This window comes from Phragmites australis, chromosome 4, assembly GCF_958298935.1.
Source record: "Phragmites australis chromosome 4, lpPhrAust1.1, whole genome shotgun sequence".
NCBI classification, from domain to species: domain Eukaryota; kingdom Viridiplantae; phylum Streptophyta; class Magnoliopsida; order Poales; family Poaceae; genus Phragmites; species Phragmites australis.
The window spans coordinates 883,662-953,595 of NC_084924.1; the positions used below are offsets into that span (position 1 = coordinate 883,662).

A 69,934-nucleotide genomic window follows, 5' to 3' on the forward strand; every position below is an offset into this window, starting at 1 on the left:
GGTGGAAAGGTCTCAAGAAAAATCAAGAAGGAAAGTCCACCTAAGAGAAGATCAAAGAGGATGTGCTATACATGTCATCTATATGAACATTATAGTATGGATTGTCCTCAACTTGGAAGTGAAGCATCCACTTCCTCAAGATGCTCATCCCCTTGCTCTAATGCTCCATTGTGCCTTATGGAAAAAGGTAAAAAGAAAGTGATAAGTGAGGTTAATAATGTCAATGGTAGTACTAGTGATGAGCTCGAGTTTGATCTTTTGAGCAAAAATGATATGCCTAAAAAAATCAAACTCATGCGGATAATAGAAGGTCATGAGGAAAGCCTGAAGAGGCAAGAGGAATTTCTCATTGAGAAAATTGAAGAACTTAAAGGCTTTAAATAGGAAGCTTGAAAAACTTATATAGTCTCCTAGTTCTTTATCTGATCTTTATGAGAATTTTAAAATTGATAAATTAGATGTTATGCCTCTAGTGAATTTGGAAATACCATGTTCTAATTGTCATGCTTTATCTAAGGATAAATTCACTATTTCTCCTATTGATGATGCTTGAGCTACTAAGTCTAATTCTTGTGTACTATCTTTAGAGAAACAAAATGTTGAGCTAAGGGCTCAACTTGAAAAGTTTACTAGCAAGCATATGAGCTTACAAGAAAATAATGATAAATTTTTGTGTATTTATGAAGGTCTTGTAGATTCTCATACCATGCTAGAAATAGCTCATAAGGTAATGGTCATTATGGTAAAATCCTGTGAACCTCATGTGAATATTAGCACAGTTTCTTTGCCTAATGTAAATTTGACATGTGCTAGTTCTAGTAATTCAATTGATGTCAATTTTATATCCAATGATGAATTACCTACTAATCCTTGTTGCTGTAAAGCTAATATTTTCTCTAGTGTTACTTGTTATATTGATAGTAAAGGAAAAATCAAGAAGCTCAAGGATCAAGTGCATTCAAAAAATAAAAGCAGACTTGGACTCAGTTCCAACAAGAACATGTCCAACAATGTCAAGATCAAGGGGCAAAATCAAAAGAAGATCAATGCTCCCATCACTTGCTTCAAGTGCAAGAAAGAGGGCCACCATGTGATAGATTGCGCTTCGAAGAAAGTAGAAAAGAAGACGAGTAAGAAAGAAGAAAATGAGAAGAATTTTGCTCACATCAAGAGCTTCAAGTGCACCAATACAGGACACTTTGTTTCAAGTTGTCCTAGCAAAGTTAATGATGAAGCAATACTTTCAAGAAAGAAATCGAGAATCAACAAAAAGAAGTGTTATGGTTGTAATGAGAAGTGACATGAAATTGGATCATGTCCTTACAAAAAGGAAGAAACTTCATCAACATCAAGAATTCAAGCAAGCTCTCATCATGATGACAAACACCAAAAGAAGAGACTCCAAGCTAAGTAAAGATCACATAAGACGAGGGGTAAAACAAAAGGTCATCAAGGTGAGAAGCCTCAAATGAAGAGGCTCTGCGGTAAAATTTGCTACACATGCCGTAAAAAGGGACATATTGGTAAAAAAAAAATTCAAGGGTAACATTCCTAAGCATAACTCTTCCAATAATGATCGATATTTACTTAGAAAGGTTAAAAGTGGTACTTATGTTGCTAAGGTGATTAGTTCACCTCATGTTAATGCAAGATCTATTTGGGTGTCTAAGTAACTTGTGACTAACCTTAAAGGATCCAACATAATTTGGATACCACAAAGTACTTAATTTGCTAAATAAGTACTTGGAGATGTATTGAAGACTTGGCTTACTTGAGAAGAATTATTTTGCACATCTCATATCAAGTTTCCTTTCAAGTGGTATTTCTCATCATTTGTGGAAAGGGTGTCAAGTATGAAGATTATTGTTCCAACATCAAAAATCAATGATATCTCGGTAGCGAGTACCTATTTTAAAATATCTAGCCTCCTTAACCTTGTGTAGTTGTTAGTGGTTCACAATCTTTTCAGTGATTGTGAACCCTTGAAATTGGCTAGTTAATTTTGCTTAAATTTCTACATTTTTATAAAGTGATGTGTTTAATGACTCTCTAGTAGAGCAAAATCTTGTGAGTGATACATGCAATAAATGCTTGGTGGTGGCCATCAAGAAAAATGTCATGCAAAGATCAAGACTTAAGAAACCGCCCAAGCATTTTAGCTTTTCTGGACAATTCGGAAGTTCCAACTTTGTCCGAAAGGCCCGGTCTTCGTAAACTGGATATTCCGAGCCAAATTCAGAAGTTCCAAAATCTACAGAAGGTTAGAGGTATGTTAAGATGAAGAAAAAAGTTAAAATTGGACCTCCACCTCAAGTGCTTCGTTCAAGAGCTTATCAAGTGTCAAGAAACCATTCCATCAATGATGTTCAAGGAGACATTTGAAAGAGAGAGGGTAATTACTAAAACTCTAGTTACAATTTCTTGTGAATTTTACCTTTTTCTATCTTTGTAAGCTATATAAGGCAAAAGAAACATTAGAGGATTTGGACTTAGTGATGACTATGGAAGATGAACTTAATCTACCATGTGAAGAAAAAGCAAAGGGAAAAAACATGTAGATTGCCAAGCCACAATTCACATCTTGTGGTAATCTATATGATCTCATGGTTGTAAGTTCATTCTTAGCACAAGTATTTCCTTTGTAAATTTCTTTTGTGCATTAACTCAAAAATAGGGTAAGCTCCTATAGATTCTTGAATGAACTAAGTGCATATTACAAGTAGTTCAAGTACTTGGATGCACATATTTAGAGGGAGCTCATCCTATATTTTATGTTTTGAGACTAATTGTTCCTCAAGTGAAATTTGTGTTTAGTACCTTAGTGAAATGAAGGTCATTGGAGACATAGCAAAATTATTTGAAGATTTATCTAATTGATTAAAGAGCCAAGTTATGTAGAATTATATTTATTATCTATCTAATGACACTCTATGAAGGTAACATTCTATCACAATATCCTTAAATTCGTAGTCTTTATCTTTGTAATAGATTTATTGTTCTACACAGTTTTCTGGAATTTACAGAATTCGGAATATCCGAGTTTAACTCGGAAGTTCCAGATGCTGACAGAAACCGGAAGTTCCGGGTTGTATCCGGAAGTTCCGATTCTGGAAGTTCCTAGCTCTTTGCATGTGTAGGTTTCGTATCTACGCTTGTTTAGAGTTTATGTTTATCATAGCATGTGTAGACTTTATTGCATTCTTGACATGATCTTATTTCATAACCTAGCATGTCTTGATTGCTTGCTAAGTGTGCTATGAATTTGTTTCTAGTCCATCTAGATTTTCTTACCGACTAGTATATGTAAGTCATATAAATAGTATGTATAGGATGCATTGCACATTTATTTGTTGATTATGTGGTTTTTGAGCCTTATTTGTTCTTATTTGTTTCATTGAATTCTATTGTGGCTCTTTCAGAGAAAATTAACGGATTATCACATTATGTGGGAGTATCATGTTTTGTGCATCTTAAATACCCATAAAGTGTGAATATTTGAGCAATAACATTTAGAATTGATATAATTACTTATCTAGCATCTATGTGGTATGTTAAGCTCATATAAAGCTCAATCTCGTAAATATCTATTAATTGATCCTTACTTGGTTTTAAATTGAAACTTAAGATTCTTGTTATTTCTTTAGTGATCTATTTAATATCAAGATTTTAATTTGAATCATTTTCTCATTCGAATCTAATCAACTATAGTTTTTATGTGTTTAATTGTGATAATTGATTTTGAAGAATGCATTTGAAGCATGATGCCTAATTCTTATATTTCTTCACATGCTTTTTTAATGAAAGTTGATCCATGCAATGCTGCAAATATCATCTTGTGATATATCCATATACCATTATTTTCTTACAATTGGTAGTAATACAAGTGGTAATCTGTCGGTGACATGGGAACGAGGGGTCCCTGAGTTCTGAGGCTAGAACAGTAGAGTGCCATGTGGCACCCTCCCTCGGGGGTTATCTCCCCGAGGTTCGAGAAGATCAAGTTCCGGGAGAAGGTGCTCGGGGCCATGAACAGTGGTCCCTGAGTACCCGAGTTCCCCGATGACAAAAGAAGGCCGAGTTCCGGGAGAGGGTGCTCGGGGTCATGAACAGTAGCCCCCGAGCACCCGAGTTCCCCGATGATAAAAGAAATCAGTTCCGGGAGAGAGTGCTCGGGGCCGCGAACAGTGGCCCCCGAGCACTCGAGTTCCGCGAGGACCTGGGCAGTCAAATTCCAGGAGAGAGTGCTCGAGGCCGTAAACAGTGGTCCCCGAGCACCCGATTCCTCGAGGATCAAGAGAGGGCATATCCGGAAGAGAGTGCTCGTGGCTGTGAACAGTAATCCCCGAGCACTCACAGTTCCCCGAGGGCCTGAGAAGTCCTTCGCCGGTGGTCCCCACAGAGGCTCATCGGTGAGGTGTCAACTGGTGAGAGGCCCGATGCTGCATTTAAGAGGGCGCGTGACCTGTCACTTCTAACTACTCCCCTCACGCCTGCTGTCAGTCCCTGTCACGGCCTGGTAGGGAGGCGTGGGGACATTTAATGCACGGGTCCCATCCCGCGTCATCCGGCGCGCCTCGGGATAACGTCGCGGAGCTCGAGGCACACTGCCTGCCACCCTGCTGTGTCAGGTCTGTTGTGACCGGGCAGGCACGCGGGGCTACTCGGTGGCTGCCCGGCAGGCCCTCCCCGCAGCACTCGCCGAAAAGCCGAATGATGACGAACAAGATCGGACGGGGCGCGTTTTCAACCCTCCCCGTCACCTCGCGCAGCAGCCCATGATGGTTGCTTTCCATTTATGGTGCCTTGGAACTCGCGCCATCCTATCTGGGCACGCTACTGCCCCGACGGGTATATAAGCGGGGCGGACTCTCCGGAGAACGGGGGAGAGTTTTTTAGGACACGGAACAGACATTGACGAGTCTCAGAGAACACAAGACACAGAAGACAGAGGCTTGGATCAACTGAAGAACAAGGAGCACGAAGCTCTAGACTTAGACAAATATTCTTGTAACACAGCAGATCCCCAGAGAGACATTCTCAGAGAATTTATAGCATACAAACAGGAGTAGAGTGTTACGCTCAGAGCGGTCCGAACCTGTCTAAAAACTCCCTGAGCATTTACTTTCTCCTGCATCCGATCATTCCACCCCACCTGCATCTCATTTACTCCCATTTATTTCACCTACGAAGCGGGTTCAGAATCATCCCCCGGCCGAATCTCAAAGGGGGTCCCTCTGGATCCCCGCTTGAGGAGTTCACCCTCCGACATAATCCTTGTTAATCATCTTTGTTTCAATCTTTGCTTCTAAGCGACTTCTTTTTTTTGAAAGATTTCCTTTAACTCCTATGTTAGAAAATTTGATTTCTTCAAGGAAACTTTCCTTTTGAAGTTTATGGAAGCTTGCTATCTCAATACTTAAATCATTCTCAATATTATTACTTGAGATAAGCTTTTGAGCATGAATAAAATTAATTTCTTTATATGCTCAATCTATTCACTTAGTTCATTTGTTGAACTTTATGAATGATCATTTGTTGATTTTTATCTTAGATGTAATTTGGACAATTTTTGATATTTGTCTTTCATTTGGTATCTTTATTGCTTATATGTCATTTTATCCTAATTGTATCTTTAGTGGATTTTGAAAGTGACGAGTATGCTTCTTTGACTCAAATGTTAATATTTATAGCATGTTTACTTTTTTTGATCCAACATATGGAGTAAGTCTCTCTCAAGAGCTTTTATTGGATAAAATGTGTATAGACTTTTCATTTGACATTCAATTGGGATATATGCTTTCAATCTTTTAATTGTTATATATATCTTCAATTGATATCCATTTCATATACACACATTTATGAGAGAGTTTGCTCTATGTGGTGGACTTTGCTAATCTCTTATGACCTAATGAGTTTCAGGAATAAATTGTACTTGAATGAGTTTTAGGTACAATAGAGATACATTAGATGCTTAGATTAATCATAATGAAGATCCTTCCAAATAGAAGATCATTGAAATTGGAATTCATGAAGATGGTCTTCATCTTTTAATTGGCATTTACTAAGAAGATCATCTCTTTCAATTTGAATCATAAAGAATGACCATATCAAAGCAAAGCTAAGGAAGAATGAATAATGATCTACTATATCAATCCAATATCATTCTCGGTAACTTGTTCTTTATTCATGCATTTAATACCAAAGTTTCAATCTTGTGTTGATTGCATCATAACATGAAAAAGACTTGCGAAAATTTGTTTTTCATGCAAGTGCCTAAAAACTTCTTTATTGTAAATATAAGCAATTTACAGTAGCATATTTTTGTGGAAACTCTATAATCATATTTATGATTCATCCAATCACAAATATGCAAGGGAATTCATATCAAATGCTTGATTGTCTTTATATGCAATATTGATGAAAATTGTAAAATCTATCTTTTGCTTGAAGTTTTTAGTCCACATTAAATTGGCTCTATTGAATATGTAAGCTTATGAGATGTTGACTCTTTGTGATAAACAACAAATGTGTTATAATATCAATAATTTTGCTATGTTCAATTTTTAGCATAATCCATTGCACTTGTGCTTTGGATATTAATTTCTGACTCATGCTTGATTTGTCTTCGATTGAATTTGTTTTAATTGACATCATTTTCTATTGGTATCTCTTTCAATGCTTATGCTTCGAATTTTTAATTGGTATCTCTTGTAGGTATCTAATTGATATCCTTTGAAATTGTAGTTGGTATCTTTTGCTATAGTATTTGATATATTTTTCAATTAGTACCCTCTGGAATCTTTTTTGGCATCTATTTAAACTCATTTGTTCCATTGTATAGTATGATCCCTTCACATAGTTTATAGTTGGATAAGTACATTTGAGTTTACTAAAATTATGAGAAATACACATATCATGAAGAGTTTATATTATATATGATCATGCACTAGCTTTCAATGATTCCTTTTGTGGGATAGGGCTAATGTGCTTTGAAGGGGAATTTCTCTTTTTGGCAAGTTCTCCAAAAAATCTTACCAAATTGATATCAATTGAGAGAGAATTTGTTTCGATGATTTCATTTTGGTATTGATGTCAATTGAGAGAGAATTTGGACTAGATGTTATATTTTGTAAGAGTGCTTTGCTTATGGGAGAGAATAAATGTTATGTTTGTAAAGAGGATGTAAATTGGGGCGGTTTTAAAAAGAAAAACCATGCAACTCATTTTTTGGGAAGTTTTTGCTTTGCATGAGCATATTTTTTAATATATAATTTATCATGCTTGATTCATGTGTATAAAGGAAAATTCTTCCAAAATATGAGATAAACAATATATGCAATGATATTCATAATTCATTCACGCATGCATAGATTGTGGGGGAGTTTGTTATATACATATGTTTAGTTCTAATAACATCAAAACCTTAGTAGTGTTTAATGCTAGTAAAACTAGTTTTGGTAACCTCAAATATCTTTGTGATGTTTGATGTTTCCAAAACTTGTTCTTTATATACATTCATCTTCAGATTAAATATATACTTAGAACTTTAAATTTTTTTCAAATATAACCATCTAGTGAGATTGTCATCAATTATCAAAATAGGGGAGATTAAAAGTGCATCTAACCTCTAAGTGTGATTTTGGTAATTAATGACAATACATATGGACTAATAAGTATGTTGAGAATTGTTAGTAGGGTGTTTCATAGGTGATACATAGAGGAGAAATATGCATCAAGATAAATAAGTTCTAGGTGATGCTCGGGTAAGTTAATGATAATACTTATAGAGTAGCAATTATGTTGAGAATTGTTATTAGGATATTCTATAGCAGATACATAAGAAATGAAGCATGGATTCATTGAGAAATATAAGAAGAAGAAACTTGAAGCATGAAGGCTAAATTACTTGTAGAGATCAAGTAACTTAAGGTATAATGTTGTCAATTAAGTTTTATAGACTAACTCATGAGCTTTGTGCTTGAGAGTGAGTTGGGGTTAGGATCCATAAGAAGGTATAAGTTGAATTGAAATCATATATGCTAAGAGTAAAGAACAAAATTGGACTCCATATATGATAAAGTGAATTTATTGAAGATGTCGGATACAAAATGGTTTTCTATAGTAAGACAGTGAAAAGCAAGCAAGACTCGGTTGCGATGGACCATCCGGGTAGTGAAGGATAAGCAAATAGCTTGGCACCGAAGAACCAAGGCGGTGATGAATAATGAGTGAAGGCTTTGCACCAATACCGTGCGAGGCCATTGGAAGCTATGGTGATTCGCATCAATCACATGAAGAATTAAGAAGAGATGGAGTGAAGACAATATAAAAGATGGCAACCCTCTAAATTTGAAAGAAAGAAGCGGTAATTAAAGGTATTCAAATGCTCAAATTGGTTCAAACGAGTTTTACATTTGAATTTGAGTATAGATATGCCGTACTAAGAGAGATGCAACGTAGAGCTAATTATCATGTCTTGGTACTCAAAGTACCCTTCTTAAACCAAGTCGAGAGACACAAATCACCCCACGAACACTGGGAAGTTCTAACTTGCTATGTGTACCCAGATGTTTCGGGTGCAACTCAGAAGTTCCGGGTAAGTCGGTACCTTCGGGTAAGGATCCGAGTAGGGGTACTCGGTGTGGCTTTTCTATCAAACCCGGAAGTTCCGTGTTAAACCTGGAAGTTCCGGGTAGCCGGATGTTCCGGATTTGGACCGGTATAAGGTTCTCTGTTTGGGTTTCAAGTCTGAACCCGGAACTTCCGGATTGGGTCGGAATTTCCGGATTCTAGTGACTAGCCGGAACCTTCGGATTGAGTCCGGGCTAGAGCTCTCGGTTATGCGTTCAAATGTCAACCCGGAAGTTCCAGGTTCCACCCAAAAGTTTCGGGTTTAGGCAGGAAGTGTTGTAACGGCTAGGTTTTGGAGGTTGGGTATAAATACCCCCTCTCTTCATTAGCTGTTAGTGTTCCCATGAAAATACTCAAAGCCAAAGCCAAAAGAAACTCTCCCCACTCCAATCTAGTGTGAGATTTGAGAAGAAAAATAAGTTGAGTTGAGAGATTGGATGTTTGAGAGCAAGGGAGCATAACTCCCATCTTGAGCACTCGAGTTCATCGGCAAGAAGTTCGTCGTCGAGTTTGTTACTCTTGGAGCTTGAAGCTCCTAGGCTGCTAAATATCAGCGGCGAGCACCTAGTGTTGTGGTGTGCCGCAAGAAGTTTGTGAAGGCTTGGATTTCGCCTCCGCATGGAAAGGAATCAAGAGCGAAAGCTTAAGCTCAAGTGTGACCAAGCTTGGTGAGAAAAATGGTTGAAAGAGACCTTACTCAAGTGTGACCAAACCCCTCAACGGAGACGTAGGAACCTCAAATGGAGGTGTCCGAACTTCGCGAAACAAATCACGTGTCTTCTCTCTTGGTTTGATTGTTCATGAGTTCTTGCTTTATATTTGTGCATATTCGTGTGAAATTAATTGTAGATTCTCCGTGGATCTACTTGAAATCATCACTTGGAACACACGACTTTATTTGGTTTGAGCTAGAACTCATTAAGTGTAGTTTAATTTTAGTTTCAAGTTCTGAACCTGGAAATTCCGGATTGAACCCAGAAGTTCTGGATTGAACCCGAAACTTTCGGATGAACAGTAATTTTAGAACTTTTGATTAAAGTTTCTTGCATATATTTTGCTAGATTTGGTTAATTTTTGTCACTCTATGATTGTAACCTTCACTTTGTTTAGGGTGTTTATGTACTAGTTGAGCCTAACATATTTAGATTTTCATTTGTGAAAAATCCGTTAATTTATTTTCTGTTGCAAGTTTAGACCAACGGTAAAAGGGAACAATTTTTTGTAAAAACGCCTATTCATACCCCCTCTAGGCGACATCATTGTCCTTTCAATACCACATGACTGTTGTACGTTGTTGATCATTCTGCGAAGCCACACGCATTCACGAGATGCTTCATATAATGTAATTATTTCAGAATAATTTGTGGATGTAACCACTAGAGTTTGTTTTGAAGACTTCCAAGAAATGGTTGTTCCACCGTGTAAGAACACGAAGCTTGTATGTGATCTGGTATTGTTAGGATCTGATAAGTAACCAGCGTCAGTGTATCCAATCATATTCATATCTTATTTTCTTTGAAAGAAAAGACCAAGATCTATGGTGCCTTGAAGATATCGAAAGATATTCTTAACTCACGCCTAATGATGTTCAGTTGGAGTAGCACTGTGCCTAGCTAGTCAGTTCACTGCAAATGCGATATCAGGTCTGATGCAATTTGCAAGATACATAAACGCTCCAATGGCACTGAGATAAGGAACCTCATGTCTCAGTATCTCTTCTCCTTCCTCTCGTGATCTAAATGGATCTTTCTCCACATCTAGAGATCGAACAACCATGGGAGTCTGGATGGATATGATTTGTCCATATTGAATTTCTCCAATATTTTCTGGGTATATGTGGCTTAGTGTACTAGAATACCTGAAGGAAGATGCTCGAGTTGTATACCCAAGCAAAATTTGGTTTTACCGAAATCCTTTATTTCAAATTCCGTCTTTAGATGATTGTGTGCTTCATCTATATCTGTTGTATTTCCAATGATATTCAGATCATCGACATAGACAAATATGATGCAAAATCCCGTTGCGGGCTTCTTTATGAAGACACATGGGCAATCATCATTGTTTGAGTACCCTTATGTAGAAGAAACTCTTTTAGTCGGTTGTACCATATTCTTCCCGACTGCTTTAAGCCATATAGTGACTTTTAAAACTTTACACAATACATGTTGCAGTTTGCGTTTGGATTCGGAATGTCTAGTCCTTCGGGGACTTTCATATATATGTCCAAATCAAGTGACCTATATAGGTATGCGGTCACTATATTCATCAACTGCATAGATAGATGATTTTAAACTGTCAATAAAATTAGATATTGGAACGTGATTCCATTCATTACTAGAGAATATGTGTGAGAAACCGTCCAAACAATATTCTAATTAATCATCAGAAGGATCATTATTCATAATCATAACCTCAATGATTAACCAGAATACCATCCCAGTAGTTCCAGCACGTGTTTTATACCCAAGATCGGAACACATACCTTTTCAACATATACATCACAACATAGCTTAAGAAAGAGCGAATAATTAAAGATTATATTACAAGTTTTTAAGCATGATCATTTACAACAGTTTGCAACAAAAGAGAAACTACGCAGCGAAAAGATTAAAACCTTAACAACAATGAAAGGAGAATAAAGCTATATGCCCTTAGGCTCCACCCCAAAGCAGCCCATTTAGAGTAGGATGCACTACTCATGCCCGCCGCCAACATCAACAGGTGTGAAGTAGCCAAACATCGTCTCTTCCTCACCAGCAGAATCTGAAAGTGCAGGTATGAGTACGAAGGTACTCGCAAGACTTAATCCATATAGAGCACATATACATAGCTCGACTCCAAGGATTTATGCATTGAGCTGTTAGCAAGAATAGGCCACAAAGTTAAGTAAAACCTATGCGATAAGCAACCTGGAAACCTACTTGTGAGCATCTATACTTAACTCAAAAATACCTTTCTACCCTGTAATCCACAACTTGAACATGTATGTATAGGAACCATAGTATCTCATCAACAATATGCACCAACCATTTCCATCATACCATATCCTTATTCAACATTCGTAAACTCTACGACCGATACAAATGAAACAATAGCATGCTTATAACCAAGAGCGCGGCATTTTGAAATGTTTTTTACACCCTGCAGGGGTACAACTTTACCCACACGACTCGAGGACCATTCGGCTTGTGCTACTCGTGAAAGTACACACAAGGGGGTACACATGTCAACCTTTCTCATACCTGGAACCACCCACTTGCAATGCCCCTATGGCACCGAGGTTACCGCGAGCGTGTCCCAGACACCTCCAACTTCCTGCTACTTTGCTTCTCCTTTTCTTTTTCTCTTATGCGTCATAGAGCCGCAAGGCAAGTATCAGCACGGCATATGATAATCGGCTTATCTTACCATTAGATCAGAATGTGGTGAGTACGGAAAGTGCTAGAGCCAACTGCACCGACAGACGGCCTTAAACGATGCAAGCGGTCTATGGCATCCGGGCACCTCTCTCCAACTACCCAGAGGACTCCTCCTGGGCAGAAGATACCCCTACCACAGCCCCCATCTCGCCTCAATCTCACATCTCAACCATCCACCTTAACCTCATCTTTATATCTGTGAACAGTGATTAAGTCCTAGGCTCGTGAACAACGGCAGCACCGTCGCTCGACTTCTACTGAGGACATAAGCATTGCTAACCATTTCGAATAATCGTTGAAGCTAGACACCAACTATATCATCAAGACTACAAAGATAACGATTCATCAATAAGTCAAGGTAGAGACAATGCATCAACATAGGTTCTACCTATATTAGCCCGACACTGGACTCAACACATGCAAACATACATAAAGCATAATTTATCAATTTAGACTCCATTCAATTTGAACAGTGGGTGCAATATGCTTAGATGCTTGCCTTGCTGCTCTGGTTCTTGTCCGATACTTCCCGCACAGAACTCACAGAAATGCAGAAGTTTGGTGTTGTCCTTCATCGTGCTCACATCACGCTCCAGATCTTCGTTCACTACTGAAGGACGTATGCAATGATGAGCATGAATGACATGCAATGATAGATGCTCCACAGTGTATGACCACAGTGCAATGATCAGGATATGAGTTTTAAAGCATCAAAACTTCTTAAACTTGGATTATTGTTAAGCATCTCATCATTTCCTGGATTATTTAAGCTTAACGCAATGCTTAGACCTAATTACAAAATTAACTATGTTTAATATGAGTGTGAGTATTTTTACTGAATAGGGCATAAACTAACAAGATTGGCAAAATTGATTTCATCAATTTCGGAGTTACCAATAATTAATTCTGAATTAAGGAAGCTTTAAACACATTTTATTAACCAAAGAAATTCCAGTACATATTTCATAGCTCCTAGCATTTTTAACATGTAGATTATGCTCATACAAACCCAACAAAATTGGTTTCACAATTTTTGGAGCGAGATACAATTTTCTATGTATTTTACAAGGTTCAGCCAATTGAACAATGCAAAAACAATTCTATTTCACATTTTCTGGAATATTCGAATTAAAAATACCCCAGAATCCTTTTTCACCCAGGCTGAGCTAGCCACGATCACTGATAGCGGGCCCGAGCGCCTTGACCTCGGTCCAATGGCATTAAGGCCTTGGTGCGCGACGCGCTGGCTGGCCGGCGGCTCTGTTCGTCATTGCCGACGGCGAGTGGCACGACGGCACGGGCCGGGAAGGGTAGCAACACCACCAGCAGAGGCACACGGACTTGACTAGGGCACACCTCGACGACAGCAACAGTCGGAAGGCGGCGAGTGGTGGTGCACGATGGAAATACATGGCTATAACACCCTGAGTTGAGCATGTTAATTAGTTACAAGATTCACTCCAAATTAAAACTTTTTAGGATTAATTGTGCTAACTATGGGTTAAGAGAATAGGTAAGTGGATGTATATATACCAGTATATATGTACATTCATGTTTATAAGTTTCTTAGGTAATTCGAAGTGCACTAGAACAAATTTAAAATAGTCTCTGCATTAAGTTAGTTCATATGCATTAATTTGAGGTTTCTTAATTCTTATGTGGAGGTTTAAAATTGAATGTCTCTCAATTTCAAACCTACTCTTAGATTCTTTTCGGCTCCAATCCAAATTGAATTCAAATCCTTTGTTTCAAATCCTTCCCCCAAAGATCTTATTCCAAATTGAAATCAAAGTTCAAATATTCTAAATTGAGTTGATCTTAATCCTAAGTCAACTTCAAATTCAAAATATTCCATTTTGAATTATTTCCCAAAATCCCTCCCTCTCTTTTTTCTTTTCTTTTCTCTTTTCCTTTCTCCTTCTCTTTTTCACCCCGGGCTGAATTTCCTCCCCCTCCTTCTTTTCCAGCCCACGGATTCGGCCCACTTCTCCCCCCCCCCCCTCTCTTCTCCCGCGCTTTCAGCCCATTCACGCGAGCGCCAGCGAAATCGGCCCACGCCACCGCGCTGCCGGCCCAGTCGCGAGTTCACGCGCGCGCCAGCACGCGCCCACGCCCCGCCATCGCTGGCCGTCCACGCGTCGCCAATCCAGCAGCTCATTTCTCCCCCCCCCCCCCTTCCTTCCTTCTCCCTTCCAGCGCGACGACGACCTCGTCGTCGTCGTTCCTCCAAGAAATATTCCGCGCACGCGCCAACCAACCTCCGCTTCCTCGCTCTCTCTCCTTCGCGCCCTCTCTCCTCCCATGCCCTGCACGCACGACTTTTGCAACCCGCCCATGCCTGGCCAGCGCAGTCGACCCATGCCCCGGACAAAAAGGTGGGTGCCGGTCGCCACCTTGCTGCCGCCGTCCCTGTGACGCCAGCCCGCACGCACCGCCTCCATGCTCTCTCTCCCTCTCTATAAATAGCGGCCCCGCATATCTCTCTCTCTTCTTCTTCTCTTTCCGCCCCGCCACAGCACAGCCACCATCGCCATTGTCGCCGTCGCACCCCTTTCGCCGCCCGTCTATCGACGACGTGCTGCCAGGGAATACCGGTGAGCCATCACTGAACTCGTGCCGCCATCCAATCGCCGAGAGCCCGACGGGAAACCGTCCGCGCTGATCCGCCACCTCACCGCCGCCGCCTCTTCGACGAGTCGCCGGCCGCCGACCCGCTTCTCCTCGTTGTAGCTGTTAGCATTTAATTAACAGTTCTTTAGTAATATTGAGAGAATTAAGAAGCACTTGCATTTACATTATACCTATTTCTCAACATATGTTATGCCAACCAGCAACATCATGTATGAGTTTCCAAATTTATTCGTAGAGGCATGCTATATATCCTGTTCAGCATGATTTACATGCAAGATGAATTACAATTAATCAGATATAATGACACATATCATCTGCATTGTTCATATAATACAGTGCCTTGTATATCACATTTTAATGGCTAAGGCCCTTCCTAGACAACATTTTTCAGTTTTGACACTTCCAAAGAGTCAAGTCTTACACTCTGCATTGTTTACTTGAAAAAATAGTAAAATACTTTTATAATATCCACTTATGAGGGACAAATCATTTAGAAAGAAATCCGCCCCATGAAATGCTATGAGATCAACTATAGATTAGATTCTTAAGCAAACTTACAGTAATGATGCTGTGCAGAAATAAGACGATCAGCCCATTAAATTAGTAAAATGGAATTATAAAAACAGGCACCACTCTTGAGCAAGGTTATGTTAGATTCCATGTTGTGCAGAAATAAGATCATCTGGTTAAAAAAATATATAACAAAACGAAATACAGTAAAAGTACAAAGACTGGCACCACTAAATTTACTTTCAGCAATAAATAATACGGCATGAACGCACAAATTAAAGATGGCGGTAGACAGGATAACAGTATTGAGGTGCAAAAACTGCATAAAGAAGAACAAACCTCGATATTAAGGAGCAAATTCTCTGGCTTGATGTCCCTATGAATGACCTGCTTCTTGTGACAGTACACCAGTGCACCAGCAAGGCTCATGACATACTAAAACACAGAAGGTTTCGTATCGTCATAGAATCTAAGAAAAAAAATGGCAAATCAGAAGGAAATCATGTTCTAGAGCCTGGTATGGCAATGCCAGAACAAGTTCTTCGCCATTAATGGGCATTATCACAATCTGAATTGGCGTCCTGCTAAAAGAGATGCTACAGATTTTCTCACATTGTTTCATGTATTGATGTTTGGGTTGTGGGAAGTACATCTCATAGGGCAGTGCATGTGCCACACATGAGTCGCAGTTTGTGAAAAAAATTGTTTCAGTATAATTTGTAAAATGGGACTGATCCTTTGCCTTGTATTTCTAGAAAAAGCTTTAAAGTTTCGAAAGAAAACTTAATGTTGCAATAAGAATATGAGATGATACAAAGATCCATCAAACCCCGCTACCATTTAACAGCTTATAAAAGTCGGCACTAAGATTTCCGATCAAATAGTATACTACTTCAACCCTCCTTTTTATGAAAAATTGCTTCGATTTGTAACCAATGCACAGGAAACCAATATGAATGTATAAGCAACTGATGAATTATATATAAGACCGGAGTAAGAGAAAGTTGGGACAGTTCTAACGAGCTCTTGCTGCCTTTCATGGCTTGAATAGCAGTGGTATCTTAGCAATCACTGTCGTAAAAGGTTTGCTTCGAATGTTATGGTTCGGATTTAAGATAATCTAGGTCTTGAAAGTAGAAAGAATGGCAATGGGCCAATCCAACGAGAGGCAAAAAAAAGTTGGAGGAAATAACAGGGAATAAAAGGGATAAGGGAAGGGGAGGCTTACGGCGCCGAAGCGGCCAGCGGCGCGAAGGACCTTGTACAGCTCGCTGCGGGCCGCGTACTCGAGGACGAGGACGACGCGCTCGTCGTCGTGGAACCAGGCGAAGAGGCGGAGCACGTTGGGGTGGCCGAGGCCGCGCTGGATCTCGATCTCCCGCCGCAGGTGCGCGTGGAAGCGGTACTTGTCCAGCTTCGCCTTGTTTATCACCTTCAGCCCCACCACGTACCCGCTCTGGAATGGATCACCAGCGCGGCAGATTAGCTTCCGCGGAGGCGAAAATTTGGGGAGATCGAGAGGGTTTGGGGGGGTTAGGTTTTCGTGGGTCGACCTGCTTCTCGCGGGCGAGGTAGACCTTCCCAAACTTGCCCTCGCCGATGTACTTGCCGATCTCGAAGTCGGACATGCTCCACTCCGGGCGCGCCATAGCAGGCGACGGTGGCGGTGGAGCCGACGAGGGCTCTCGATTTCAATTTCGTTTTATATTTCTTTTTCTTGACCGGCGAAAAGATCAAAATTCGTGAAATTTAGGATTATTTTTCGTTCTCTGTTATAGGTCTCGAATGTCAGTAAAAAAAATCAGAAGTAGATATTTTGTTCTAAATTTTGATAAAATTTTAATCTCTGATCTTACGGTACCACCACAACCAAATAGCGTATCTTCTCCTCAGCCTCGCGCTGTCTATATGATAATAGTACTTCTCCACTCTATTGGCATATCTTCTTGGGGCTTTCACATATCTTCGTCTTGGGGCTTTCAGACCGTCCGGTCAGTTACAAATCACTCACTTGTCCATTTTCAGCAGTATGGTTTAGGTCAGCAATGAAGCTTTGGAAATTAGGGGGGGAGAGGCGGCTGCGAGGATAAATAAATTGAGATTTAACTACTTAATTTATTTTAATGTTTGGAACATGAAACAATAATTGTCTCAAGGAAATTTTCAGAACGAAAATGCCCGATTTGTCTACTGTAGTGGCAGATATTCACTTTCAACTTTTCTGAACAAGCAACTGATCAAGCCTGTTGATCCTACTCTTCAAAGCTTTGCAACCATTCAAATTCTTCGCAAGGAACGTAATTCAGTTCTATTTTGCTAGTTTTTAGACAACCTCGTAATCTCTGTAGGTCAGATGAAAAGTGAACAAGGCGAAGCACAATTGCAGTATCGTTTCAAACAGCCACGTCTACACACCAAGGGAATGGAAATGGAGAAACTCAGTAAAACCTGGTGCTCAAGTATGTATCAAACCAACCAAAATCGTGACCAAAAAGCAGCATAATGGATTCCATGGCATTTCAACATGCATAACCTGAGGTAAAAACTTGCAGAAACTAAAAGTTTCCAACCGCAAATACAAAGAGTGGCTGGCCAACGAGGGTGCAAAAGAGTGCCATCACTGAAAACCATGACCTCATCACTGTGGTCAAGTAGCATTATGCTATTGGAGTCTATGATCAGGCTTTTGCCTCTTGAGCTACCTGCTCAAAAGTCTCCCCAGGAACAAGATCTGGAACGTCATCGTCATTCTCTTCCTTTGCCTGAGCAGCAGCTACCTGCTTCTGCATCTCTTCAGCAATCCTCTTCAGGTGCTCCATGTTGTCAGGACCTGCAAGGATGAAATCGGTCTTAGTATATCAATGACCTTTGTAACCAGGCTACAAGCTACTATTTGTCTCGTTATTTTTATGTTTGAAACTCAACAAGCAAACCCACCACAAAGCATGTAAACCGACTTCCAACTAACTGACAGTAAACAGAACAGATGTACTGATTTCCGGTAACAAACATTTATTCTATTGTCCACTAGTGCTAACCAACAAGAAAATACAACAGTGAAAGAGGATTCGAGCATATCATTATTCTAACAATGACAGGAGCTAAAATAAATGATGGAATAATTAACTGAACAAAAGTCAGATAATTAAAAATAGAGTATTTATTCGATGATATCATTAAGGCACAGAGAGTTGCATACCCAGTTGGTTGATGATCTGAGGAAGAACATCTTGTAGCTCTGTCAAGTTAAACAACATTAAACAATGTTCATAAGCCAACAAGATAATACGATATTCAAAATGCTAGATAAATAGAGCAATTCAAAGGCAGGGCTGCAGGGTGAGTTTGACCAAAGTTGGCTTTTTTGTACATAGCAGACGCAACATATATCCATTGCATAAGACTGCCTTCACTACTTTCAAGTTATTATTCAACCCAACCCTAACCTAGGGCACAACCCACTGAGATAGTACCTGGATGCATAAATGCGTACAATTTGGCACACATTAAAACTAGTCCCAGATTTACAAGTGCTTGTTGGAAGGGAAAATGAACTGATTTTCCTGCCAATCCAAAGGCACTGGGCCCAATCCTACCCATTAAGACAAGGCATATGATAAATAGCACATTCTAGTACAATTGTATTTGGACTAGTGAGGTGCAGAAGTGGATTTAGACTCTCAGCAAAGACATCTCAATTGGATGCAACAAAAGTATGTTAGTTGCTGCATTTGAGCAATCCATCACTGAATTAGGTTTAAGCAAATGATTATTCAATCAAATGGAGCAAAGAGACGAGGAATACTTTTCGTCTGTGGAGATCCACTGACCACCCATGTGTTTGCCGCGATGGAAGCTTGCACTGCATGGGTAGAGGAGAGGACGTCAGACAAGTCAATAACACTAAGCACTCTCCATTTTGATCGAGGGCATGTAACAGCAACTAGCAACAACATAGCAGGAGTGAGAGACAGACCTTTGGGATTCAAGAACTGGATGACGAGATCGTCCTTGAAGATGTTGACCTCCTCGATTGCGGGGATGGTGTTGACCCCTACTCTCTTGAGCGTGCTCTGCAGCCTCTTGTCGTCCGTGGTCGCCGTCTTGTGGACAGCCTTCTTCTTCCTAAGCAAAGCTCAGGTTTTTATCATCCGCATCGACATAGATGAACAGCGCATCAGTCAAGCCACGTGAGCCACTCAACGCCTACCTGCGCACGGTGCCTTTCCCGCCGGTGCGGACAGCGCCCGCCATCTTCATGAGCCTCTCCTTGTTCATCTGCGCAACCAGCCAAACAGTCAAACGCCGCAGGTCAAGGCAGGAACCACAGGAGAACGGATCTATCGCGATACTGGATGGGTTCTACGGCGACTGGCAATCGGAGTGGACTGATCCAAACCGCGAGCAAGAGGAAACCATGGCAATTTGCCGATTGGGCACGGTGATATCGGAGTGAAGAGTGGAAGAAAAGACTGACCTTGACGGCGGAGGGCGGCTGCGGCCGATGAGGGAGGAGCGAGTAGTGAGGACTGGAGGAGGCGGCGGCGTAAGAGTGGCGTAGCTCTTGGGGGAGGAATGTAGGGTTTTCAATTTTGCGCGCAAGTCCCTGGGTTTTCTGCGTTTTATGTACGCGTACAAGCTGGTTTCAATGGGCCGGCCCATCCAAACTCCTGGGCTCATTTCGACGTGCATCGGTGGATTCGGTGATGGGCGGCAATGGATCTCAATTTAGTTTGAAGTTGCTCAATCCAATAATCTATCGTCTTAAGTTCATGTTTCATCAATGAAATACAGACCCGGTTCCTTAAAAAAACTATTATCTTAAGACATGTTTGTTTTAGATTTAAATTATGATAATCCATTTCTAGAATCTGTGGAAGTTCTTTTTCCATCAAATTATGTATTGTGAGATTTTATAGTACAACTTGACTTGCGAATTGTAAGAATTACTTTTTATATTGTAACTGTTTTGTTTTTTTACTTTTGCTTTTGGAGCTACAATCCATAATTAGAATTAAAAAAACAGAACCTTAGTAAAATAGAGCTAAAAAGTCACCACATTCGCTCTCAAATAATAGAAGTTAGTAATGTGATTTCATATTTCTATATGAAATCAGGGGCACCATGCAATTCAAAGTCGTCGCATCAAGCAGACAGCAGTGCAAGACACAACACGTTGATTGCAAATGATAGAAACCATAACCTCTAGCAACGACGAAGGAACATCAATAGATCCATGGATCGGCAGAATGGGACCTAGGATTGGATCAACATGGGAAGAGATAGGTGTTGCTATATCAGACTTGGACTGTGTAACTCAAGGTCGTGATGTCAGGCATATGGCGGGGCAAAATGTAGCCCGCGGACTGCAGATGGTGGAGCCACGATCTCCAACAATGGCTAAGGGATATTGACAAAGCCAGGGATCGACATGATAGGGCATGTAGGCTGGCCACGTATCACGATTACGTTAATATGCGGCTAAGGGGTTGCATTTGATTGAATTTGTTGGGCAATTCCAAAATCACACAATAGATTTGTTATTGCCTAGCACAAGATCATGATGTCAGGTAGACGATAGAACAAGTCATAATCCGTAGACTGCAAATGGTCAATTAGTGACCTATATTATCAATAAAGGACACCGAGGATACTGAAGTCAGGCTTGAGCACATACCTCGTGGTTGTGGCCACGTGTACTACATATAAAGGCAAACAGTACGTCAGCATGGTGACCAACATTATGCATGCATTACATTAACATAGCTATTCTCAATACACATAGCTTTTATTGTCAGAATTGCAACGGTTGAAATGCCCGAACAAGTTTAGTCCTCCCTCCAGTCTAAAATAAGTATCGTTTTAGGGTTCGTGCAGTCAACTACTTTAAACTTTGACTATACATTACTTTTTATGTATTGAGTTTGGATACTTGAAAATGATACGAGTAAATTTGACTTGAAAAATATTTTTATATTAGTATGCTTTTACTATATTTATCAGTATATTACAATAAAAAATAGTAGTTAAAATTATATTTTAGGGACCATATTGATATCTAAAATGATACTTATTTCGTACTAAAGAGAGTAATAAAGTCCCGGTGTTTTCATTATCCCTTAAAAATTCACACAATATTGTTACTTTACACGATCAATTAACCACAGCCGTCGTGTCATGTATTTGTGCCTTTTATTCACATCCATATAAAATTCACATCAATCACACACTGCATGCATGCATATAGTGACGATCAAGGACAACTCTAAACCAAACTTTGTGTATGGTAATGGTAACAGCAGTGTAATATATAATAGGCAGGCACTGCACTCGAGTTAATCAGCTGGTAGATAGATGAGCTGAGATGCGTCGTCGGCCGGGTCAGGCGGCGGTGACGGCGATCTTCATGCCGGACTGGCAGTGTCCGGGGAAGTTGCAGATGAAGTAGTTGGTGCCGCGCGCCAGCGTGACGCGGTCGTTGCCGGACTTGTACACCTTGGCGCCGCGCGGCGTGGTGCAACCCTTGTACCCGGCCGCGTTGACCGCCACCACGTTGTGCGCCGACGAGCCGTACTTGAACACTACATGCATGCACCACCGAGCGTTAGCTGTGCTTTGGTCGGAAAATATGCTCTAGCTCGATCGATCGGACTCACCTAGCACGTCGCCGGCCTTGAAGCGCTTGCCGTTGGTCCAGCTGTTGGTGTTGAAGGCCCAGCCACCGCGGTCGCCGACGGTGAACACCGCCGACTCCGCGACCTGGCCGTGGAGGAGCACGCAGAGGAGCAGCACCGCGAGGACCACATCACCACTGCCTCTTCCCTGTGCCATCGCTCTCCCACACCACCACTAGCCAAGCTACCCACTCACCGGAATGTTCAGACACGGAAAGCAAGCACCTGCTAGCTATGTGCATGCGCAGAGATCGAGCAAATAATTAAAGCAAGCAGAGACGACGAGTGAGTGGACTGGTTGTTAGCAATGGAGGCCGGGGGCTCTCGTTTTATAGGCTCCCGGAGAGTGGAGGCGGGAAGGTAAGTAGGCCCGGCGGAGATGGAAAAGCAGAGTGAAATGGAGGAGGAGGGTTTGGCCAACGACCCACAATGGAGGCGCGCCATTACTTTTGGACGCCGATCGGTGGAGAAGACGACCAAGAAGATATACTGTTCACATCTACAAAGTAACGACGTCGCCTTGACGTCAAAGCTAGCGAGCACAGTCCGATCGGAGTGGTGCCGGAGAATATGTCGATCAGTATGTCAAGTCGCCGTCGACCGGAACGTTCACGACTGGTGCAGCTGCATTTCCACATCTCGTACGTATGTATGTATGTATGCTACTGAACAGCGACTACTGTTAGCGGACGGACATGGAGTCCAGTGGCAAGATTGCTCAGTGGAGCTGAGCCCGCCAAGCTCCGGAATTCCAACTGCTGAGACACCGACACGCACGGCTGTCCACTTTTTCAGACACCCGAGGCTACCAAGGAGGAGACTCTATCTTCTTCTTTCTCTTTTTTTTCGCTTTATTTTATTTCTCTTTTATGTCTAAAAATTAAGAGGGTCCCTGACAGGGGCGAATTCAGGCCCATAATAGGTTGAGCTTCAGCCCGGACCATAATCTAAATTACAATTGAAATTACTGTAGAAACAGTATAAAATTTTAGCCCAAATCAAATTTGAATAGGTCAACTTAGATTTTGACCCAGAACTAGTTCTGCCCTTGGTCTCTGGTGGATCCGCCCCTAGAGGCAAGTTAGAATCTCGATTGCACTCTAGTTATTGCTACTGTAAATCAGTAGTGGTGGAAAACTTTTAGCCTGATTGGAAAACGTCCATTGATTTTCAGAACTTTGAGGTTCTAAGAGCTGAAAGTAGCATAAAAGAAGCATCCTGGATCATTTAGTACATAAATTTTATAGAGGCCCTAAGTTAAAGACACATAACGTCTATTAGATAAAGAATATTGACATAACGTCTATTAGATAAAGAATATTGATATAACTTTGGGCGCTGTCTGGATCTTATGATCGGACGATTCAACATCATCTTCAACTTCCGAATAGCCCCTGCATCCCGCCCTCCTCCGACCATCCCCGCCGCCGGGTCCGCCTCTGCTGCCCCCGCTGCGCTAACCCGTCGGCTCAGATGCCCCCACCCCAACCTGGCCCACTGGTTGTCTCTCGCCACCCTGCCGTCTCTCCCATCACCACCGCCTGGCCTACCTTCCTCCCCGGAACCCCTTTTCTAAGCCCGTCGGACACCGGAGCCCCGGCAACCCTAACGTCGGCGTGTTCACACGATCGAGTGAGAGAATCGCACGATTCGAATGAGAAATCACCCGAACAAGTTATAGCAATGTCGTAACTTTGAGGTTCTGCCTTGATAATTCAGCAATTTAGAAATACGTGTTCAGCATTTTATATGTGAATTGCTAAAATAATGTACTATTTCAACTGTTGATACTTGAATTGTTAAATTTAAAAAATAAATAATTTCTATACGGATCCTATATTATTGCATAAATTAGGGCACAATGAGTTCCATATGGGCCAATTGGATGGGCCAGGCCCATACAGTAACAGGCCGCAGTTCTCTGCTACGCATCGGTCATCCGATGGAAGAAAAAAAAAGGGGGGGTCATCCGATTCGATTCGATTGACTGGCACAGCCACCACGCCGCCGCGACGGAGATGGCGCCTCTCCCTCCCCGTCGCCTTCTTCCTGCTCCTCCTCTGCCTCCCAGCGGCCCCACACGCCGCTGGTGGAGACCCGACCCCGACGCCGTGGCCCCCGCAGTTCCACGCGACGCTGGTGATGGATTACCACGGCAACATGTCGCTGTCCGACCTCTGGTACGACTGGCCGCGGGGCCGCAACCTCCACGTCATCCGCTACCAGCTCGCCGCCGACGCCCCCTTCTACGACGCCGAGTGGAACAACGGAACCTCCTTCTTCTACACCCCGGCGCGCCGCTCATGCCGCTCCGCCGCCGTCGGGGTCGGCATCCTCCGCCCCGACTGGCTCCAGCCCGGCGCGGTCTACCTCGGCCGCCGCGACGCCGATGGCTTCGACTGCCACGCATGGGCCAAGGCCGACTTCATCACCTACTACGAGGACGTCCAAACCAAGCGACCAGTCAAGTGGGTCTTCTACACAGGTAATCCATCCATCCCCTCCCATAGGGCTGGCCGTAGTTGCTTCAAGCTTAATCCCCCCCCCCCCCCTCTCGAATACCAATAGAAATAGATAGGGGCATTCACAATTTCACAATTGGCGTGATAGGTTGAAGCCGACCACTGCCAATGTCCAGAGTCCGGCCTGTGACATTGAGTTAGACGTCTCTAGTTTGGTTAGGGATCTAAGACATGCTGCCAAAATTGAGATACTACTACTTTAGTTTAGTATGGTACAGCACATTTTAAGAATCCCCACTGCTGGTTTACGGAAACAACGCACTGCGAGTTCTAATTCTGCTGACTAGAAAAGGAGTTCATGTTACGAAATACTGCTACATTGCTACTGTTTGAGTGGGTAGGAACCAAATGCAAGGAGCAATAGTAACACCCCCGTCAAGGAGGCCAGGAGGCTCAAGTTGCATGGGATCATGCAAAATCTGCTTCACCTGCTATATTCCTCTTCTAACTTGAGTGGAATGCTTTCCTCCAAGGGTCTAACCTATCTCATGCTCATTTGTTTCTTGATGCTTGTTCATTCTGAAATGTTGATCCATTCCTAAGCAATCAGGTGTATGATGATGTAGCACAGATGAAAGTGGCCGTAGTGTAGCAGTGAGAATTTCATGTTGTGGTGGAAGATACCTTGGCTCGAGCCAGAACAGACACACTTGTTTGTTTGAGGATTGCATCCATATAAAAAAATAAACAAAATGTTGTACTGTCCTTGTTGCATCCGCTTGAAGTCATATCTTCCTTCACGTGGACCCAGCACTTCATGTGTCTATAAGCTTGTGCACCCAGCAACGTTTGAAAAATCACAATGTAGAAATAAATGTTGCGAGGTCTCACTTTCACAAAGACGCATCAATCAAATTATCGTGTTTAGATTTCAGAATACAAGAACCATATCTTTCCTGTTTGGATGAGGGTGGTTGAGTTAGCATTTAGTTCAAATTTAAACTAAATCGCTACTGAATACTCTGAATCAAATCAATATCCCTAACAGGAGCCAAAGAAGTATTTTTGCATCGACTTGGTCACTTGTTTCTCCAAGCCCAGTGGACACACTAAACATTCATTTGTTCTTTTAGAAATATGTAAATCATTTTCGCTCTGTAATCAGTCGCATTTGCTCCAAGGATTTTGACCTTATCCATTTTGTCAGTTTGCTGCCATCCTGAACACAATCACTAACTACTGCAGATTGTGTAATTCTGAATTTTTGATCGATGGTGAAAAAAAATAACTCATTTCTGTTTGCCATGCTCGAACGTCGTTTAGGAACTTTTCGAACAAACCTTGATGGTTTCTATGTGCCAATATCTTTGGATAGCCTCTACTGTAGCCTCTTGTAGTTTCCACCTTATCAGAGAGGCTGATGACCTATTGGAGTTGTCATAAAGGTTGGAGTGGAACTGTATTACCTATCTCATATCGAATTTTTAGCAAGCTTCTGTGGGCATCCATTCATGCAAACAGGCATTGTTCCCGTGAATAAAAGTAGCACCTGCACAGAAAGAAGTTCTTCTACTTCAAGGCCTATTTTTTTATTTTATTTTAGGATAATCTTACTAAGGGTATACATAGTTATATATAAGGTTGGGATATAGGACAACACTGTGTATGTAAGTATTGAATCCCCTTGTTGGGCATCGACTATCAGTCGTTTTTTCAGTGATCAATCTCAAATCTGCAGCTTTGTGCCTATCAACGGTAAGAGGCAAACCAATATCTTTAACTGGAAAAGATAGTCGATGTTAATGCTCCAATTTGCTTGATCAAGAGTATATGTAGCAAACCAGATTATATGGATGCTAGTTGCCGGTGCTTTGTTAGCTTCTACTTCTGTTAGTTGTTCCTTAAAGTAGAAGGTGTCTTTCTGTATTGCTTTGGTGTATCACATTCTTTTCTGCAAGTTATCTTGGTTACGGTTTGATGATTATAGTGATACAACCTGTTGTTTCCATTAAGTTTGCCATGCTCGGGAGTCTGGAACAGCTAAACCAAGCAAGAGTGCTGTTTAATTGACGAGTACAAGTCAGGATTGCCACACTCCCTGTTTTGTTGCACCTGTCTTTGCACTTGCACTGCCAGTTCTGCATCAACGATAGTCGATAGAGCTTGTTTGTATATTAACGCTGCAGGTTCAGAGAAGTGTCATTTTCTATATGACTGTATCTGACCTTTGAACGTGTTGCAATCTACAGGGAGGACTACCTATGTGATGAGCTTTGAGGTGGGAGCAGTGCTGGAGGATGAGGGATGGCAGGCGCCTGAGTACTGCTTCTCCAAGGATGGTGGAATCGCCCACATCTCCGGTGGGCATGATGACAGCTTTATCCCCAGGAGTGTGTTGTGAGGATTTATCTTCCGCTCATGTGCTCCTCTTGGTCTCCGATGTAGCTTTGAACATAGAGATGCCGTGGAACAGTATGACCACGCATGCGTTCTCTCAATGTTTTTGCGTAAATTTAATAATGTGATGGAGCCGGATCTTGTTCTCCTTGATATAATCAAGTGAAGTACTGCAGTACATAGCTTGTATTGTATCCCATGCGATCTGTGGCGTATTCTTTGTGACCTTGTCTACGAGCTCTTGCATTGTCGTCAGGCCAGACGTTCCATCATCAGAGCTCCGGAGGGATTCATGGTTGGTCAAGAAGATTTCTAGCTATTATCTGTGTGCACACTTTCCCTCAGGAGTCAGGACGATCTGTATGCACACTGTTCATCTGGTGGTAGCAGGCTGCCCACCGCTCGGTTGACAGTGGTCACCAAGTTTCCTCCCGGTGACAAACTTCCGGTCCTCCTCCGTCTCTCCCCTCCATCTTCCTCGCCGGATCTCCCCCGCCGTAGCCCTTCCTCCATGGCGGAAGGGGAGGAGGACCATACACCATACTTGGCGATGGCGAGCGATACGGAGCAGCAGAGGAGTCCCCATGTGCCTGCTCCTGCCAAGTGATCCATCCATCCAACGACCTGCAGTGCCATCGTGGCACGCAATGCGCCACACGCGATGCAACTACACTACAATAGAAATGGTCATTATTACCGGCTAAAAACATTATCAGATAGCGGTTTTTGAACCGACACTGATAGTCACAATCTATCAGTGTCGGTCCATAACAAATAACCGGTACTGATACTCAGACTATTAGTGATGGTTTATGATAAGTATCAGTACCGGTTCTTTATCATGAGCCGATAGTATTATCATTTTCTAAAAAAAAAATCTATCGGAAACAACCCGCTCAATGCATCGAGTTGGAGCCACCTTCATTCCAATCATCTCACAGCATTGAATATTAATTCCAATCATCTTACAACATTGAATAAACATTTTGCAACAACTCAATCTCAATTTGTTCAATATAGAGTGACTTCATCTCGATTTATTAAATATAGAGGGGGTTTATTTTAACATACATATGGTGTCTACTACTTTCACACATAAAGCAGAAGGAGAGAGAGATAGAGAGATATTGGTGCTCAGAATGAATATAATAGAGCTACTTTCTTAGGATTGAGAGGAATCATGAATTAAAGGAGCACCAATATCTCGAGACTAACCTATGATATGAAAGAATGAAGAGCAGTGTAGAGCTTGTTTACTTCCTTATCCCCGATGACGTGATCCCACACACTGTTGCTCCGGTCAGGATAGTCCTGAGGGGAGTGCTTGCTGTCGCCGCCCCCGCGCCTGGCTAGCTTCTGGCGACCGTGATGGGTGGTCGAGCCATGCTTTTGCGAATTGGATAAATTCATGATGGCCTTACAATACTGAGAATCGGAGCGTTTCAATGGAGGAAACTTCAATGTAGGCTACTGAAGTTACCTTGGTCGTGAGGCTCTATGAGTCCTTGGTTGGGATGGTGGGCGCCGACATGGCCTTGCTCATCTTCCTGCCCGCAGCATGCCTTCTTGCTACTGATGACCTGCAGTTCAACACTCTGCACACGCACGCACAATCGTAAGGAATTTTGCGATAGAAAATTACTAATGTACATACAGAATTGTTTTACCGTTTGCACATACCATGTAGGTCTGCTTTTGCGGGGTGCACACCAGAACCACGCGGTCAAGCGAGGCGGCCAATGACGTGCTCGGGAACAGCAGCTCAAACGACCACCCCGCAACACCTCCTGGTGTTGCCCTCTCCATCTGGGTGAGGCATCACGTGGTCACTTCGAAGCCCACGGATGCTGCTAGTACTATAGCAGCGTCGTAGCTCCAGTCCACGGCGTCGATCCACGCGTCGAACTCCTCATCCTCCGCTGGGGGGTGCTGCCCGGCCGTCAAACGCGAGCACAGACGCCCCCTGTGGAACAATAACATTCTAAAAGGGGGTGAATTAGGACACTTAAAAATCTAACTGGCTTCGAAAACTTTACAAGATAAACATATATCAATTTTTATCTAAATATGCTCTAGGTTTATCTAGTGTGTCTACTCTATAACTCAAGATAATTTTAACCTACTCTAGCAAGGTAATTTACAAAAATATAATTGCGGAAACGTAAATAATGTAGATAGACAAACTCGGCACAAGAGATTTTTATCCTGTGATATCAATGGCATGAATACCATATCTAGTTCACGTTAGATCTTCACCAAGGATATGCTCCTAGTCGGCACCCGTCATAACTCTTGAGCCACCAAGACAAGGTCTTAAACCGGATGAGCCACAAAGCCACTAAGGTAAGGTCTCACCACTAGCCTCTCTTTCAGTCACTTACCCCCGTGATTATTTCAGAGCTTGAGTCACCAAGGCAAGGGTCTTAGCATTCTCGTACATGTGTCTTGCTACTGCTCAACATTAAGTTAGAGGGTCAATAAACTTGAGCCAGCAAAGCCCAAGATATCGGTGAATCACCAATAATCCAAGGTCCCAGCGTACCTCTCGATACAAACTAGGATCACTCATTGATCCACTCTGTATGCAATCGTCACCTAGTAATACTCTCTCTAGGACTATAAATATTAATCACACACTAATCTTATGCTTAATTGTTTGGATGATCACTTTAAGCATTTTAGTGGCTTGAATGTCTTCTCAAGTGTGTATGAGCTTTCTCTAGACTCCAGCAGTATGCCACACCTTCAAATGACTGAGTTAAGGGGTATTTATAACCTAAAATCTACCAACTAGTCGTTTTTCCAACAACGGAGAAAAGTTGTTAACACCGGATGATCCGGTAAAAACAATAATACTAACACCGGATCATCCGGTAAGTATAACCTCAGAAACTAGCCGTTAGAACTCCACTCAATACTTGTAAACACCGGACACTCTGATGTACCTTCAAATCCATCATCAGACCTTTCGGTGAGTTACCTTGAGCCATCCGAGCTTTTATAGCCTCTTTATATAAAATACTCTGGTACATTTACCCGGTATTTATTTTATTCACACCAGATCATCTGGTGAGTTAAACATTATCTTCTTTTCCCTGAAAATACTCTGATGCAACTATCTCTATGATCATTGGACTGTCAGGTGAGTTAATATTCATTCTTTAGCACTTGGAATCACCTCTACAAGATATACTCTGATGTTTTATATCTTTCATCATCGGACTATCCGATGAGGTCCTCGGTCTTCTCTCCCTTTGTCAGAAACACTCCGGTGGTCTCATGTCCTATTCATCGGACTATTTGATGAGGCTATCATCATCTGGACACAATACACCGGTGAGTGTAAACTCTTCTATACCGGATCATCCGGTGAGGCAAATCTTTTCTGGAACTTTTCCAATTCAATCAAACTTTGTACCGGCTGCGGTGACTTTTTGATGTATTATATCCACGAGTCTAACATATATTCTTGATAAACATATTAGTCCCATGACTATGTTGCTATTAATCACTAAAATCATAATCATAATCTAATAGGGTTATTTTGGCTACACCTCGCGCTCGCCCAAACGTTCCTGTTGTTCGGCACGTAGGTCGTGTTGACCTCGGCTAGCTCGGCGGTGATCCGAGGGATAGGGAGCTGAGCTGAAACTCCAGAGAGAGGGACATCGGTGGATAATGAATGGTAGGCTGTGGAGAGAAAGAGGAGAGATCAAGAGGATAAGGAACGGTGATAAACGTGAGAGGGTCCGTGAGACAAAAAAAAAAACATAATCAATAATAATTTTGAGTCCAACAGCACTATCAGTGCCGATCGTAATACGAAACATCACTAATAAAAAATATTAGTGTTGGGTCATACTTACCAGCCGGTACTGAAATATTAGTATCAATTTTTTCAAGACCCATAACTGATGTTGAATATCAGTTTAGATTAAACTCAGCTCTATCGTTAATCCAGCACGAAAAATTACGAAACGACACTAATATTTTATCAGACACTGATAATCTAACTAGAATGACTGATTCCGTTATAGTGCTAACACGCAGTTGAGGCCACCGCGCCCATGCGCCCGCGTTTTGTTGTGGAGGGGACGTCTGGTCAAGCCTCGGTCGCATTGATGAGAGTAAGAGCACGGTGGTTGAGCGTCGAGGAGATGGTTACAGACATCGACGGGAGAAAGCGGTGGCTGAGCTGCAAGCACGAGGCGAATCCGATCGGCCCGCGCTCGCTGGATGGATCCTGATCAATCAAGCAAGCAAGCCTGCCTGCCTGCCTGTTGCTCCAATCAACCAAAGGAATCGAGCTGCCTAGCAGTGCCATAAATAACCGGCGAGCCGACAGCGCCGCGCCCGTTTCACTTCAACCTCACCGGCCCCTCTCGCTCTCAGCCCCTCCTATAAAACCTCCCGGCGGGCTCTCCCGCTTCCATTGCCAGTTATCTGAACACCGCCGAGAAGACGAGACCATCGAGGGGGCGCCATGGACTGCCAGCAAGTGAACCGCAACGGCGACGCCGCGGAGTGGAAGCAGGTGGCCGAGCTGAGGGCCGTTGCCGAGGCCCAGGACCCAGCGTGCAAGGTTCGATCGATTCATCTCCCTCACCTCCTCCTCCTCCTCCTTGCTTCACATGGCGACTTTATATTATGATAATTATCAACCCAAACTCACATGGAGTGCTAGTATGAATCATGAACCCAAATTGCAACGATCAAGTCTTAAGCAGAACCCTGCAAATGATCAAGATTTCCTTCCTTTTACAGCTCCAAAACTTTTACTAGTTAGATTACTCAATTACCTTCATACTTAGCCAAAGCAAGATCAAATAAGATGTCAAGCTACCGGAACATACAGCATGCCTAGCTAGCTCAGAATCTGCACAAAAGCAAGCAAGAGTAGCTACAGTGGGGTCATTTGCTCGCTGATCGACAAGAGCACCCTGACGTGTACAGTATTACACAAAGGCATGCCATTCGCTGTAGTCGTCGCTTTTGTCGTTGATGGTCACACTCTTCTCATTTGTCGTTAGTGGTTGTTATTTGTTAATTGAGGACGAGTGGTTCACTATCCGTGTCTGGTAGGTAGTTGAAGCTCAGGCAACAGGTGGTTAGATGTTGAGTACTGCTTGCTAGCATCAAATCACAAAACAAAAGCATTATATTCATGATGACAAGAGAGAGAGAGAGAGAGAGAGAGAGAGAGAGAGAGAGAGAGAGAGAGAGAGAGAGAGAGAGAGAGAGAGAGAGAGAGGTGTTTCCGTTGAAAAGAGAGGTGTACAGTGTAACCGTGGGGTAGATGGTACCGTATGGAGCTTGATTCGGCCATGCATCACTCGTGGTGCAGAAAAGCCCGCCATGAATGCTGGCCAAGCCTCGAGGGAGAAGGTACTTAATCAATCCGCGCTTTCTTTTTCACATCTAAGAGAACTCCAACTTAGTGGTGATCAGACCGGCCTAGCTAACAAAACAAAACAAAAAAGATTAGCATGTGCTGTGATGGAATTAAATTGCCTTGACTAACTTGATCAGCTGCATGCATGCAGGAGGAGGATGACCTGATGCTTCGGCGCTTCCTGCGCGCCCGCGACCACAACGTCGGCAAGGCGTCGGCGATGCTGCTCAAGTACCTCAAGTGGAAGCCGGCGGCGAAGCCCAACGGGTTCATCTCCGAGGAGGAGGTGGCGAACGAGCTCGCGCAGGACAAGCTGTTCCTACAGGGCTACGACAAGCAGGGACGACCCATGATCTACGGCTTCGGGGCCAGACATTACCCTTCCAAGCGCGACCTCGACGAGTTCAAGCGTACGGAGCCTCATGGCCTTTCTAATTATATACCTCACCATTGATCCGTCCTGCATTGATGTGCCTCGTGTGATTCGAGTTCCTCTGCTGAAATGCTGCAGGTTATGTGATCTACGTGCTCGACAGGACCGTCTCCAGGTGCTTGATTTAGTCGATCGATCATTTGTTTTGATCGATCTGGATTAACTCGTAACATCAATCAGCTCAGGAACATGCAAAAAACTAAACTTGATTTGTGGCAGGCTACCTCAGGGGCACGAGAAGTTTGCGGCGGTGGCAGACCTCAAAGGCTGGGGCTACTCCAACTGCGACATCAGGGCCTACCTTGCAGGGCTGGAAATCATGCAGGTCCGTGCAGCTAATTGATATCCAGTCTGATCAAGCAGCTTCTGCCTCTGTCAGTCAATTAAAAGCTGCGCTGTGTGCTGTGTACCACTGCTAATTGGGTAGGTGCATGATCGAGTTGCTGACATTCGTGTTGCAGAATTACTACCCGGAGAGGCTGGGCAGAGTGTTCCTGATCCACGTGCCGTACGTGTTCATGGCCGCCTGGAAGATAGTCTACCCCTTCATCGACGACAACACCAAGAAGAAGGTAATCGATCGATTAGCATTCGACTGGAAATGAAGTAAGCCACTAGTAACAGTTGGTCGTCTTTGATGCGGCCTGCAGTTCGTGTTCGTGCCAGACAAGGAGCTGGACAAGACGCTCCGGGAGGCCATTGACGAGAGCCAGCTGCCGGAGATGTACGGCGGGAAGCTGAAGCTGGTCCCTGCAGCCAACCGAGCAGAGACCCACTGACTGTGAGGGGATCAAGAGCTACCTACCCTGAGCTGAACAGCACGTACGTGGTGCAACATTAGTTGGGCACAGCCATTTGATCCCCATCAAAGTCCGCATTCAAATTAGCAACTGATGTTAAGTAGTGCTGTCGAGTACAAGACACAGAAAAATGGTTTTTGTATACTCCCCCAATCTCCCTGCATGCATTGCCTTAGGACAGTACAGACGATGCAAATAAGATCAGTGGTCTACTGACCTTGGCTCTGGCTCTGAATGATCTGTGATTTTACTGCTAGCTGACTGTAGAATGTGCAAATGATCGATGCTCACCATTGAAGCACGTCCAGGGAAGAGGAGGACGAGATCTCCGTCTTCTAGCATCAACAGTGCCAGGTGGTCCGTCCGCTGAATCCGGGACCTTGCTACGAGCCACGTCTTTAGCTCGGCCCGCAGAATTGCATGAAATACATGCACATTTTTAAAGTTTACTAGTCATGAGATTATCTCCAGCAGTTATCTTAAATTTTCATCCTCAAAAATACTATTACAGTATACTTTATCACTATTACAATATCCTTTATTTTTTCATCTCCAGCAGCTACCTCATTTCCTATCTTCTACTTCTCTTTTCCTCTCTTTGGACTTGTCTATCAGCCTCTGTAAACAGTGTTGCTACAGTCTGCTACAGTATTGGTACAATACCCCACTGCCAGTCCCTGCGAGCAGTACGGCTACAGTGATACGCGCTGCTACAGTAGTCCGCAAAAATACAGACCCATATTCTCTCCGCAACACTGTAGCGATGGTGTAGTGCAATTTCCGGTGCTACAGTACTTTACGGAGTACTGTAGCACTGCTGGAGATGGAGATGGCCTTAGATCCGCTCATGGTTGGTGTCAGCTAGGAGCTACGGAAGACAGAAGATGACTGAGTGTATGACGCGTAGTGTGCTCGTCAGCGGGTGTGCAGTTGCGAAGTTTAGAATTAATCTGCAGAACTTAAGACATGACGTCCTATTTTATACGAGAATCACTATATATTTTTTAAATAATAAAAATAAAAATATACACGGCTTGACACACAGGGATCAAATCCTTTCATGTCGCATGGCTGAAGTCAGAGATGAACCGTGTTTTGTGAGAGGAGCTTTATGGATGTGCAGTATTCACTGTAGCATGCGGTACTGTAGCTGATATTACTGTGTATAAATATTGCATTGTTACTGTACGAGTATTGTATCACCGAATCTGCTCTCCAATGGTGAGAGCGATTTGGGGTCCGTTTGACCGGTAGGTTCGCTCCATCTGGGAGATGATCATCCTGGAGACGGTGATGTTTGGTTCGTTGCTAGAGTGGATGGGACGGTTTGCTTCATCAAATATTTAAGAGAAAATCTACGATTCGTTATTGAATAACTACTGATTCTACAATTCATCATCGAATAAATTCTGTTTACTTCTATACTATCGAATAAATGTTTCAGTTCCTTATATGTCATCGACTTCCGATACTACCCTCCGCTGTACTGTTCATGATCAGTACTGAGAATAAAAAAAGTCATAAAAATATGTCGATTTTTGTGCACGCTCTATAATTCATAATCAACCCATTTTAACTGTATTCACTAAAAATACTGTATAAAATTCAAACTAAAATTTCTCAAAATGAGCTACTTTTGTAATACTGTGCATTACAAAGAACTAATTTTTTCACCGCGGGAGATAATTTTAGAAATTATTACATCACATTAGAGGAATATTAGTAAATTTTCTCAGATTTTTTGTAAATTTTTATGAGGCTTAAAAATTTCAAGAAGTTACAAAATTAGTATATTTTGAAGAATTTTAGTTTGAATTCTATACAGTATTTTTAATGAATACAGTTAAAACAGGTTGATTATGAATTATAGAGCGTGCACAAAAATCGATATATTTTTTTGATTTTTTTTATTCACGGGGGTACTGTTCATAAACAATGCAGCAGAGGGTAGTATCGGAATCCGATGGCATATAAGGAACTGAAACATTTATTCGATGGTATAGAAGTAAACAAAATTTATTTGATGGTGGATTGTAGAATCAGTAGTTATTCGATGACAAATCGTAGATTTTCTCAATATTTAACGTATATGTTGGATGGCTGGATCCGGCCAAATCGGTCGGATTGCTCCATCTAGGTTCACGCTAGTCCCGTGCTCATCCGCGTGTACATGTGTATTGTGATTTTTTATTTAATTTATGATTTTATTTGGAAGTATAAAAATAGTCTAAATTTTTTAAATATTTTTATGAGTAAACTAGAGCTCATAACACATTTTAATTGACTTGATCAAAAATTATGAGATAATATTTAATTAAAATTCTTTAAAAAATCTACTTTTGTAACTTTCAATTTTTAATGTCTTAAATAAATTCCTAAAAATATAAAAAAATTCATTAATATTTTTCTCAAATGATATATTATAAATATAAATAGATCATCTTATCCACTTTAATTCCACCCATCAAACAGAAATCTAACTAATCCTATCCCAAACAAAAAAACTAGCCCATCTCATCATAAAAAAATTAATTCATCCCACCTAAAAATCATAAATATACTATCACATCAATCACACCCTTTAACCAAACTCACCCTACAAGTCGGCTGACTTTCCGCCGGACAGATACGTCTCCATTTCCTCTGCAGAGCAGAGCTGGGCAGCGCCGGCTAACGCTGCAGGGACCGTGACGCCTGCACCGTCCGCGGCTCACCGGCCTCCCCCCTCTCCGCGCCGCGTGCTCCAGACCTCACCGGGAGCGAACGCCCAAAAATATCGGAGCGCACGTAGAAAGCCTCAAGAATCGCGCGACCATGGCCACCGCCGCCGTCCTACCCTTACCGCCGCGGCTCGTATCGCTACCACATCACCCAAAGCTTGCCACTCTTAGCGCAGCACAGGTTTTGCTTTACCGATCCGGGCTGGTCACCGCCGCCTCTTCCTTCGTCGCCGCGGCCTCCGCCGCGTTCCTTCGGGAGGGCAACCCCGCCGGCGACGCCATCAGGCAAAGCATAGACCTTTTCTACGCCACCGGCGCCACGGGGCTGGGGCTGTCGTTGGTCCTGATCCACATCTACGTCACGCCAATCAAGCGCTTCCTCCAGGCGCTGTGGGCGGTCGGAGTTCTTGGTCGATTGGAACTTTCGTCGTCGGCGCGCAGCCTCTGGACGAGGGCTTGATTCAGTACGCGCTGGAGCATCCGACCGCGCTGTAGTTCGTCGGGCCGACGTTTGCTGCACTGACAGGTCTCGTCTTCAAGGAAGGTATGCAAACATTGTGCTTAACAATGGTGAAATGTGAAATCATTCTTCAAAAAAAAATGATGAAATGGGGGAATTAGTCAATTTAATTTGGTAATCAATATATGCTCTACCGATCCCTCACACTTGAGTTAATCCAGTTCCTACCCTAGCCAAGCACAATAGAATGATGAAAAAAATAGTTTGCCATGCTCACTGTAAATTTGCTTACCGTCCAGTATATATAGTTTAATTTGTGAAATCATAGTTGACAGTAATGCACCCACAGGTCTATGCTATGGAAAATTGGAAGCTGGCATCTTAACCTTTGTCATCCCCGGGCTTCTTCTTGGACACCTGGTACATCAAAGCACCGAGATTTAGCACCTCAATCTTTTGATAGTTGCTTTCGTCTTCTCTTTAAGAAAGGAACGAGTTCTGAACTGCTTCACTTATCCTTGAACTTTGTTGTCACAAATGCAGTCTGGTTTAATGGATAACGACACAAAAGCAGGGCTTTTAGGAGTGTGGATGGTTCTTTTCACTGTATTCGCCGCAATAAAGTTCCAGCAGCCCATTAAGGTGAAGTCCCTTCGAATGATTTATATTTAGCTTCATTTCTAGCTAGTATTTTGCTTCCTCAATTGATTCTGACAATTTCATTCTATTCCTGTGTGACGCCCGTCTCCGCAACTACCGTCATCCGTTTTTCTCCTCCATCTCCTCTCTCTGCCCATGCCGTGCCGCAACTGCCGCCGAAAAAGCCGCCGCACGATCTCCACCCCGCGCCCCTCTCCGCAACCACTCCTCCCGCCTATATAATCCAAATCAAACCTCCGGACGGGCCTCCTCTCACCACACCGCACCCAAAGCCCCAAATCTCATCGAGTTTCCTCCCCCAGAGCGCCTTCACTCCGTCGCCGAACCTTCCCCGAAGGTTGCCGCCGTCGCCGAGCCGTTGGAGACCGCCCCGACGCGAACTTGCCCCTCAAACGGGTTCGCCGTCGTCTCCTCTCCGCGTTCCGCCGCTCGCCGTCGAAGTCCGGCCACCGGAGCTCAACTCCGGCGACTCTCCGGCCAAGCACCGCCGCACTGAGCCCCGCGCCACCGACCAGAGGAGGAAGACTCAAGGTGAGCCGTCCGATCTTGCAGCAACGGCCACGATTAGATTGCAAAATACCCCTTCGCTATCCATTCAGATCGCGCCACGTGTCCTCTTTAACCTAGTCAGCTTATGAGAGCCACGTCAGCGCCACGTGTCAGTCGCGTCAGCCGAGCCGAGCCGGTCAGCGTCCACGTCAGCGTGATGATGTCATGCTGACGTCATAAATAGGGATTTCTAATTAAAAATAAATCTGTTAATTCTTTTAAATATGTACTTTTGCAATTAGGTCCCTAGACTTTTATGATTTCACAAAACAACCCCTGATAGCCCTGTTATTTTACTTTTAGCCCCCTGAACTTTTAGTTAATTGCGAATAGGTCCCTAGACTTTTACAAATCAGCCCCTAGAATTTTCTGTTTTACGAATTAGCCCTTGTTCTTTTTCAGAAAAGCCCTTGTAGCTTAAAACCCTCATAACTTTTTCATACAAGCTCCGTTTTAGGCGATTCTCGCGCTCCCGCGATCGTAGCAGCAAGTATTTTCCGTTAGTAGGCTTTTTATAGCGCCTTGCTTCTGTTTGGTGCACTGTTCTTAGTGTTTCTTTTGTGTTGTTTGTCGGAAGTTCCTGCGATTAGTCGATGACGTTCTGGAACAGTTCGAGTAACTTCAAGATCAAGATTTTGACAACACTGAGCAGCACTTCGGAAGGAGGCAAGTGTCCTTGAACATCTTGCACCTATTTTTAGGAATTTATGTTAGTTGTTTACCCTTCATTGCATGCTTGTCTAAATTGGAAACCTATGAATAGGGTTTACTAGCTTTTGTCTGAATATCCTTGTCGCCATTGATGGGTCATGGGAAGAAAATTGTAGATATGCTAGTCGCTGTCCTGGTTGGGTTAGAAGTTAAACTTGATTAACGATTATGCAACATGAATCGAGTATGGTAATCTTTCGTAGCAACATGAAATAGGGATCCTAACAGGATGGTTGTTATGTGGATGGTGCATGAAGGCGCATTTGTTGTGCCGCACGTTGGGAATGTGTCTGTTCCTGTGTGGGGTCCTAAGGACCGGTTCTTGAAGCCTGTAACCCGGCATAACAGCACAACCATGAGGCCTATATGGGTACGGCCTGGCCAAGTAATTAGTGCCCTTCATATTCTGTACGCACCAATGGACGGTTAAGTGGCACAAGAGGGGGCCTCTGCAGTGGATGGAATCCCTGTTAGTGGTGAAACCTTAGTGGGTGCATATGGATTTGGAGGCGCTTTGTAAAGGCCTTGTAGTGAGACCCCGGCTCTACACCCCGGAAGTGTGAAGCAAAACGGGAATCACGACTCGTGGGTAAAGTATGCAAACTCTGCAGAGTGTGAAACTGATCGATCAGCCGTGCTCACGGTCAAGAGCGGCTTGGACTTCTTCTTGATTAGTTGGGATCAGGGTTCTGGTATGGATGGTCGGGTAACCAGGTAATGGAATTATCTGGTGAGTTATGGTAGCCGGATATGGAATATCTGGTGAGCCTGGTAGTCGGATGGAATCCGATAAGCTGTTCTTGTTTAAGTTGTGTCTTCATATCTAGTAAATAGGATGCTTGATTCTGGGAGTTGTAGGTTAATGTTGCTTAGTGCAGTAAACCAGTGTCTAACATTTTCTTGACTTAAGCCCTCATGTCATATTTTCCTACACTTGCGGAGTACGATATGTACTCACACTTGCTATTTCCAAAAATAAATGCTGCTCAGTTGGAGAAGACTACACAGAGATCAATGAAGCTGAAGACTACAATGAAGATGGAGCGTCCTAGGTCGCGTTGCCCCCAGTCGATTGCCTGTGGCGTGTCCTAAAGCTTTCATTGGAGTTTTCTCGAGTTCTTCCGCTGCTATTCAAAACTCTGGTAATTGTTTCAATAAAGTTGTTTTTGTTCGATATAGAACTGTATATCACTGATATGTCACCGCATGTATGATGAAACTGATCCTGGCATACATGTGGAATACACCTGGTTGTTCTTTTGAAAAACCGGGCGTGACATCCTGACCATTAAGGACGACATTGGCGACAAATCTGTATTCATGTTCAACGCTCTCCCTGAAGAGGAAAAAAATGCTTTGATTCAGAAGCGGGAGAGGCTAACGGAGCAGAAGTTTGACTAGATATTGTAGACAGTCCCGGTGTAGCCGATAGCTTGTCCATGGAAATTTGTAAATGATGTATATGACAGTTCAAAAAATCTGGACACCCATCACCATCAACATATAGATGAAGATGAGAATATTGTAATCGAGATGTAGCTGCAAATCTGTTAGATGACAAGCGAGATAGTAATCAGATGCAGTGGATGGCCTCTGGGCTCAAGGCTATGCAGCATTTTTTGTATGTAATTTTGTTGGTATCATTGTTGTATATATTTGAGTTTGATTGCTTTTTTCTCATGCATAATTGGGTAGATACAATATTTTTGTGTATGAATAAAATGCACAAGAGTGAAGATAGCAGACACAAGGAATTCAGTCAATGAGGTAATTGCAAATCTGGGATTGTGAGGGCATCTTTGCTCACACTTGTTGGAACATTTGAGAGTGACAGGAGGATTTCCAGGGCAGACCGTAGAGCATTCGCAAACAGATCAGAATCCTGTGGTGAAGTCTCAAAAGATCGATGGTCACATTCGCTCACAGATCAAAGAACACGAGATCTGATGATGGTCAATCTACAGAGTTAAATCTAAAGCAGCATAGGCTTAACCACCACCCAAAGGGTGCAATATACTTCTCTTATTTTTCTGGTACACGTACAAATTTCTGATACATAAGCTCGGAAATACTTTCAAAGTAGCAGACCATTTAGACACCAGTTACTGCTTGGTAGCGCCCAATAGCATGGTAAACAATGGCATACCATGCAACTGTAACACTAAGCCATACTCCTGGTAGGCTGTTACAAGTTACAACACCAAGGAATTACCTCAGGTGACCTAAATAAATAGCAGCTATGGATCACCTCTTCCACCTATCAATGGCATACCAATCCCAGAGAATGCAGAGTTCACTAATTTGCATAAATGGCACCATTTGAATTCAGGGCGGAGCCGTTCTGTGGACCATCTGCTCCCTCGACTTCCGACAGGAAACCGTTCTCAAAGAATGCTGAATGGAGGGCTTGTACACACTGTTTTGCCTCACTGTCATGGACCACCAAGGAAATGTTCACCTGAGTGTCGATACAATTAGCAACGTTACTGCCTTTGCCATGTGCACAGAAACTTATTTTTCTTTTTCGGGAAGAGGGGATACCTTGGACGCTCCTTGTGAGATCATCTGGACGTTAACACCATTTTTTCGTAGAACATTGAATGCCTAGCATGCAGTAACATGAAGGGGTGAAAACTGGTCAATCATTGGCTAGTAAAAGCAGGATATAACATATATGCTGAGACAGCAGGTCAGAATTGCAAGTAACCTTCAGGTTTAATAAAGTCCCAGCACTAACTTCCAGTATCTAATAGTATCATGCAGAGCTCTAACCTTTTCAAGGATCAATGACGACCTCTGTACATTCCCAATCAGGGAGATGATTGATCTGTGCTGCAGCAAATGAACAACTGCAATTTTTTCAAGCTCTTCAACGACATGATCAAGTTCCTGTCACATCATCATGAGAAAGAAATGAACCAGAAGCACAGTAAGATACAAATTAGTTAAAAAATGTTATGTACATGCATCAGAATTTGGAGGCAGCACAATCTTGACTAAATACTGGAACATCACTAGACTAAACCTGCAAAGCAAAATCACTAAAAGCTAATCCTGCAGAACAATTTCAACCTAGTAACTGTTCTCTGAGTTTAAAGTTATCCCTTAAAGTTTTCATGGGTAATCCACTGTTAAAATAACCCGCATTGATCAAAGCACAAGGTCCGAGTACAAAAAAGTTTGTTTAGCTTTTCTTAAGCAATTCAAGACCTTTGGCTTTTATGTGACATTTTACTCATACCCTATGGTTGACACATCGAGTATGATAGGTTTGATCAAGATGTAAACAAGATGGCAGAAGGAAACTAAATCAATACCTAAATCAAGATTGTAATTCATAAAGATTAAATATTTGCTAGCTGGACAATAAAGCAGCAGTGGGCTAGCTGGACATGAAGATTGTAATTCATCAAGATTATGTGCAGAAAGCTGAACAAAATAAATTTTGATTCAAACGCTTACCTGCTGGATCAATTCACGACTCCATAGTTTTGATGGATCTAGTGTCAACGATATGCTGACTTCACTAGTAGCCACACAATCAACAGAGATACCCAAATCTTCAAATATGGAGAAGACCTGCACAAGTGCATAAAAAATGTAATCAAACTAACAATATGCATAACTAAAATATAAACAAGAGAGTCAGATAATCAGATTTCTTGCTATATATACCTTTGCTAGAAAACCATACTGGCCGAGCATCCGTGTGCTCACTATATCCAGCATTGTAACATTTGATTTCAACACAATGCTGGTTAATATACTCTGAAAAAATAATGTACAATCAAGCTTTATTCAGGATCGCTCCATCTATTTCAAGCGGCTTCAGAGAGCAGCAACAAGTAATTACACATGGAAGAATCACAATCTTTTAATACAACAAACCTTGCTCATATCTCTCGCTTTAGTGATGACAGTACCAGGCGCATGACGGTTGTATGAATTCTTAACTCTAACTGGTATACCACCTTCCCTAGCTGGTCGCATAGATTGGGGATGCAAAACCTAACAATTGGCAAGAGTATTTCCATAAATGGATTAAAAAACACTGCACTTTATTTCTAAATTGCCAAGTATCACAAGTTATTCAGCAACACAAACAAAACGGAACTATCAGTTCTATAAAGTTTCTGCCTAGTACCTACACAGGAAAAGGAAAATGACCATGTAAACTAAAATATTTTGGATTAAGATTAGAGGTGCAACGTTCTATTTAATAAACAAATAGTGATAAACAACAGGATATACCTGTGCACCAAAGTACGCAAGTTCAGCTGCCTCGTCAAAAGTCAAGTAGGGTACAGGTATCGCGTTTGCGTAAATATTAGGATCACATGTCAACACACCATCTACATCCTTCCAAACCTATAAAAAATTAGGGCAGGAATTACAATGGACTGCAACTCAGTTTATTTAATTAAGAATGTGAACAATTTATCAACTGCAAAAATTTAATGAACACGACCCAAATACAAAGTTTCCTTAGGATTAATCTAAGAATATGTGACATTCATCACCAATTTCAAAGACAAACCTGGATTTCTCTTAAACCCAAGGCTTTGCCGATGGTCGTCGCTGTCAAGTCACTACCACCCCTGCCTAAAGTGGTGACAGCACATGATTTCCATCCCTGAAATTTATGTGCATCATTATGAATCCAAACATAATAAACTTGACACCATTTGAACATGATTTATGTAGAATTACATACCTTCCCAAGAAAACCAGTGACTATAGGAATAGCAGGGTCATCAATCCAGTCTCCTTGTAGCCTCTTTGCAACAGCAGGATAAGTGGCTTCAAGAATATCCGCATTTGTGAAATCGTCAGTGGTTATAAAGCCAGTATCAAATGCATCGTACTGCAAAAAGCAAGAATTAGTTTAAGGCATTTCTGGGCTGAAAATACTGGTTTTATTTGCGAAGCATGTCTAATACCAAAAATTTTGTGAAATCCATTCTTTAACTATGTAGCTGGTTGTGGGCCTTCACTTTATGATCAAAAGAATTATTTCCTCACATTGTGGGGGTCCACATGCAGTGATGTGCCAGGACATATTTAAGTGTGGTACTATATAGAAGGGACAGATTTACTTTCGATTTTGAGTGAAAAAAATCATAAGAAAAAATAGGGGAAGCTCAAAGTATATACCTGCCGTGCCCTTTTCCCAAGTTTATTCAAGTATGCAGCAAATATTCTTGTAGACATGCATTCACCGAAGGAAACAAGGTAATCTCGTGTCCTAAGAGTCAGCTCTTTCATCATAGCAATGCCTTTAAGAAGTTGTTCCAATTCATCCAATATGCCTGTTGAAAAAGAAGCATAGTTTAAAGTGTTACAGAAAGGTACTTCCATGGAAGATGAAGGGATGCCAAAACATGAATTAGCAAAAAAATGGGGGGATATAGTAATGAACAAAGGTTAAAAGAGTTGTCTATGTCTGCGGTAATGTTACGAATTAGGATCCAGCCTATCTCATTTCTGTATTCTCAAAATTTTCAATTTTGAATTTGCCAGCCACAATAAAAGGTACGGAGACTGACAGGTCTAAATTACTAAACAAATAGTTAAACCGACAAGGGTGGATCGAACTGCTACGAGATAAACAAGCTGTCCCTGTTGCACACACAATAGGAAGGAAATCTGCAGAAAATGGTCTGCATGGATGACAACAACATTAAGGCTCGTCACCACCATACACAATTTAAAGTAAATCATGATGCGTTAAGATTCAGCTTCCACCAGAAATTATTATTTAAATTGTGCAAGGAAAACTTTTGCACATCAAGAGAACGAGTGATAATTGTAGACTAACAAAAACATTCCGAATAAAGCAAGAGAACTAGTGTTTATGGTCCTGAGCAGAGCAGAGCAGAGCAGAAACAACACACCTGAAACAATCGACCTATCTAATCCAAGCTCATCAATCGTCCTAACCAGAGCAAATCAACGGATTGTCAGCAGCGAACGCTCTAAATCAGGCTAACTCAATCAGAGATCACCGAAGTGCAAAAACGAAACACACCTAAGATGCAGCTCCTTTATAACCGAGAGCTCGGGGATTTCAGACGCCTTGGGGGCGCCGCAGCTCACCGCCTTCTCTCCGGCCTACACAATCAATCAAACAGCTGCATACATTTAGCTAGAAGCTAAGCAGTTACAAAAATTTCACGTCGAGCTAAAAATGGCAGTACCAGCAGGAGGTTGTTGGTGGTCTTCCCCATGGCGGAGAGGACGACGACCGGCGTCTCCTCGGGGAAGCTGAGGATGAGGTCGGCCACCTCCCTCATCCGCTCGGCTGAGGCTACCGACGACCCGCCGAACTTCATCACGACGGTAAACCCCATCCCAGCCTTCTCCGCCGCCAGCGCGGCCTCCTCCTCCTTCAGAATTGCCGGCCCCGTCTGGCACCGAACCACCAACCCCATCCTCCGCCAGCATTGCGCTCCCGGCCTAGCACTTGCACACACAAAATGCTGCTCCCTCCCGAGCTTGGAGGCGGCGCGGATGGAGAGCGCGGCCGGAGGCTCCCGCGCGACCCCCGGGAACCGCAGCGCCACCACCATCTCCCAACGAGGCGGGCGGCCCGAGATCCAGAGGTTTCCCCTTGTCCCTCTTCCTTCCCGGAGAAGGAGCGCGCGGCGTCGAGGGGGAAATCGAAGCGGAGGCGGGTGGCGGCGGCGGCGAGACGGGGCAGCGCAGCGTGCGGGTGGGGGTGGGCCGCTTTATATACCGGGAGTGGAAACGGACGGTGGGGAGGGGCGGGCCGGTACGTGGAGACGCCGCGGCCCGTGGGCGGGCGCCGGGATGGCCCACATGGAAGCGAGGTTGGTGCGATTTTTTTTATTTTTATATTTTTAAATCGAAAAATTATGAAAATAGACGCCCGTTTTGAAAAGTGTATCTAGACTATTTTTCAAAACAGGCATTTATTTTGTTATCTTTATTTAAAATATATAAAAATAAAAATATCATAAGAGTGCGAGTGTGCAACCACTAGCCTTGTGGTGGGTGCATGAAGAAGGTCTTATCTGTCGATACATAATTACAAATCAGCTAGTAGATCCAAATATATATATATATATATATGCACAATTATGCATTTTGCTTTTGGAATTATCATGTGACTCAGAGAAGCATTTGGGATCATCTTCTTAGCCCCATACAGTAATTGCCTCTGAGTACACTTCCACTGCGATAGTTTCGTGGTATCCTCCCCATAATGCTTGCTGTTGTCTGGTGCTGTGTTGACTGGCATCAGCAATGATCCGCATGCTTCCTCATCCTCCTCAATCAAATGTTCACTTTATCTAAAACATGTTCGGCAATCATGCTTGCAGATGTGTACCACGGGAAAAATCGGGGATGGCTCATGAGGCCTTGAAAAGGCCCCCTGCCTAGAGCCCGGCTGTCAACCTGTGAGGACCGTGACTGTTGCTCAGAGCATGGCCACAAGGAAGTCCGATCAGGCCAAAAAATTCAACAACCAAGTTATGGGCTCTCACTAGGTCAAAATAGTGTTTAGTTAGAGAACGATATGTGATAGGATAATTTTATTCATATATTTTAGATGAGATAGTTCTATTTATATATAGATGTTTGTTTATTGAGTGGGATGATATAAGTCTATTTTAGTATATTAGATCCACTGTCAGTATCATGTCCGTTAAATTCCTACCCAGTCCTCATCTAACAAGGACACCCTAACAAAAATTGTATCAGAGACATCTGATCCTGGATACCCATGAATATTTCACCAAATTTCAGCACCTCATCCACGCTCAATACATGGAGACCGCTCATGGAGAAGAAGGTGACATATCTCAAGCTTGAAGTGGGGAGACTCAACAAGCACATGGAGACAGTCACAATGGCTCAACCTTCTTCGACCTCAGGCTTTTTTTTTTTTTTTTTGGGTGGCGCGAAGAGACCTCAGGCTTGTTCGTGAACCCAGAGTCGGCAGCAGCCGCCACACCTGCCGATTCAACTGCCATCAGCCAATTTGGGCACCGCGATGTTCAGGTTCACCGGGGGTTAGCGTCAGGGATTTTCATCACTCCTCCGCAATCTTTGGTCACAGGTACTCTCAATTCATTGGGTTCTCAACATGTTGATTCTACTGCACGTCTTCGTACTCCTTTTGCGGTTGCGAGGGTGGACAGTCTAGGGGCAAACTATCGTGAGTCATTTTTTCACAATTAGATGGGGACAATTCAAGGCTGTGGAAATAATGGTAGCGGCTGCTGCTTTTTATTGGTCCTTATGACTATAAAAAATGACGTGATTTTTAATTAAAAAAATTAATTTTTTTTACAAGTTATTTATATATATACGTAATTGCTTCGTACATGGGCTATGTTGCAACGGCAGAAATACCAACATATAGCAGCAACAGTGTATTCTTTTGGAGTGGAAGGTTATGAAGATTTTTACACGGTTTGGATAATAGTCTAGACTTCGAATTGATTATTTACATACACCATGTGCCGACTCTTTTGTTCATTCTTTTTTTAATCTTCTTTTTTTTCCTTTTAGAGTATGTACCTCCAAGCTATCTAAAAACTAGAAACAAACTTTTATTTATTTATATCACTTGATATAACTATAAAAGTAAATAACATTTCGAATATAGAGATGTGTACCATCTCATCGTAATCTTACTGGTAATAAGAACATAGAACACTTGGAACTGCGTCAGAAGAGGATGCAAACTCACGAGGCTATCCCATCAATCATCAAAAAGAAGAACAGTATCCTACTCTGAATCCCGATATATGCTACTTTTATCTCCAGTTAAGCTGTCAACAATTCGCCTTCTTCATATTATGTTAACCTTGCACTCAGATTTACTAATAATGGTTTTGTATAGAGAACCGATTGCAGTTGGATTTCTGTACCTGTGGTCAAATTTCTTTTGCTTTCTGTTGGACACTTGGACCTGACCTGCATGGAACACGCCAATCGCCCACAGCTTTCATGCAAATGGGCATTGTCTTCTTTTGAAGTAGTATATGCAAGTGACTCCTGTTGTCTTGCTAAGACCTGCCTTATATAAGCTCCATGATTCTGCATTTAGAGATAAATATATAGATCTTATTTGACAAGTTTTAACTTCTAACTCTATTAAATCTCGAGATTGTAGATTAAAATAATATGATTTAAATATCTGTTTTTAATCTAAATAAAATAGCTCACCTAAATACATTAGGTATACTTAGCACTCTATTGATCACCTCCGTGAATAGATGTTCGCTACCTCTGTTCATTGGCTCACACCTATCTCGTAAACGCTGATCACCTCAACGCCATCCATCTCTACGTCACAAGGCCACCTGAATTGTATACAGATCACTCTTTTATTATGCTTAATCCTTTTACTTATTCGGATTGTTATACTGAATTAATTCTACATGGCGAAATATGTATACAATTGCTAGTAGTATATAGAGGCTGAACCATGCATTCAGGAAGAGGACAGCTAGAGAAAGCGATTTGCATGAAAAGGATGCATAGATGACATATTGCAACCTTATGGACCTTTTGGGATCGGCAGGGGGCGCGCCACTTGCATCACAAACGCACACACATGAATTCCTTCACGATGAGCAGAGAAAACAACAGATGCTAGCCATGTGATGTGAGAAATGTCGAGAGATATTCTCGGGCACCCAAACAGCAAGGCATTGGCCCAACCACTCACCCAGATTTTCCATGTTCCAATTCAGTCTCATTCAGATTTCCATGTTCCACTCGCTCATTCAGAACTTGAAACGACGACCACAGAATGAACTAGTAGGTTCGAGGACGACTTGGCGACGACGATTTGAACACGACAATACGACATACAATTCAGGAGGTCTGAGGACAGCTTGGCTATGCTTTGCTACTACCAAGAGACTGGAGAGGTTTGCAAACTGTTCAGCTGAAAATCCATGCAGTCAACAGTACAACTGTTCAGAAGTTTATACTAACGAAGTGAAAGAAAGGTATCAGTACATCACCATAGGGGAGGTTCACCATGACTGGTGAAGTCTTTTACTTTTTATTTATAAGTAGACATAATTCAGAGGCAGACGAGTCACTGACTTTTGTTTCTCGATTCCTGCTGCTGCGGCAGTTCAGCTGAAGTATTCTATAAAAAGAGACGCGGACAAGAAGAACCAAATCGAATGAGCAAGCTAACGCGAGCGCGTTGGTTGTTCCGGTGGGCCAATGACCGGTTAGGAGTTTAACTACACAGTTTCCCCGTAAATAGAATTCTTCCACACAGTTTTAAGTGTCTATAGATCACAATAGGTGCATGATGTGTTCGTGAGTCTGATATTTCATGAATCTTTTTAACAGACATATATATAGATTATAGATCTAGCATGTATTTTAATTTTAAAATATATAAATATACATATGTATAATAAAATGAGTGTTTAAATATACGTTCAAATACTTACATCTGCTGAGGGTTAAAAAAATGAGCAACACGTAGCCCATGAAACATGGTCTCCCCGGCCCGGGGATGGCGGAGCCTTCCCTATCCGTCAACCCAGTCAACCCCTGGCGACTTCCCGCATCCCCAGTTGCCATCGAGCCCAACTCCTCATCTCCGCCGCCCATACCAACACGTGTCACGATCCTATGCGCCCCGCAGCGCGACACCAGGCGTGGCGAGGACGACCCTCTCGCCCTCTCTCTCTCTCTCTCTCTCTCTCTCTCCATGAGCAGCAGAGCACACTCGGCTCGTGTTGCAGTTCCCACTTCGCTCAGCCGCATCCGCCCCATGGCCGATCTCCACCCGCCGGAGCCCGCCACCAACGGCGCGGGCGCGGGCGCGAGCGCCGCTGCGGTGCCTGCCGGGGAAGCCGCCACCGCCGCCGCCGAGGCCGCCGCCGCTGGAGGAGCGCAGCACCCTGCGCCGCCATACTCCAAGCGCCGCCGCCGCCCCAGCGTTCGCCTCGGGGACATCGACGCTCCGCCCCCGCGCCGCAACCACAAGACGTCCTCGTCCGCCCACCCCCGCCCGCCGCGCCGCGCGCACCCGGACGACAGCACCCCTGAGGCGCACCACCGCCGGGGGCCGAAGCCGCCCGCTCAGCGACGCCCGCGCACCGCGTGGATTCCGGCGGCTCCCTCCGGCGCCGAGGGCTACGAGGAGGAGGGGGAGCACTACTACGATGACGAGGACCAGTCCGATTCCGCCGCGGCGGCCGCCGCCGCGAGGGCTAGGGTTTCGGGCAGCCGCGAGGCCAGCGGTGACGAGTCGGACGGCGTGGCGGACTGGGGCCTCCCGAACGGGCGGTTCCCCTCCGCGATGGGCTACGGCGGCGTGAAGGCGTGGCTGGATGGGCTGGGGCTTGCTCGGTACGCTCCGGTGTTCCAGATCCATGAGGTCGACGATGAGGTGCTTCCTCTGCTAACGTTGGAGGATCTCAAGGACATGGGCATTGGGGCTGTTGGGTCCAGGAGGAAGATGTATGCCTCCATCCAGAAGCTCCGGAGGAGCGGCAACGTTTCCTGAGTTGGTGAGCTCTTAGCTTCTGCTATCTCATTTTTTGTTTACTTTCCATAGAGAGCGAGTAGTGATGAGGGAAATAACTATTAATGTTTTTTGGCCAATCCGAGTGTGTATATAGGTTTGATGATCGCCTCCTCTTTGTCGTATTATGACGCTGTTGAGTAGCTGTTCAAAAGGAGTTTTCTTTCTTTCTTTTGGGATACGCAGGAGAGCTGCACATCTTTGAATTAAGACGGAAGAAACAAAGGACCATGCACATTGACCTTTATATTACTTGCTTGATTTGGTCATACTACTTTCTATTCAAACTCTCCTACCATACATCAAGCTTTCAAATCGACTTCCACTAAAAATTAGTAGTACATAAAGCTAGTGGAATGGTGATTGAGGGACAGGTGACTCTATTCAAACTCTCCTGCCATAAGCAGCTTTTCAGAAAAGCAACTTTTCAGCAAAAACCTATAAGTTTCAGTTGTGTCAAACAAGGCCTATGACTTCTGAGAAAAGCGGTTAGCTTATGGGCTTAATTTTTAGGCTCTTATCAGCTTTTAGTTCATTTCACCTGAAGCCAACTTATCAGAAAAGCCATAAGCCAGCAATAAGTTTGGCATTTATTTCACCTTATCAGCTTTTCTGAGAAGCAGAAGCTGTTGATAAGCAGAAACAAATAGGGCCAGAAGCTAGAAAGCACAGCAGAGCAAATTGTGCCTCCATAACCAGATGTTTCATCCATTTGCTGCCTGTATTTCTTATGTTGCCATTAGCATGTAAAAAATGCATGATAGGATATGATGAACCAATACTATCATAGGAGTTTAATTGTACAAATAGGATATCTTGCTGTTGGTTTCTGAAATTTTCAAGAAATGAGAAATGCAAATGCACCTTTGGTAGCACATCTGCATCAAGGCAGCAAGCCCGCCAAACTCACTGATTATGGCCTAAGTGTGTCAGCTGGGTGGCGCCCAGAGCTTAGGTGCTGTCTAGATGGACACATTTTAGAACCCTGTCTTAGTCATGCACGACTTCCTCCTCTAATGCTCTGGACTTCTTTTCTTACATTCTTGTTTATAGTGTGCACAAGAGCAGATATGATAGACATGTAAAGAAAATGCACATCAGCAGTTCAGCACACTTTTTTCCTTTGAATCTTTTCTTGACAATGGTAGGTATATATTCTCCAAATAATGCAGGGACCGGCTTCTTTATTTTTGACCTTGCCTATCTTCCCAGAAATCACTTGAAAGATGATTTCTATTGAAATATTCGTGCCTCTTGAGCCTCCCTTAAGGTCACAATTTGATGAAATAGAATCCATTGTTCCAAAAAGGCTATAGTAGGTCAACATGTGATCCCTATGAGGAATTATTCCATGTCAAATGGGAGGAACCATTCTTCACCGAATTTTCTTGCAATAGAAAAGTCAACACCAAGTGCCACTGCCACAATAACATGGTTTTTATCATATATTTTGTCGTCCTAATTCGACCAACTTGCACAAATCATCTGTTCCTGGCATGGTTCCATAGCTACTAAAGAAAGCTTATACTGGACATCTTGAGCATAAATGCTGTGGGAGATCATATGTACAACAATGTGGTGCATTTTATGTGAAAACTTACACATCAATTGAACATTGATGGTTATGATGAAGAGAGTTGTACATTATTTTATATTTTGATAGGCTTTTGGACTGAGCAGTGCACAAATAAGGTGATGCACTCTCTTAGTTTTGATTCTTATGGCCTCCAGTTGTGACATTATTTAATTGGCACAAAGCATTTTGTGTGTTCCATTTGTTCTCTTTCATCTTCATCTTCAGCATTTTTTCACCTTTGCTAATTGGTTGTTGCCTTATCACTTTATCTGGTCCTTTAACTGAACACCTTGTTGCCTTACATGTTTATCTGGCTCTGTAACTGAACTTCTTGGCCGCTTACCTGTTTACCCACTTTTTCAAGTGAACTTGGTTACACTTTCTTTGTTACCATTGTATGCCTATTTTTACTTCTGCTATGATGAAAATGACACATGTATGGAGCTCAGAACCTTTTGTTGCTACGAATGGTTATAACATGTTAAATTCTGACAAATACATTTCTTTGGTGTGCTAATTCAATTAATCACCTGGTACAGGTTATACTAATATGGAACCTGAATGCAAACTCCTTTTCAGAAACATTGTGAAATTTTGAGGTTTCATTTGTGATTTTAAGTTTTAGCATTACTTAGCTAGTGTTATTTATATCATCATTTAGTCGCTTCCATTTCTATTTTTTGAGCCCATAACGTAAATCAAATTATTTTTTATGTGAGCTTTAATCAAATTTCCATTCAGTTGTGTGGCTGTAAATGGTACATTTGCTCAGGCATTCATTGCTATGTAATGCAGTAACGGTAGATAGGACTCAACTTTCTTTCTCCTAACATCAAAATTCTTGTAATAGTAGATAGGCAAAATTGGCTACGAGACGTGGCACCTGGTTTCCATTCACCCACACACAATGTAAAACCGTGTCACTGCCAAACACACTATGAGGATGTGGTAATTTGTTGGTGGACACCGCAATGTCAGATGTCCACCAGCAAATGAACATGATTTGTAGTTCGTTTGGGCAGTGGCAGGATTTTGTGGTGTGTTTGTACAAATGACAATAAAGTGTGTCGTCCTGTAGCAAATTTTGCGTGGTAGATAGTAATGTATTATGTGCAAGCTCGCTATGTATAAAACCATCATGTGATAATTTTCAACTTAAACTAGTGATGTGGTGGGATGACTGAAGGCCCAAAGTTAATGTTGGTGATGAGTATTGGAGGAAATCTGAAGTAAATTACAGTAGCAGACTTGTAGCTGCCAGAAATTAAGTTGAACAAATATTTTTTATTTACTGCTAGGTCTGTTACTGGTTGCTTGAAAGTTATATAATTTAGGCCGTTGATGTTTCTATATCAGGTACTTAAGGCCAATTCTTTCACCCTCTCAGTTTTTTCTTTCTTTTATTTTTATTAGCTCCTGGTTGAGGCATGCTGGACAGCTTGAAGAAAGGGTGCAAGGAAATGATATGCTGAAGCATTGATACATTGTAAGTTCAAAGAATAGCGAGTGGATCCTTTAGTTTAATGATCATAGTTTTGGTCTTTTTGAAATGTCACCTCCGAAATGTGATGGTTTTCAGATATGATAGCCTGCTACATTTTGTCATAATTATAAGTATGTTAGGATTTATTCACTGGGGGGGGGGGGGGGGTGGTGGTGGTTTTGAGCGGGCTTGTGGCTGAAAAGAAGCTCAGGGTAGATAGGGATTGCTAAACCCGGGAAAACACCTTATCTGCCTCGACAGCATTTTGTTGGGGTCAAATTATTTTGGTAGGTTGGCAAATAGTGTGCTACGGCCATGCTGCTGGACTGATAGCACTGCAATGGCAGACGAAGACCGGAAGCAGGGTTCACCATAAGCTGTAGCTGTAGATGATCCCTTCTCCAACATAAGGCTCCTTGTCAAGGTAATCACTGATTCATATGTTCTGTAGAGTGAATATTTTGACCAGTGTTGTGAATCTTGTTGATCCCTACAGTCAAAGAAGAGTAGGCCTGACATGGGAGAGCATAAGAGGTACTCAGGTAGCCCGGATGATCTGCCCATAGAACCACTTGCCACTCCTGAGTCACGGCGCCAAGCGCGTTCAAGAGGGGATTACAGGCAAATCATCCTTGGCTATCGAAGATGACCTCTTACTTCCATGCGGGACCTCTCTTCTGCCATTTGTGCTTCTGCACTGATGCTTGCACGCCTGGGCCTGTATTTATAAGGAGCCATCAGCCACTGGCCAGACTTTGCTGGGGAACGACACAGCAGGAATATTGGCCTTTGACGAGCAGAAGGTGCCAAGCAGAGGATCATTGGCCTGCTGGATGAGCGATCTGTATTGGTCCCCTTTTCCTCTTCGGAGATCATCCAGGGATTTGGATTTCATATTCTCCGCCCAGTTCATCACATTGGTTGACATGTTGACAGCCTGTTCTTATCTCTACCACCGGTCCCAATGAAGTGAAATATGCAGCCAGCAGCCTCTATTGGCTATTGGTGAACCATGCTGGCACACTGCCTGTAATCTCGCTGGAACCAGGTCTGATTCTAAATTGACTTGGTGCCATCTTTCCATGGAATGCTTGAAGAAAGATGGGGCTCAGCAATTCATTTGAAGCAAAATAGTCTACTACGCTATAGATGGAATAGACTGTTGAGAGTTTGAGTAATAAGTTGACAGCAAATCTTGGACAAACAATTTAATAGGTACAGACTGAACTCATGGCGAGCTGAAGAAAGCAAACAGCACCAAATTTATTAGCATCTTGATAGATGGATCGATCGATCGATCAACGCTGGCAGTTATATCTGGTGGGCACAAGCACGAGCGGCATCTCCCTATGGACGGTGAGCCCTCCTGCCTCTTCCATGCTCACGTCCTCCGGCGTCATGCCCTCGGGGAGCTCCCAGTCGAAGCAGTAGAGCAGGTTGGCGAGCGTGAACTCTGTCGTGGCCACTCCCATGGCCATCCCCGGGCACATCCTACGGCCGGCGCCGAACGGCAGGAGCTCGAAATGCAGCCCGTTGAAGTCGACATCTTTCCCCTCGAACCTGTCCGGATCAAACTCCTCAGGGTTGTCCCAGGTGGACGGATCCCTGCCGATGGCCCATGCGTTCACCAAGAGCCTTGTCTTGGCCGGCACGTCGTATCCGGAGATCTTGACGTGCCGCAGCGTCTCCCTCGGCAACAAAAGCGGCACTGCTGGGTGTAGCCGGAGCGTCTCCTTCACCACCATCTTGAGGTACTTGAGCTTAGGCATGTCATGCGGTTGCACCCTCTCTTTGTTGCCCACCACGGCTCTAACCTCTTCTTGCACCTTCTTCAGCGAAGCCGGCTTCCTCATCAGCTCAGCCATTGCCCAAACCATGGTAACCGAGCTCGTGTCAACGCTAGCAGTGAAGACGTTCTGAAAGATGTTGTATGCAGCATGGAGTTGCCGATTAGTAAACGGTAATCAACTCTGTAAAATTAAATCAGTTTTAGCTCGCTCGGTGTGGCCCCTTGCGTACCGAGAGCAGCCCTTTGATGTGGTCTCTGGTGAAGCTGAGAGAGCCTTGTTGGTTCCCCTTCATGAGGCCGACCATGACGTCGATGAGATCGGGGCCGTTGCCGGGCATGGCGCGCGATGGGTCGAGGTGCTGGTCGATGATCACGTCGAAGAAAGCGTCGAGGTCCCTGAACACTTTCTCGCGGCGGGAGACGACCCCGGTGAGGCGGTCCACGAGGTGGCCGACGGCGTTGGGGAAGTAGTCCTCGGCGGAGAAGCTGGCCTTGGCGCTCATGGCCTCGTCGATCACGTCGTGGAAGTGTTTCTTCTGCGCGAACTGCTCCGTGCCGTAGATGTTCCCGAGCGCCACCGTGCCGATGACGCCGTCCATGAGGCCGAAGATGTGATCCTCCAGGGACACTGGTTTCCGTCCGGCGCTGGTTAATCTGCCGATGAGTTTGTCCACCTGACGATTAAGAAGATATCATGGACAGACACTATAATATATAGTAAATAATAATTAATTCACTGGTTTCTTCAACTAGACGACGCATTGCGTACGCGTTAGCCCCATTAGCATGTATCTATCTGACCGATGTACTGATGCTTATCTAACAACTTATAGCCGTCTTCAACCTCATGTTGCCCGCACCTGATGCCGGGCTGCCGGCCACCCTCCTCCAGCGACGGCCCCGTTGCTGGATCCACTGTCGCCGCTCACCTCTCATTTCCGGTCACCTTGCCCTGAGACCCGCTGCCTTGTCGTCTCGCCCCCACGGCTGCCTCCTCTGCTAGGTCAGCCTGCCTTCCTTAGAGCTTTCTCTAAATCTGTCACTACCTGAAAACCACCACCGGGAACACGAATCCTAACCCGCCGCCACTAAACCGTCGCATAAAACACAAGCAAATTTTAGGCATGTGAAATTTAGAAAGTGTATATATTTATACACCTGCGCCTCCCTGGCGTACCAGGTGGCCTGGACGCGACGCAGGCTGAGCAGCTCGACGACGAAGAGCTTGCGCATCTCGCGCCAGTAGTCGCTGTAGGGAGCGAACGCCACGTCCTTGTGTTGGTACGACAGGCGCCTCGCCCCCGGAGTGTCCGGCCGGCTGCAGCAGTCCGCGTCGTGCGCCTTCATCACCTCCCGTGCCGCCTCGGCCGACGACACCACCACCGTCGGCACCGCGCCCAGCCGCAGCAACATCACCGGCCCGTGCCACCGCGCCAGCTCGCGTAGGCTCCGGTGGGGCAGCGCGCCCATCTGGTGCAGGTTGCCGAGGATGGGCAGCATAGGCGGGCCCGGCGGCAGGTGGAGGCGTCGGCCTTTTCTTGCAAGGAGGTGAAAGAGGAGAGGGAGGAGAACCAGGAGGAGGGTGTGCCATTGTTGAGGCAAACAGTACTCTAGGACCAGCAATGGCACCACCATTGTTAATTTCTCTTTGAAGCTAGGACAGATCGATCAGGTTTCTCTCAAAATCTGAGACTTGAGTTGTGATCGATATGATGCACGTCTTGTGCTGTGTCTGTGTGTGTTGGGGGGGGGGGGGGGGGTTATAAAGGAGGGCACTAGTAGCTGTAGGCGTTAGGTGTTCATTTTCTTTGCCGGTCCTTGTATCAATGATTATTGATAGTTGTCAAATAATACAGCTGTTAAATGAACTGACCCTGTCAAAAAGGCATATAGTTAGTAAGCTAGACGCTAGCTAGTGGATATATAGACAAGGCTTACTGCTGATTGAACTACCATCTTCGTCTCTAAGGAGATATCTACCGACACTTTTTATTTCAACTAAAAACACTATTTTAGTTTAATTGAACATTTTTTTTTAGAAAATTGGTGCTTTTTAGTTGAACTAAATAGGTCAATGGGTACCCTTCGCTTAATGAATTTATACCCTAGTCGTTTTTTTAAAAAAAGAACTAGCGTCGGGATCGATCTCTCTATATATTCAGTTTACTTCGAGCACGTTTATTGAGTACAACTTATACTTATCACTACAAGATCAACATGATTTTTTTCTTCTGACGGTTATTATTTGCAAGTGGCCCAATCAGTTTGTGGTAATTATGTTGTCATGGTGAAGTCTATATAATCCAAGTTCATATATATGAGAGATGCTCACTGCCCTCTGACATCACGATCTATCGAACTCTCTAGACAAAATATATTCCGTTTCCAGGAATCTGGCTTCTGGTTCGCAGGTAGATGTTGTTTTGGAATAATTTGAGGCAAAGTTGCTCACCAAATGCTACCTCATGCTGACCACTTGGCGATGATGTTAGCAAGATGACGCAGGTAACCAATACGCATAGGCATACTATGTCAAAAAGTCACAGAATTGATTCCTTTGTTCTGCGTGACATGCATATCTAAAACGATAAGTAATTCACGGTGGAAAATATATTGTCCATTCGATTCTTCAAAAAGAAAAAATGTGATCTGTTTGTGATTCCAAGGGTTCCACCTGTGCGGCATGCCCACCAGTACGATGAATGATCACCATTGTGACACCACCACAGTGCTTGGATCGCCATCTATTATCTAATAGTACATTTATAATGTGTTTAGTTGACGCGTGAGGTTAGATGAGGTAGGATTATTTATATTATTTTATTAGATGATTCAATTTTCTATTTGGTTGGGATGAATGTGATAAACTAATTTTCTATTTGGTTGATGAAATTATAATGGATAGGATAAGTCAGTTTTCTGTTTGATTGGTAGGATTAGAATGGATAAGATGATCTATTCATATTTATATATATTCCATAAGCATTTGGATGAATTTGTGCATGTTTAAATTTGTCTGAATTTAAATTAAAGTAAAAAAAGAATATCATATAAAATGATAAAAATACATATAAGTAGAGCATTACAAAGGAATTCACTTTTTCACCAGATAATCTAGGGTTAAAACTTTTTTATAAATTAGTAAATCGCATGAGAAAAGTATTAATAATTTTTTCAGATTTTTGGAAATTTATTTGAGGCATTAAAAATTTCTAGAAGTTATAAAAGTAGATTTTTTAGAGAATTTTAATTAAATATTGGCTCATGCCTTTTAGATCAAACTAATTAAAACGAGTTGCTAGTGAGCTATAATTTTCTAATTAAAATATTTATAATTTTTATACCACTCTTATAATCTTAAATAAAATCAAGAGTTAAATAAAAAACACATACACCCGTACCAACGAACAAGAACGTGGATGGCTCCCATCCACCGATTTCGCTCGGGTCGGCACCATATAACTGAATATTTGCTAGCGTTGGATCGCTCCAAAAATATTCAATCACAATATATAGATGAATGTATGCACTGAAAGTTAATGATGAGCTTATGAAAATAGTGTGTTTTGTGTCAATCGACTAACATTATTATCAGTCATGGATAAATAATATGAAAATAGAAAACAACTCATGCAAACATGTTACACAACCAAACTGAATGTGTAACAGCATGACATTACATCACAAAATTTCTGTTCAAATTTAGTTTAACATGCAAAAAATAACCAGAGGTAGAGGTACTTCTATCTGATTACTATCAGCTTATTTTTGTTTCGTTCAAGGGCTCATCAAGTCATCGTTGGCCCTTTCATTCAGGGCTAAGAGCTGTCTAACCAGTAGCACTTATGATCTTTAATGTCAGTTCAAATCTTCAATGTGTATGAGCGCGATATGAAAGATAGTATTGATTGCCAAGAACTATTAGAATCAAATGGTACCAAGAAACTGAACTTGAAGCTAAGAACTATTTTTTATTGAGAAACACGGTAAGCATTATTTAACCATTTTATTAAAAAAGATATTCGAAAAAATTGTCACCAATAAGTTCTAGTCTTTTCTACGTTTAAAAATTAGTCTCCATTGGTCCTGAGGTATCCACATACCTCTCCGTTCTACATCTAAATGCAGCAGATAGTTGGCAAAAACATGTTACAACAGGAGACGAAAAATTGCACGAAATAATATTGTTGATTAGGTGAAACACCTACAAAATAACCCATCACATCCTTGCAACTTGAGCCAGGAAAGATTGCACGATTGCATTCACACACTATACAGAGGTTAGATCTTTACAAACTATGTAAGTGTAGGAAAATCCTCTTGGTCAATATAATCATAATTGGTCTTCCGGCTCTTATGACTTCTTGCAATACTGATAAAATACTTGCATCGACAATTTTCTTGTCCAATAAAAGAACATGAATAACGAAAATGGAAATACCAAGCATCAATGAAAGAGATTATAAATTGAGAGCACAGGAAATATGAAAAGCTGCGAGCTTAGAACTAAAATGTTGCCTCGTTACATCATATATCTGACAATTACGATACAATTCTTACAGGCAGAACAACTACACAGTTTGTTGTGCCGCCCAAAACCACCTCTTGCCGTATATAAGATTCGAAAGGAAAATAAGTTCAATTTCTACACAACATGGCAAGCGATATGAGGCCCACGTAGGAGACAACATTGGTAGCTTTGCCCCGTAATCGGTAAACATGCAGTGAATTCATTATGATCTGAAATAGTATCATTGAAGAGTGTGACGCTACCCGTTGAGCACTACGGATGTGCTGCCAGAAGAAAAGAAGTATACATACTTAGTACAATTGCCAGTTGTGGCAATAACTGAGGCTGAATGTTTAAAAAAGAAGCATGTGGAGTTTTTTCAATCTTCCATTCCAGAATCCATACATCTCTCTACTGCAGTTCTTGTCATTATCTACAAAGCTTATCTCTTCAGTGGCCACAAACCTTTTTCTTAACATAGATCAATAATTAAACTTGCTATTGCATCTGGTGTTAGAAGATAAGCACGACAGTTGTAAGCTCACCAATGTGAAACAAAAGGAGATAACTAACTGTACAATAAGTAATTGTGTCCTCAAAAGCAATGTGCACTGAAATTAATTTGATAACTATGGTGGTTTTGAAAATTTTCAGAGCTCAAAATTTATAGGTTTCGAAATTAATTTCAGCATGGATCGCGTGGTGGTGCGGGCGGCGATGGCGGTGGAGCGAGTGAAAGAGCGTTAGAGCAACCGTATGAGGCATGAGCGAGGAAGGGATTGAGCAGATCGGATGCGGAACGTAGGCAGAAATGGAGGGAGCTGAATGCAGATGGATTGAGCAGGAGTAGCGGAAGGTGGAACAGGAGCAGAACACGCGTGATGAGGAGGCGAGGAGTGCGAGGTGGTCGGGAAAAGGGGGAGCGGAGGGAGAGCGAGGGTGGCATTGCCGGCACGCTCGGGTGCATAGGAGGAGGAGGAGGAGAAGGAGGAGGCAGCAGCTCGAGAGACTGGAGAACAGAGAGGCGTGGCTAGGGTCGGGGAAGGGGGAGCAGAGGGAGAGTGTGGGTTTGTAGTGGAGGAGACGAGCGACGTCGGTGGGGAGGCGATGGCGGCGACGGCGGGCCTGGAGGGGGGCGGCGGGGAGGTGACGCGACCAAGGTCTCGTGTGGGGAATCGGCTGAGCGTCGAGGTGGCAACGGAGTAGAGATGTGGCGGGGAGGAGGCGAGGAGCGTGAGGGGGTCGGGGAAGAGGGGAGCAGATGGAGAGCGGGGGTGGCATCGCCGGAGTAGCTCGGGCACGGAGGAGGAGGAGGAGGCGGCAGCTCTGGAGACCGGAGAGCATAGAGGCGTGGATGGGGGTGGGGGTGGTGCGGTTTTTCTATGAGAGAGGGGGATGTAGTGGGTAGGGGACTAATGGGATTCAAGATGAGCGCATGATTCATTAAAGATTTTTTAAGTAGTAAAGATTTGAATATGTCATCTTGTACAAAATTAAGTGTAAATCTACACTCTTATGGTAACAAAAAAATGAAATGCAAAACAACCAACAACAATCACCAAAGCCTGCATTTTCGGTTGTAGGGATGAAGCAAGCTATGGCCGCACACGTTCGTGGTGAAGAACATGTCAGCGGCGGTGGCGACACGCTGGTGCTCGCTGAGCTATGATTTGAGTGAGTAACAACATCTCCAAAATCCCGTTCCGCGTATCGTAGTACCCCAACGTCTTGCCAGTGTCGACCATGACCCGACCGTCTCCAGGATTGACAGCTCAGTTGAACCTCACAAGAACTCTAACCATTGCTAGAGCGGCATAACACTCTCTCTCATCCAACTCTGGCCATTGCTCTCTCATCTCGCCCCACACGGTGATCATCTCCGTGTTCCCGATGAGCGCACGACACTCAGCTTCTTAGCGAGCTCCGTTGACCATGCCTAGCAAAATAGGCGATAACGGCACACTCTCGATGGCCTCCATGCAAATGTTGTTGGGGAATGGGTAGGCTACGTTAGTATAAATCAAATTTCTCTACCGCGTTCAACCGGGAAACCATACGAGTAGGAGATCATGGATTGTTACCAATAGACGCGCAGTGCAGCGGAAGAAGAGTCGTGCGCATCCACGAAGAGGAAATAGTCGATCTTGTCACGAACCGAGCATCTCCTCCTAGGATCCTTGTTGCCGATCAACACTGTAGCAACAGTAGCAGTACCTCCACGGTATCCACATGTACATGAATGGAACACCGTGCGCCAGTGTGCTAGCACCACACGCATAGCAAGGGGTTGGTGGGTGGCTCAGGTGGATAAAAACCTTAGGACTAACCAAATGCGAGCATTCCCAAATTAAGGGTTGCTTCAAATAGTTGCATGTATATTTTTCTTCTTTGAGGCAATGATTTGCTCCATATATATAGGGGAAAAAAACCCTCCACCTCCACATCTATTAGTAATATGAGGCTAATAGATAATAGGCCTTCCTCACACGAATGGGCCTTTTAATCCAATTAATTGGCCCACTACGGATCCAATCTGTATTGTTTACAATTGTCTCTAGGACATATTTCTAACAATCTTCCACTTGCACTAGAGTTAATCATGCAAGAATCTCAATGTTACAAACCCGTTAAATGTGTGACTTGATAGGTTCATGTGTGAACGACCGCTACCCGGAAACCCTTTCTGAATTGCAAGTCAATAGTGATACCTAGCAGGACATATTGACTCCCAAATGCACACAAAGGTCATATCGACCGAACCTTGATATACTCATGTGCCAATCCCTTTGCCACACGATACCAGTTAAGCTCAAGGTGAGATTCGTGCCACCTTTGTGATAGCTCCACTGTGAGGAATGATGACATCCTAAGGGGGGGGGGGTGAATTAGGACACTTAGAAACCTAAACCAAATTAGCTTAAAAAACTTCAGAAGATAAACCTATCTCACTTTCTATCTAAATGTGATCTAGGTTTATCTAGTGTGTCTACTCTACCACTCAAGAGGATTGTAACATACTCTAGCAAGGTAAATTGTAAATACGAAAACGTAAATAAGGTAGAAAGACAAACTCGGCACAAGAGTTTTTTATCCTATAGTATCGATGGCATGAATGCCACCCTTAATCCACATTGTAGCTCCACCAAGGATATGCTCCCGGTTGACACCAAATCATGACTCTTGAGTCACCAAGCCACCAAGGCAAGGCCTCAAGCCAGATAAGTCACTAAGCCACTAAGGCAAGGTCTCACCACTAGCCTCTCTTCTGGTCACTTGATGTTGTGATTACTTTGGAGCTTAAGCAACCAAGGCAAGGGTCTCCGTGTTCCCGTACACGTGTCTTGCCGCCACTCCACACCAAGTCGGAGCGTCAACAAGCTTAAGCCACCAAGACTTCAAGACGTCGGCGTACCACTTGGTACAAGCTAGGATCACTAATTGATCCTTTCTTCAAGCTGCAGCACCTAGCTACAACTCACTTTAGGCCTATAAGCACTAAACACTCTCTAATCTTGAGCTTAATTGCATTGGATGATCACTTTAAGCATTTTGATGGCTTGGATGTCTTCTCAAGTGTATATGAGTTTCTCTGGATTCCAGCAACATACCAAATCTTCAAATAACTAAGTGGAAGGGTATTTACAGCCTCAAATCCGCTAACTAGCCATTTTTCTAATGGCTCAAAAAAGCTGTTAATACTGGATGATCCGGTGAGTATAACTTTAGAAACTAGCCGTTAGAACTCCACTCAATACCTCTTTGAACACTGAACACTCTAGCGTACCTTTAAATCCATCACCGGACCTTCTGATGAGTTATCTTGAGCCATTCGAGCCTTTACAGCCTCTCTGTGTAAAATACTCCGGTGCATTCATCTTTAGAGCACCGGACCTTCCGGTGGGTTATTCTTCATTCTTCAACATTTGCAGTTGCCTCAACAAGAAATGCTCCATTGTTATAATCCGGTGTGCACAAACCAAGCACCGAACCATCTAGTGGGTTGATCTTCAGTCTTTTGTACTTGTATTCTTCTTTGCAAAAATACTTCGGTGTTACTCAGTGTAGATCACCAGACTATTCAATGAGGTCCTCAACCTTATCTCCCTTTGTCAGAAATACTTCAGTGAGTTTAACACATAGAGCACCAGACCATTCGGTGAAGTCATCAGCCTTTACTTTGTCTCTTGACAAAATACTCTGGTGAGTTCAATCCATGAACACCGGACCATCTGGTGAGGTCAATTCTCTTGGGACTTCTTCAATTCAATCAAACTTTTTCCCGGTTATGGTAGATTCTTGATGTATTGCATCCATGAGACCTACTAATATGTATTCTTGACAAACATGTTAGTCGCAACAACTATATTGTTATTAATCACCAAAATCACAATCATGACCTAATATGATCATTTTCGCTACATGCCATTCATTCAATCAAGTAGTGGATTCATCATGATTAACTCTTTAATTATATTGACATGGTTATGCACTTTCTCAATCCAACTACCTCGATGGGTCCAGATGTATCTCTCCCGGTATCTAGGAGGGGCAAATTCCATCTTGATTGCTCACATATCACGATATGTTTCATAACATATCCGAATGCAGCCTTTATAACTACCAAGTTACGGAGTAGCGTTTGAAAGCCCCTAAGTGTGTTACTGCATATTCTGGAATTAATAATGATCTCAGGTCAAAGGATTTTGCAGTTACACCTTTCGAGACTACAATTGATGGCACAACAAACAACATCCCAACAACGTCTCAAGATGGGTCAATCTAACACCATATTATCTAACATGTGTCCACATTATTGATTTGATATCTCCATATCTATGATCTGTGAAATATGATCACTAATCAGTTAATATGCTAATCTATAATCATTATTGTCCCACAATAATACGAGATTAGGGATCATTTAGAATAATATCATAATACAATAAGAGTTTCACAAACAAATCACATACTTGTTGATCAAAACAAATGATAATTATTCAAGGAACCAAATAAACGATTATTCAAAAGCACATTATCATAGACATGATACAATCTCTCACATGCACTAGACTCAATCATGCAAGTATCTAATATCCATAGAGCTCATGTGCACTTCATGCTTGGGCTATGAGAGCGGCTTCGTCAATGGATCAATAATATTTGAATTTGTGTGCACCTTGCATATCTTTACATCACCTCTATCTATGATCTCTTGGATGAGATGATAGTGCCGTAGTATGTGTTTGGACTTCTGATGCGATCTAGGTTCTTTGGCTTGTGCAATGGCTCCACTATTATCGCAATAGAGATCTATTGGACTAGAAGACTAGCCACCACACTTAACTCAGAAACAAATTTTATGATACAAACAGCCTCCTTTGCAGCTTCAGAAGTTACGATATACTCAGCTTACAGCCTCCTTTGCAGCTTCAAAAGCTGCGATATACTCATCCTCCGTCGTGGAATCGGCCATTGTTTCTTGCTTGGAACTCTTCCAACTCACTGCTCCTCCATTGAGGAAAAACACGAAACCATATTGTGATCTTGAATCATGCTTGTCAGTTCAAAAGCTAGCATTGGTGTAACCATTTACAAAGAGCTCCTCCTCACCTCCATAGACAAGGAACATATACATAGTTCTTCTTAAGTACTTTAAGATATTCTTTACTGTTACCCAGTGAACTTCACCCGGATTTGATTGGTATCTACTCATAATACTTAGAGCATAGAAAACATCTAGACGTGTACAAAGCATGGCATACATGATGGACCCGATAGCGGAAGCATATGAGATCACACTCATCCTCTCAAGCTCATCAAGTGTCGTAGGACACTGACTCTTGCCGAGAGTGATGCTAAGTGACATTGGTAAGAAACCCTTCTTGGAATTCTGCATATTGATCATTTTCAATAACTTGTCAATATACGTACTCTGGCTTAATCCGATCAGCCTTCTCGACCTATCTCCATAGATCTTTATGCCCAATATATATGTCGTCTCCCCTAGATCCTTCATTGAGAAACTCTGTTGCAATGAAGATTTGATAGCATCAAGCATTGGAATATCATTCTCAATTAACAATATGTCATCTACATATAAGACCAAAAACACAAGTGCGCTCCCACTAACCCTTTTATAAACACAAGGCTTTTCTTCATTCTTAATAAAGCCAAACCCTTTGACTACTTCATCAAAACAGATGCTCCAACTCCGAGATGCTTGCTTTAGCTCATAGATTGACTTTTGCAGTTTGCATATCTTCCTAGTATTTTTTGGATCAATAAAACCTTCAGGTTGTATCATGTACACATCCTCACTTAGGTTTCCATTAAGAAAAGCTATCTTGACATCTATTTTCCATATCTCATAGTCGAAATATGCAGCAATTGCTAGGAGGATCCGAATAGACTTTAGCATTGCAACGGGTAAAAATGTTTCATCATAACCAACCCCTTGAATTTGCTTGAAACCTTTAGCCACCAACCGTTCCATCCATGTCTATCTTTTTCTTAAAAACTCATTTACACTTAATGGTTTTTACACCAACAAGCGGATCAACCAAGTTCCAAACTTGATTCTCTCGCATGGATTCTAATTCAGATATCATGGCTCCAATCCATTTCTTAGAGTCTTGTCCCACCATTGCTTCCGTATAGCTTTTTGGCTCATCATTGTCCAACAATTATATGTCGCGCTGCCCCGTGGTTAGGGTGTGAATCGTTCAATTGCGCAACGTGCCCTTTCGGACCTATGTGGGGCTGGTGGCTCAATAACGTGTTCCCTAATTTCTTTGAGTTGCACTATGCTCCCACTAACTCTCTTTGAGAGAAACTCTTTCTCCAAAAAGACACCATTCTGAGTGACAAACACTTTGCCTTCTTCTCGAATATAAAAATAATATCCTTTAGTTTCCCTAGAAGCACTTGTCTGATTTTGGAGTGAGTTTATCGGACGTCAAACGTTTTACATATGCCTCACAACCTCATATCTTAAGAAAAGATAACGCGAGATGCTTCCCATACCATATCTCATACGACGTCTTCTCTACAGCTTTAGATGGAACCTCTGGGTGACGTGACTGGGGGTGGAAAATGCGTTGCACGCCCGGTCGTCTGTCACAATAAATGTCCTGGCAACAGGCGCCGTGGAGTGGGCCCACCGGGCAGCCGCAGAGCGGCCCGGCGTGCCCGCCCTATCTTGTTCCCCTGCCACAGCAGCGCGGCAGACGGAACGCCTCGGCCCTTACGACGCTATCATGAGACGGGTCGGATGGCACGGGACGAGACCTGTGCAATTAATAACCCCACGCCTCTCTGCCAGAACATGGCAGGAACTGACGCTGAGCGCGGCGGGAGCAGTTGGAGGGGACAGGCCACACACGCTTTTTAAATGCGGCCTCGGGTCTTTGACTGACTGACACCTCATCGGTGGGCCCCTCGGGGGCCTTTCTGGGTCGTCAGGGTCCCGAGTGCTCGGGGGCACTATTCGCCTCCCCGAGCACTCTCTCCCGAGAATGCCCTTTCTTGTCCTCGGGGAACCGAGTGCTCCGGGGTACTGTTCACCTACCCGAACACTCTCTCCCGGGCACTCTTGTACGGATCCTCGGGGAACCGAGTGCTCGGGGGCTGCTGCACGCAACCCCAAGCACTCTCTCCCGGAACTTCCTTCGGTTGGTCCTCGGGATACTTGGGTGCCCAGGGGTCACCGCTAGCGGCCCCGGGCACGTTTCTCCCGGTACTTAGCTCTCCTGGTCGTCGGGGGACTAGGGTGCTCGGGGGTCGCCGTACACCTTCCCGAGCATGTTTTTCCCGGTACTTAGGTTTCATGGATCATAGGGGAACTGGGGTACTCGGGGGCCACCGACTGTGGCCCCGAACGCCCTTTTCCGGAACTCGATCTTTCTCACCTTGCGAGAGAGACTCTGCGAGATAGCGCCATGTGATGGATGGCTGGCCTGGCCTCGGGATTCGGGGACCCCCGGTTCCTGATACACCAACAGCAGCCCCCGGGCCCATTGGCAGGCAATGGCCCAGAGGCTGCGGATGGGCCCTTCGTCGCCAACGAGGCCGAAGCCAGTACTGACGCCATGTGGTGAGCTTTCAGATGGTGGCCCCTCCGGTCCGGGCCTTTGGTACGGCCCAACGGGGAGCCGAACAGACGCGCGTCCAAACGACTCCCGAGGCGTATGACAACGGGACGGGCGGCGCATGATGACGGGGCAGGTGGCACGCGTGGTAGCCGCGCAAATCGAGGAAAATACGCTTGGCAACTGCTGACACCGTACGACCCGTGGGAGACTCGCCTGGTGTTTGCGCCGATCGAGGAAAATGTCCCGCCGAGTGCGCTGTGGCAGGTGACGTTTGAATTCCTCTAGGGTATAAAAGGAGGAGGGGAGTGAACCGCCCCCCTCTTTACGCCATCTTGCGATCAAGCTGTTGCCCTCTTTGTGCTCCTGAGCCCTAGACTCTCCTTAGGTGATTAGAGCACCTTCCTTTCCCCACCGTCCAGATCATCCCCCGCCCCGACAAAATGCCAAGAGCAGGAGGAAGTCGCCGCGACAGGTCTCCCGACGGCGTGCTGCCGGAGTCCCGCCTGGTGAACGAGGAGGCGGTGGGCAAGGTTCGGAAGTTGATGGTCCCCGAAGGCCAGTGGGGGGCCTCGGTGGTGACGCCGGCGAGCTTCCCGCCGGTGACAAACCGCCCGGGGCACATCGTCCTCTTCACCTCCTTCGTGGCGGCTGGGCTGGTGCCGCCGTTCTCAACATTCTTCCTCCAGATCCTCGACACCTACGGGATCCAGTTGGTGCATCTCAGCCCCAACTCCGTCGTCATCTTGGCGGTCTTCACCCACTTCTGCGTGATGTTCGTGGGGGTGCCGCCGTCGATGACGCTCTTCTGGCACTTCTTCACGCTGCGGTCGGCCGGGAAGAAGAGGGGCTTCTCCACCGCGGACGTCGCGGGTTGCTGCAGCTTCCGGCTGCGGGACAGCCTGGGGGAGCAATACATTCCCCAGGTGCTGTGAAGCAAATGGGAGGACTGGTGGCGCGACTGGTTCTACGTCGACGTCAGCCCCCACGACCGTCTGACCCTGCCGGAGGTAGCGGCGGAACCCCAAAAGACGACCTGGGAGGTGCCACCACCGATGGACGCGTGGTTGGAGCCGGTCCTGGAGCACATTGAATTCCTGCGTCAGGCCGGGCTTACTTCGGTGATGGTGGTGGCGGACTACCTGCGCCGTCGCCTGGCGCCTCTGCGGGAGCGGGCCCGGCCTTGCTGGCTTTACACCGGCCCCCAGGACATCACCCGGACCCAGATCAGCGAGGAGTGGGACCTGGGCAGGCCGGAGCTGAAGGGCATGCTCCGGATGGTGATCGGGGTGGATGACCTGAGCCGGACGGAGCTCCCGTGGAAGGAGATGGCGCTCTGCGCCAATCCTGACCAGGTGGCGGTGCAGGCGAAGCTGCCGGAGTTCGACGCCCAGGGGATGGTCGACCGGCCGGGGCGCCGGAACCCCGGGACCATCGAGATCCCCGGGGTGGACGAGGCGGTCGGCGAGGGGGCCGAAAGCGGCCCAGCCCAAGCCGACGGCGCGGGCTCTGCGGGCGGCGGGTCGCACGCCAGCGGCTGGGCTGCCGCAGGCAGCAGCTGCCGCACCGGAGGAGGAGGCGCCGCTGGTAGTGCGGCGGCGGCAGCGGCGCCACCGGAGGACCGGGGAAAGCGCCCCGGCTCTTTATTCCTGTGCCGGAGTCCCCGTCGTCACCGTTACCAGGCGAGGGGGGAAACTGGGACGACCAGTCGTCCAGCGCGGGGCCGTCGGCGGGGGCGACTTTGGTCTGCTTGGGCCCGACTTGGCGCCCGAAGACCACGCGGCGGCCCTGCAAAGCCCCCAGCGGAAGAGGAGGAGGGAGGACTCCGGGCCAACGCCGTCGAGCCCGGAGTACAGGATCCCGGCAGCAAGGTGGCAGTACTGAAGACCCACAGCCGTGTAAGTTTCGTCCTCCCTTCTTTCCTGGGCGTGCTTCGCCCGGACTGAATTCTGAGTTTTGATCCCACTCTTCTCTTGCAGGCCGCCTACGGGCGCCGCCAAGAGCCAGGGGCGGCCGGAGGCACCGAGGCCGGCGCCAACCCTCAAGCCAAGCGCGCCCGAGCCGAGTTCACCGGCGGGGCCAGGGCCATTGATCACAGCGGCGGAACTGGGGCCGCCTAGCGCGGTAGCGGAGTCGGGGCCGACGGGCGCGTCGGCGGAGCCGGGGCCGGCGAGCGCGGTGGTGGAGCCGGGGCCGGCGAACGTGGCGGCCGAGACAAAAACGCAGCCGCTGCCCTGCTCATAGCTGACAACAGCGGCCGCGCACGAGCGTCCGGTGCCGTCCGAGTCCGCCTCGAGCGCGCAGAGCGCGGGTTGGATGACCGCGAGGCAGTTTTCGGGGACCCCGAGCCCCCCGGAGGAGGCTCGCAGGGGACCCAGCGGCCAGCCGCCGCCCAGCCAGCCCGCCGACCCTCTCCCGGTCGTGCTTGGGAGCGCCCGGGAGGTGATCAGGCGGCAGGAGGTGGCCGTGGCGGGGGAGATGGCGCAGCGGGAGGTGGTGCGCACCAC

The 69,934-nt window shown here is 44.2% G+C and overlaps 7 protein-coding genes and 1 pseudogene across 7 annotated transcripts; 3 read left to right on the plus strand and 5 right to left on the minus strand.

The window, feature by feature from the left end:
• Positions 1–11,323: 11,323 nt before the first annotated feature.
• On the minus strand, positions 11,324–17,210 carry LOC133913978 (serine/threonine-protein kinase Aurora-3-like). The gene is made up of 5 exons (XM_062357158.1): positions 17,203–17,210; positions 16,420–16,873; positions 15,493–15,626; positions 14,701–14,780; positions 11,324–11,394 (listed from the first exon to the last, which is right to left on the minus strand). Exons 1-5 carry the CDS (start codon positions 17,208–17,210, stop codon positions 11,324–11,326), a joined length of 747 nt encoding a protein of 248 aa, XP_062213142.1.
• A 404-nt stretch (positions 17,211–17,614) lies between these two features.
• Positions 17,615–19,805, minus strand: LOC133915003 (basic transcription factor 3-like). The gene is made up of 6 exons (XM_062357990.1): positions 19,669–19,805; positions 19,402–19,469; positions 19,168–19,316; positions 18,997–19,053; positions 18,391–18,429; positions 17,615–18,021 (listed from the first exon to the last, which is right to left on the minus strand). The coding sequence occupies exons 2-6, from the start codon at positions 19,467–19,469 to the stop codon at positions 17,870–17,872; spliced, it is 465 nt and encodes a 154-aa protein (XP_062213974.1). The 5' UTR covers positions 19,669–19,805; the 3' UTR covers positions 17,615–17,869.
• Positions 19,806–21,277: 1,472 nt separating this feature from the next.
• On the minus strand, positions 21,278–22,151 carry LOC133914050 (basic blue protein-like). The gene is made up of 2 exons (XM_062357208.1): positions 21,848–22,151; positions 21,278–21,772 (listed from the first exon to the last, which is right to left on the minus strand). The coding sequence occupies exons 1-2, from the start codon at positions 22,020–22,022 to the stop codon at positions 21,573–21,575; spliced, it is 375 nt and encodes a 124-aa protein (XP_062213192.1). The 5' UTR covers positions 22,023–22,151; the 3' UTR covers positions 21,278–21,572.
• A 1,586-nt stretch (positions 22,152–23,737) lies between these two features.
• On the plus strand, positions 23,738–26,921 carry LOC133913979 (uncharacterized protein At4g14100-like). The gene is made up of 2 exons (XM_062357159.1): positions 23,738–24,350; positions 26,577–26,921. The coding sequence occupies exons 1-2, from the start codon at positions 23,738–23,740 to the stop codon at positions 26,726–26,728; spliced, it is 765 nt and encodes a 254-aa protein (XP_062213143.1). The 3' UTR covers positions 26,729–26,921.
• A 4,113-nt stretch (positions 26,922–31,034) lies between these two features.
• LOC133915004 (uncharacterized) lies at positions 31,035–33,580 on the plus strand. Its single transcript, XM_062357991.1, has 6 exons — positions 31,035–31,306; positions 32,268–32,526; positions 32,628–32,664; positions 32,769–32,874; positions 33,011–33,121; positions 33,200–33,580. The coding sequence occupies exons 1-6, from the start codon at positions 31,208–31,210 to the stop codon at positions 33,326–33,328; spliced, it is 741 nt and encodes a 246-aa protein (XP_062213975.1). The 5' UTR covers positions 31,035–31,207; the 3' UTR covers positions 33,329–33,580.
• Positions 33,581–35,961: 2,381 nt separating this feature from the next.
• LOC133915005 (uncharacterized) lies at positions 35,962–40,123 on the plus strand (annotated as a pseudogene).
• Positions 40,124–40,434: 311 nt separating this feature from the next.
• Positions 40,435–45,150, minus strand: LOC133915006 (aspartokinase 1, chloroplastic-like). Its single transcript, XM_062357993.1, has 13 exons — positions 44,647–45,150; positions 44,478–44,560; positions 44,344–44,384; positions 43,604–43,758; positions 43,164–43,313; positions 42,987–43,082; positions 42,701–42,817; positions 42,338–42,457; positions 42,125–42,217; positions 41,912–42,028; positions 41,222–41,338; positions 40,991–41,053; positions 40,435–40,907 (listed from the first exon to the last, which is right to left on the minus strand). The coding sequence occupies exons 1-13, from the start codon at positions 45,016–45,018 to the stop codon at positions 40,746–40,748; spliced, it is 1,686 nt and encodes a 561-aa protein (XP_062213977.1). The 5' UTR covers positions 45,019–45,150; the 3' UTR covers positions 40,435–40,745.
• Positions 45,151–54,203: 9,053 nt separating this feature from the next.
• Positions 54,204–56,579, minus strand: LOC133915007 (4-hydroxyphenylacetaldehyde oxime monooxygenase-like). The gene is made up of 3 exons (XM_062357994.1): positions 55,989–56,579; positions 55,061–55,504; positions 54,204–54,957 (listed from the first exon to the last, which is right to left on the minus strand). Exons 1-3 carry the CDS (start codon positions 56,463–56,465, stop codon positions 54,340–54,342), a joined length of 1,539 nt encoding a protein of 512 aa, XP_062213978.1. The 5' UTR covers positions 56,466–56,579; the 3' UTR covers positions 54,204–54,339.
• Positions 56,580–69,934: the final 13,355 nt, after the last annotated feature.

Excerpts from the sequence above, each read along its gene's own strand:
- LOC133914050 (XM_062357208.1), bottom strand. The coding sequence starts at position 22,022 with ATGGCACAGGGAAGAGGCAGTGGTGATGTGGTCCTCGCGGTGCTGCTC. Across the intron at positions 21,773-21,847 it reads CAAGGCCGGCGACGTGCTAG|TGTTCAAGTACGGCTCGTCG; the intron begins GTGAGTCCGATC and ends GCATGCATGTAG.
- LOC133915004 (XM_062357991.1), top strand. The coding sequence starts at position 31,208 with ATGGACTGCCAGCAAGTGAACCGCAACGGCGACGCCGCGGAGTGGAAG. Across the intron at positions 32,665-32,768 it reads CTCGACAGGACCGTCTCCAG|GCTACCTCAGGGGCACGAGA; the intron begins GTGCTTGATTTA and ends GATTTGTGGCAG. Across the intron at positions 32,875-33,010 it reads CAGGGCTGGAAATCATGCAG|AATTACTACCCGGAGAGGCT; the intron begins GTCCGTGCAGCT and ends TTCGTGTTGCAG.
- LOC133915007 (XM_062357994.1), bottom strand. The coding sequence starts at position 56,465 with ATGGTGGTGCCATTGCTGGTCCTAGAGTACTGTTTGCCTCAACAATGG. Across the intron at positions 55,505-55,988 it reads GGTACGCCAGGGAGGCGCAG|GTGGACAAACTCATCGGCAG; the intron begins GTGTATAAATAT and ends CTTAATCGTCAG. Across the intron at positions 54,958-55,060 it reads ACATCAAAGGGCTGCTCTCG|AACGTCTTCACTGCTAGCGT; the intron begins GTACGCAAGGGG and ends AACATCTTTCAG.
- LOC133915006 (XM_062357993.1), bottom strand. The coding sequence starts at position 45,018 with ATGGTGGTGGCGCTGCGGTTCCCGGGGGTCGCGCGGGAGCCTCCGGCC. Across the intron at positions 43,759-44,343 it reads AGATAGGTCGATTGTTTCAG|GCATATTGGATGAATTGGAA; the intron begins GTGTGTTGTTTC and ends CTTTTTCAACAG. Across the intron at positions 41,339-41,911 it reads GTCGTGAATTGATCCAGCAG|GAACTTGATCATGTCGTTGA; the intron begins GTAAGCGTTTGA and ends ATGATGTGACAG.
- LOC133913978 (XM_062357158.1), bottom strand. Across the intron at positions 14,781-15,492 it reads AGTTTTTGCACCTCAATACT|CTACAACGAGGAGAAGCGGG; the intron begins GTTATCCTGTCT and ends AAATGCTAACAG. Across the intron at positions 11,395-14,700 it reads GTGGCGGATCAGCGCGGACG|ATTCTGCTGGTGAGGAAGAG; the intron begins GTTTCCCGTCGG and ends CTGCACTTTCAG.
- LOC133913979 (XM_062357159.1), top strand. The coding sequence starts at position 23,738 with ATGGGCCAATTGGATGGGCCAGGCCCATACAGTAACAGGCCGCAGTTC. Across the intron at positions 24,351-26,576 it reads CAAGTGGGTCTTCTACACAG|GGAGGACTACCTATGTGATG; the intron begins GTAATCCATCCA and ends TGCAATCTACAG.
- LOC133915003 (XM_062357990.1), bottom strand. The coding sequence starts at position 19,469 with ATGAACAAGGAGAGGCTCATGAAGATGGCGGGCGCTGTCCGCACCGGC. Across the intron at positions 19,317-19,401 it reads GGGAAAGGCACCGTGCGCAG|GAAGAAGAAGGCTGTCCACA; the intron begins GTAGGCGTTGAG and ends AGCTTTGCTTAG. Across the intron at positions 19,054-19,167 it reads CCAGTTCTTGAATCCCAAAG|TGCAAGCTTCCATCGCGGCA; the intron begins GTCTGTCTCTCA and ends CTACCCATGCAG.